This window comes from Populus nigra, chromosome 1 (genome assembly GCF_951802175.1).
Source record: "Populus nigra chromosome 1, ddPopNigr1.1, whole genome shotgun sequence".
Taxonomy (NCBI): Eukaryota; Viridiplantae; Streptophyta; class Magnoliopsida; order Malpighiales; family Salicaceae; genus Populus; species Populus nigra.
Genome location: NC_084852.1, coordinates 19,677,310 through 19,735,445, shown reverse-complemented (window position 1 = coordinate 19,735,445; position 58,136 = coordinate 19,677,310). Strand labels below are relative to the sequence as shown.

The following is a 58,136-nucleotide window of genomic DNA, read 5'->3' as shown; positions in this document are numbered from 1 at the left end:
CGTTATTTCTAAAAAGATGAGAGCTTATGAAGGTTCATACGAATACCTAAACTCTTTTGTTTAACTTAGATTAATTAAGAAGACAGGGTAGTAAATTTATCCACTAAACTGGGTTTACCAAATAATTGTTGACCACCCGAATATTTTTATTCCAATAAAAAAGATTGATCCTATATGGAATATACGGAACATGGTACTGATTTGCTAAATCTAATTTTTAGGCTTTAAATTACGCAAAGCTAATGCCCACCTTGGTAATTTTTAGGGGTTTTCATTTGGGGGCAATTCCAGCTTCGAAGTCCTTGGTCACCAGGCGAATACTCCATATAAAGACACCTTAATGCCTGTCATCTTCAAATTGCCACTGCCACTTAAAATACCAGGCAGCACCACTCAAGTTTTGATAGTTCTCGTTCGCATTGAAATGGCTTGCTCTTCCTTCCTCCTTGGCCCACCAGAGATTCACCACTGCCCCCATCCACCATCACCATCGCAACCTCCAAAGAAACAACACTTTCTTCAAAACCACTAACAGAGTCTTCCGTGTGGTACCCTCAAATTGGCATCCCCTCCCTAACCCCCTGGAATGACGATCCAAGTACCACTCTCAAGCTCATTTGCCATCTTGGGTTAGCCTTCATCAATGGCAAACTTAATAACGATGCATTCCTTACGTCAGTTCTTTGGCTTCATGAGAAAGATTCTTTACTTTCTTGAGTCGCGTATTCTCGCAGCCCTTGCACAACATGGGTACCTGAAAGATCTTCCTGAGATCTTGTATCGAATCTTGAAGTTAGAGATGGAACGTAAAGCTTACAGCAGAGAAGGTCCTTTGTTTCAAGAATCGGGTTTGAAAAGTGAGAACCGGGGTGGTGAAACTGAGATGGATAAGGAGAAGAGGAGGGTTTTGAGGAAGGGGAAATATATGTCTTGGGCTAGAATTGCAGCTCCTTTTCACCTCGAATTTGAAAGATATCAGTATTTGCACATCAGCATTGCAGATACTGATATCTGAGAGGTGATTTGAGTTTTCCAGCAAGGCAATTCAGTGGAGTGACGATGGTTAATGGGTATTCAAATGATTCACTGGCAGCATTGCTGGAGAGAGGTGTGGTTCCATTGCTAGAACATTTGGTGAGATTAGTCAGTCCTGGTCGTGTTATGAAATCAGCCATTTCTAGAGAGTTGAATGGTATATAATTGGTGGATAAACAAACACTCAACTTGGCTTTCAGTTGTACGTCCACGATATTTTGTGCAAATCTCTTGATCAAATTCCTCTTCTCAAATAGAAAAGGCTAATTTGATGTAGCATTTGCTCACATTAGAGTTCACGACTAGAGAGAACAAATTAATGAAATCATGTTTTCTTAGAGTTTCCAATTAAATCCTTCTTGTTAAGAATATAAAGAGATAAAAAGGTCCTTGGACTTATTGCCAATGTTTCCGATGCTTTGATCCTCAGTTCAAGCCAGTAAATCGAATATGACATCAGATGCTTTGTGATTATTTGTCCTTGCGTATTTTTGAAGAAATATTTAGAGGCCACCGCTTGTTTAATTGGATGATAAGAGTGTTGAGCTTGCATTCTCGAAATAAATGACAATTCTTGCTTATTGAAGAGATGAGCTGAAACTTTATGATCGGCTGGAAGATTCGTATAAGCCAGAGTTCGTTGTTATTCTCCAGAATTGGGGCCTTCTCAGATCATGATTTGGTTGTTAGATCAAATGGATAGGTTCTTTTGCGTTTCTATATATTACATCAGACATATGTTGTTTTGTAGCAGGTATAATCCAAGCAAATGATTTGATTAAAAGAAATTCTTCCAATCCAAAAATAAACAAAGTAGACATGAACATAGAGCGAGAGTTCGTGCCTTGTCTCATGCTTAGTCCTGCCATGGTCCGAAGCATGTTTAAGAGTGATGGACCCAGCAGAGTGAACTCTTAAGAAAACAAGAAACGGAAAAGAACGTAGAAATCTGAATGCTTCAACATTTTTCCAAGCAAGCTAGTTTTTGTCTCGTATAGTTTTGGATTTTAGTGACAAGATTGAATCATTTTATGTTTCATGGCCATGGATTCAACTGCAGAATCTGGAATTTGATTTGATTTTTTGGAAGAAGAAAATACAGCGGGGTTCATTGAACAGGGTTCTTTAATTTTCTTGATGGAACGAAGGGGCAGGGAGAACTTGATTCTGAAATAACTAGTCAGAGATTATGGAATGCAAAAGGAAGTTCTTGTGCATATAGAGTTCGCAATCGATTGCAAAAGGAAGTTCTTGCTCCATCGCGCTAAAGCCCTTAAGGAATCCAAAGAGATTCAAGCTCCTGTCAAAAGGCAGGGCTTACTTATATTGCCATGAAAGCATACAAGAAGCTAGTTATGGAGCCTGATGAGAGGAAGAAATCCAAACAATACTTGAAGATTGTGGATAGGTAATGGAAGTTCAGTGCATATTATATACTAAAAGAAATTAAAGAGAGTGAGGGAAAGGCATGGAAGCCGAGAGAGAGAGAGAGAGAGTTAATGGACAATCTATTTTCTTCGTTTGAAACTTCGTTTTTTTCATATCACAGGAAACTGACAACATCACATATATATAGAAACTAAGATATGCAGCCCATGACCACATATTTTGGTCTTACACAGAGGAGCTATCGGAGAAACTTCAACATGCATCGCATGTAGCCCCACATCTTGACTTTGCATCTCATGCTATGCACTTACTTAGAAGATACGGAAAATATAATGTAGTTTTTTCAAAAATCTTACTGGAAGAGTGTCACTTTCAACAGTAAGTATGGAACATGGACAGATGATGATGGAATGCAGCTCCCTCACCCAAGTATTCATTCTGACGAACAAGAAATCTGAAATTGAAGAGCGCTACTGGCAGAGACTTACAGAATTGTTCTCAAAGAACGAGAAGTTGGAGAGTTGTATTGCTGTATGTGATATTTCTGAAGGCGTGAGGGGCACAATTGTGGACGAATTTGGTGTCTCTATGGGCTATTAATTTATGAGGTTATCTATAACCCGTGGAGAGAAAAGATTTTCACATTCAGTGATCATCCTAAGCTCTGCAAGATCAATGTTCTTGATGGGAGATTATCATTCTACAAATGATTACACACAGCAAGAGTAGATTTTGACAGAGAAGAGCTCGGCTCCAGAGATGGAAAAGATTTTAAGCTCTGCAATTAGCAGGGATGAATTGAAGAATCTAGCTGTGATGGATTGATGAGCTGATAAACTGAACATTATGTGTCAGCTCAAGATTTTTCATTTTCAAGTTCAAGTACTGAGTTTTCCATTATTCATTTATCTCCTAGCATGGTCAATGGTTTCCCTTCTCTTTTAGCAATACTGAAAGTTAGGCATGCTCTGTTTTTCTTTCTTCTGTTACGCATCTCTGATCATACACTTTATTTTCAAGGAATATCGAGGATGAAAACTATGTGAAAAATGAGGATCAAAACTATGTGCAGGGAAACCGTGAGCAGGAAAGTTGTGTCCAAGCTCAAAATCCACTGGCTACCTGCCAAATGATTCATATTCAACATTTAACCGGTTCAGCCGGTTTTCAATTACATCCAATCCCCCTCTCCCTTTTCTTCCTGCACAGTAAATGGCAAGTCTTCGAGATGTGTAAGGTTTTTGTCAATGTTATAAAGTCTGTTATTTAATTTAATTTTATCACTGAAAAAAGAAGAGACCATTACTGGTTGCTTGCATTTGCAGCACTAATCACATGGTCACTAGCATCCTGGAAGAATGTCCTGCGTAACACGTTAATTAGTGTTTTAATCTAGCTTTTTGACACGTATTCTACATGAATGAGATACTTCTTATCTATAAAAAAAATTATATATACTGATTTTTTTCAACGTGTTTTTATAATTTTTCAAAAAAATTATGTAAATTGAAAAGCTAATGCGTATATATAATTAGATAAATTGAGAATTATATATATTTATAAACAGAAAAAAAAATCAATAATAATTACTAAAAATAAAATTAAAAAATCAAGATATTTACCTGATTGTGCTTCCTGAATTTGTTTATTAAAATCAATTTTTATTTAATCAAACGATAATATAAATAGACATACAAATTAAATTGATCGAATAAAAAAAATATTATGCAAGGTTACATATATTAAAAATATTGAAAGTAAATATTTTTTTATTTTAAAAAATAAAATTCATCTATATAAAAGATTAAAAACAATTATAGATGAATAAGAATAATATTTTCAAAAACTAAATACAAACAACACCATTAAAAAAAACTCTATAAAAAATTATAAATAAAAAAAATTCAAAGAATTGATATTAATTGAACCATAAATTTAAAAATTATTTAAGAAAAAAGAAATTGAAAGAAGATATCAATTAAAAAAATTAGAAAAAAAATAGTCCGAATGTTATGGCTTAATTTGCCAAACATGTGCTTCGAGCCATAAACTCAACCAGATTTAATAATTTTATTTCTCTTAAATTTCTATCCGACCCTTTAAAAAAGGGCCAAGCAACAGTCCAAACTCTTAGGTTATTGTAAGGAAAAGCCCAAGCATATGGTGGTCCTTTAAACCCAGGCCTGCACACTTGGGCTTGGTTATATGTTTTTTATTTTTTTAAAGGGATATGCAGGTCCTCCGCCCCTACTTTTTGAGAAAAAAACACTCGCTTGCCAAGGCAAATGACATGTCGTCTATGAGCTTATATTTTGGTCACCACTATGGTAATTGGAAAATCAGGATAATGTCTCTTTTTATAAAAAGAAAAAAAACTTAATTTTTAAGTCATTCTAACCTCAAAATAGTTTACCAACACTTTTATAACACTCAAAACCATTATGTCAACTCCAAATACCTAAAACAATTGTCCAAGAACCCGAAATCAAACAGGGTAAGTTTTGGATTTCTCAATTTAAATCTAGTTTTTAATGCAACATTGAGACTCCAAACAACCACTATAAAGCTCCTATCATCTCTAAGAGTTCGTTGACACCAATAAAACCCATTTTGACCGCCGAAAATAAAGTGAATGGTAACTTTCTCTCTCATCACCGAAATCCGGCAACACATCTCTCTAACCAGAGATTGAAAATTAACATAAATAAACTTGTGTATCTAAAGTGATTTTTTAAAATTTCAAGGGCCTAAAATGTATGAATCATGTTATTTTTAAGGATCGAGGATTTGGACGTCCTTTTTCATTTCAGTTTCTATTATTTTAATTTCTTCATTAACTAAAAAACTAGAAGTAATTAATTTTTAATAAGGATCAAATCACACAAGATAAACTTCAAGGATCAAAATAAATTAGTAGAAAATAAACAGTAAATCCAAAATATTTTATGAGTGTATGAACATTACCTCGCTACAGTAAAATAATAACGCGTCTTAGGGTTCCAGAAATCAATTTGGTTAGTGGTAAATCAGGACTTTATTATATGTGATTAATCACATCTTTCCACAATGACATCGGATTACCTTCTTTACTCAAGCATCAAGTTATAGTAGAGAGAACCCATATCTACCTTGTGTGGTGGGAGAGAAAAAAAAAACAATTTCAAGAATACATACAAGTTAGTAAATTAATAGTTATAGAATATCATGACACGATAGCTCACACCATGAATATATACAATGTATGTATCCCACGTATTAATTTATAAGTGTATGTATCCCATGTATTTTATGAGTGTATGAACATTACCTCGCTACAGTAAAAAAATAACGCGTCTTAAGGTTCCAGAAATCAATTTGGTTAGTGGTAAATCAGGACTTTATTATATGTGATTAATCACATCTGTCCACAATGACATCGGATTACCTTCTTTACTCAAGCATCAAGTTATAGTAGAGAGAACCCATATCTACCTTGTGTGGTGGGAGAGAAAAAAAACAATTTCAAGAATACATACAAGTTAGTAAATTAATAGTTATAGAATATAATGACACGATAGCTCACACCATGAATATATACAATGTATGTATCCCACGTATTATGATAAGCTGTTATAGAATATCATGACACGATAGCTCACACCATGAATATATACCATGTATGTATCCCACGTATTAATTTATAAGTGTATGTATCCCATGTATTTTATGAGTGTATGAACATTACCTCGCTACAGTAAAAAAATAACGCATCTTAAGGTTCCAGATATCAATTTGGTTAGTGGTAAATCAGGACTTTATTATATGTGATTAATCACATCTGTCCACAATGACATCGGATTACCTTCTTTACTCAAGCATCAAGTTATAGTAGAGAGAACCCATATCTACCTTGTGTGGTGGGAGAGAAAAAAAACAATTTCAAGAATACATACAAGTTAGTAAATTAATAGTTATAGAATATCATGACACGATAGCTCACACCATGAATATATACAATGTATGTATCCCACGTATTATGATAAGCTGTTATAGAATATCATGACACGATAGCTCACACCATGAATATATACAATGTATGTATCCCACGTATTATGATAAGCTCACAATTTTTTAAAAAAGTTTTTTTATAATTTTTTTACCAGAAAATATATATATATATATATATATATATATATATATATATAAAGAAATTAACCATAACTCTTTGTGCTCACAAGTTATGTTTAACTAGAAAACGGATAAAAAGAAGGATCGTTCCAAGAAATTTGATGCTAACCCTAGTTTCCAACATTTCTTGGTCATGTCTATACCTTAAATACACAAGGGTCCAAAATCTAGGGTGTTTTTTATAATAATATCTTGGTCCTAGTCCAAAATATCATGTCAAAAGTCAATGGAACGACCCTGTCTAATTTCCTATCGCAATTAAACAATAAATTAAACAATCACGACTTGTAGACTCCAAGAACAAAATCAAAGGGCAGCAGAAAATGTGAATAATAATGAAAAAAAAATAATAAAAAATGAAAAGCAACAAGAAAGTAAAAAACAAAAACGAAAGGAACCGGAAGTTGCTTATGGAGAGAGAGAGAGAGAGAGAGTTAACGCGGAGTGTACACCAAAAGCAAAAACCCAAAAATCTTTCCCCCAGTCGCTCTCCTCCTCCTCCTCCTTCACGCGGTATATCTCTCCCTTCTTTCCTCGAAGAAAAAAGAAACCCTACCTCCCAATATTTATTTACATTGGAACAAGAAGCCCGATAAACGAAAAGCAAAAGAGACGTCGATACAAAGTTCCAGAACCAAAGAAACCAAGAACATTCGAAGTTGCTAAAGCAGATGATGTTGAGATCGTGTTACAGACCGTTGGAGAGGTGTTTTGGTCGGGTAGCAGGTGGTGGTGGTGATGGATTGATGTGGCATGCGGATTTGAAACAACATGCTTCTGGTGATTATTCAATAGCGGTTGTCCAAGCCAATTCTAATTTAGAAGATCAAAGTCAGGTTTTTACGTCTCCGTCCGCTACTTATGTTGGTGTTTATGATGGTCATGGTGGTCCCGAAGCTTCCCGGTTTGTTAATAAACATATGTTTCCTTTCATGCATAGTGAGAATTCTCTCCCTCCCTCCGTCTTCCTGTTCAATTTTCTTTCTTAATTTTTTTTTATTAGGATGTTCTGCTATGTTGTTTTCTTTTAGTTAGGTGTTTTCTTATTTTAATGATCATGATCATGGTGACTCTCTTAAACCATGAATTTGTTTGTGGCTTTTTGCTTTCTTTAACTTTTAGTCTAGTGGTTAAGGACTCAAGGCTGAGGTCCATGTTCCATAGAAAAGAAAATAGAGTTTTTATTTAATGAATCATGTATTAGCTTGTTCTTTATTTTGTTCTAACTTTCCTTGTGTGTGCGAGTGCGGTAGGATGTATTGATGTCTTTTCTATTCAATAGAATGAAATTCGATGTGGGAGGTTTAGGTTTGCTTTTGTGGGATTAACTGTGTTAGTGGTAGGATGATAAGATGTAGAAAACTGAAGTTTAAAACCTGCATTAAACTGCTACAGATATCTGGTTTTATTGAATTGGAGCTTCCTTATTCTCATATTCCCCCAATTGAAATAGAAACTAGAGACTATGTGATAAAAATAACAATTTTGACAGCCGATGGTGTGGACTGAAACGACCTGTAGGCAACAGACTTCTGTCTCTCTATCATTTTCTGTCTAAGATGTTATCTTTGATTGCAGAATTTGCTAAAGAGCATGGGGGGTTATCAGCTGATGTCATAAAAAAGGCTTTTAATGCAACTGAAGAGGAATTTTGCCATTTAGTGAAGCGATCATTACCTTTGAAGCCGCAGATTGCTTCAGTTGGATCATGTTGTTTGGTTGGTGCAATTTCAAATGATGTGTTATATGTTGCAAATCTCGGGGATTCTAGGGCAGTTCTTGGCCGAAGAGTTGACGAGGATAAGAAAAAAACAGTAGTGGCAGAAAGGTTATCGACTGATCACAACGTTGCTGTTGAAGAGGTGAGAAAGGAGGTTGAGGCACTTCATCCTGATGATTCACATATTGTAGTCTATACTCGTGGAGTTTGGAGAATTAAGGGCATAATCCAGGTACAGTGGCTTCTTGTTGCTAGGCTTGTTTTCTTCTTCTTGTGTTTGCTTGTTAGTTATGAGAATTCAGCTTATTGAGCATTGTTTGTGTTGGGGAATAATACATTCATTGATTGAGGGGCGAATATGTTTCTTCCTCTCCTTTTCTTTGAATGTCTTGCCTGGTTTGTTTTGAGTTAGTTGGATAACCTTCATCTTAAAAACACCATTTGCAGTGTTTGACATAAAGTAATTGATCTGAGGATGGATCAATTCTAAAGGTATCCAATTTTATGTTTGGTTATCTTATCTTTATCTTTTGCTTTTGCTTTATGATAGGCATCTGTCTATGGTGGAAACACTATGGTTAAAGTTGGTCAGAGGGTTAGGTTCATGCTCTTCCAGGAATCTTATTCTATGTCTCCTGGTCTACCATTTCATGCAATCAAGTGAAACAGTATAGTCTTCCATGCATGAGATGTACATGAAAACCCCCGAGGCCTAACAAGAATGCTTATGTAATTACAGGGAGTCGATCCCCTCTCTGTTTTTTTTTTCCTTTTCCTTTTTGTTTTTTCCATTTAACTTTTCTAGACACTAGGAACATCATACTGTGATCTTCTGATTAATGAACTGAAACATTGTCTTCTGTTGTTACTCGACTCCCTGAAGTTGTGGAGCTGATCACTAACTTAACGCATGTGGTAGATGAGGGTGGATTAAACCTTTCCTGTTTCTTTTTTTCCTTTTCAGGTATCCAGATCCATTGGTGATGTGTATCTGAAGAAACCAGAGTTTAACAGGGACCCAATTTATCAGCAGTTTGGTAACCCTATTCCTTTGAAACGGCCAGTAATGACAGCAGAACCTTCCATTGTTTTTAGAAAGTTGAGGTCAGAAGACTTGTTCCTGATATTTGCTTCAGATGGTCTCTGGGAACAATTGACCGACGAAGCAGCTGTAGAGATTGTTTTCAAGAACCCTAGAGCTGTGAGTGCTGTCTTTGACTTGCATGTTTTGCGTACTTTTTGTTGCAACTCTCATCGATAGTTTCGATCTCAGTCCTAATTTATACCTTGAGAGGCAAGTTTTAGCTACAATGGGATCATTGGGAATGAAATAATTGAATTCCTTTTTCACACCACAAGACTGGTTGAGCCCATGAAAATGCAGTAGCGCTGTTAAATCTATGCCTAGCTTCCAGACGTACCCTATTTTTGTTGAACATGGACATACTTTTAGAAATAGGATATTCCAGACTTCTGAAATTTTAAGCAAATGCATTGACAAACAAACTAGATGTCATCAATGTTCAATTGTATGGAGTTATTTATGCCAGTCCAGATTTTGCTGTTTGCTTGACGATCCTATGGGCTGTTTGATACCTGCAGGGGATTGCCAAGAGATTGGTTAGAGCTGCTATTCAGGAAGCTGCAAAGAAAAGAGAGATGAGATATAATGACATTAAGAAAATTGAAAAGGGAATACGAAGGCATTTTCATGATGACATCACTGTGATTGTAATTTACCTTGATCATCAAAAAGGTTCTTCCAATGGTAGATTAAAGAACAATGCCATTGGCTGCACCAGCGCTCCAGTCGACATTTTCTCCCGTGATGCAGATCAAGCGGAGGCGGACATGCTTCAAACAATTTCTTGAACAAAGAAAAAGAAAAAACCCTCTGAAGGGTCAACACTGACGTCTTGATTTCTTCAAGGTAAATTGAGATGGGTATAGTATGCATATGGATGATGCACATAAGGAATTCAAAGTAGAAAATACATTTATGTGGATAAGGTTTTCAATGGATAGCGGGTTCTGGGTATATACTCTTGCAAGTGAAGATCTAACTATACTTTCTTTCGTTCTATTACGGATTGGATAACTTCTCAGAGATTGTAGCACTGATTTTGTGCCTTTTTGTGTTCCAAATTTTAGAAATTACAAGTCTTGATTGATTGATCCTTGTCCCATTACGAAGTTTGTTCAAGGTATTTTGACAGTTTTATGTGGTAACTTGCACCACTTAACAGCTTTTTTTAAAAAAAGAAAGAAATGTATGTAGAAGAACAGATCTCATCAGCAGAAGACTCCTCTAAGCAAAGTAACAGTCAAAGTTAATGTTCTCTTTAAAGTCCTTGAAAATGAGCAATGAAACTTAATCGGCATGCATGTGCACTTCATGTACCAGCATGTGAGAGCTATCCACCATGAGCAAGCAACTCGTGTGGTGACTTTCAGTGGCCTGACATTATAGTTCGCCATTGAATTGGATTCCTTGTGGCGAGAGCTTCTCGTTGAGAGGGCGCGTGTGCCGTTGGGAAGCATTTGGCAGCCCATCTTTCTTTTTCTCCTCCCTCTTTTCTCTCTCATCTCTGTAAAATTCACGCTATTCTGCCATTAATAGAAAGTGTTTTTCCCATTTTAATTTTGTTTCAAATTTTATCATCAGATCTCTATCTTTTTGCTTTTGAATTGATTTTATTTTTTAATTTTTTCCTTAATCATTTGTTTTGATTTAGCTTTTATATTAAATCTTATCCTTATTTTTGTTATTGCTCTTTATTTCATATCATTTTCTTACTTGATTTTTTTTATTTCATTTATTTTTTTATTGTTTTTTTTGTTTGATATCATTTTCTTAGTTGTTTTTTTATTTCATTTCTCATTTGAATTTATTTTTTTTATTTTGATATTTATTTTTATGATTGTTATTTATTTTATTTTAAATTATTTTGTTTTTAATATATTTTTTTTAATTTCATCACTCAATATTTAGTTGATTGAGATTTTAGCTTTGTGATTTTTTTGAGTCTGTCTTTTATGAAATAATCCCAACCTTTTAACTGAGGTCAAGAGTTCGGAAGATTAGCCCAAGTTAAACTTTGGTATTTTTTTAGGTTCTTTTATTAAAATTGATTTTTTTAAAATTTTATATTTCAACATTTTATTAATTGGGGTTTGACTTCGTGATCTTTTTTATATTTTCTATGAGATTATCCCAGTTTCATGCAAGGTTATTTTTCCGTTGTTTTATTTTAATTGATTTTTTTTTAATTTTTTTTTTTAATATTGAGTTGATTTGAAAATTGAGTTTTAGAGTTTTATTTAATTTGGTTTTTTACGGGGTTATCCTGATCTCACAATTAGATCAAAGATTTGGCAAGCTAACTCGGATAGACTCGGGTCAGGATTTTTTGTTCTTTTTAAAAATTATTTTTTTCTAATTTCACCTTTTAACATTTGATTTATTGAGAATTGAGTTTCAGATTTTTTTTTATTTTTTTATATGGGATTATCACGTTCTCTTTTATTTTTTTCTTTGTTACTAGATAAAATCATGAAAATCTTTTAAGAATATTGAGAGAATATATTTTCATAATATTGACAAGTATTTATTTTTTTAGTTAATCATTGTTATTTTTTTTATTTAACCTGGTTTACAATTTATTTATTGTCACTGTTTTTTTTAATTATTTTATTAAAATAATCAAGCTAACCCAATTGAATCAGTGAATAAATCTTGATTTTTTCTTGTTTCTTTAAAAATCCTTGTCACCTAACCATCAATTTTTTTAGAACATTGATTAGAATTTAACTTGGCCGGTGACATAGCCAACATCAATCTACTTCATTGTTATTCATGTTACCAAGAAAGACAAGCTCTCTCTCTCTCTCTCTCTGTGGGCTGGTTACTTTTTTTCTAGTGTGCCTATGGCAAATACAATATCTATATATTAAAAAACCCGGCCCAGTCGAAATCCATTTTTTTATATATATTTTATGCTTTATGCATAGACAAGCACAGTAGGAAAGGAAATATGGTTTTGACAACCACTCTGTTTTTGGCACTGTGGCCATTGTTTAAGCCAGCCATTACGCAAGTTGTTTGAAGTGGAATTGGATCCTCCAAGATCTTGCTCCTCGTAGGGATGACTGTAAGCACTTCTCATTGATAAGACACGTCACATAATTTCCAAGATGGTCACAGTTGAACGAGTTCCACTGGGAGTAAAAGGGTGATGACAGGCACTTGCAAGTTTTTCGTCGTGAACAAGGTTTCCATGATCGTTCTTGAGGAAAGAACAGTACAAACTACAGAGGACCACTGAAACACACTGTTGGCATTCATGTTTCTGAATTAGGATAACTGTGCTTCACAAAACCAACAAATGGAATTTAAACGCCACATCATCGTGACCTGTAGGCATAGCTTTTCATCAATTCAGCATTTATATATAGTTATACTTTTTGTTACACCTGCTATATACACGCTGCACACACATCTAGCTACTTTCAGTATATATCCCAGAAGCCAGAACTTTCTGAAATCACGCATCATCAGCTAATAAATGGCCAATTAGCAGCTCTCCTGGCCAGACCGTTCACTCTTCTTTCTTTACCACATAGTTCGATGCTCAAGAACCTAACAACATTACATGGAAAATCACATCTTATCAATGAAAATTTTGTCAAAATAAATAACACCAACTCAGGGAAAGGGTAAGACAGGTGTAGGCCAAAAAATGCTTTGACAAGGAGATTCAGAACTAAGTTCAACTAACAAAAGAATACATATAGTATATGTGGCCCATAAGAACAAAACAACGGCAGATATCCCAATTCCGTATTTTCAGAGGGACTATTTTCTTCTTGAGTAAATATAATAAAAAAAAATGCCATCTTCCTGTATATTAAGAGCATCAAATTATTAATCACAATGATGAGAAGTTGCGGAGAAAATTTTCGTTTTCACAACCACCAAATGTTAATGACACAAAATGGTTAATATTTGATAGATGTATACATACCTTGAAGTCAGTAACTCCGCCTTCCCCTTCTTTTCATGTCTTGTCCGGATCCATGCTCAGCCCTCCAAATGGATGTGTTCATGAGTACTTGCATATCTTCAACCTCCAAGAGACATTGGGAAGCTTTTACAAGATCATCCATATCAACCATATCTCCATGCCTAACCAAAACATGAGACAAATAAGAAGAGGATTGCCTATGACCACTTAGTTAAACGTTCTGATAACCTGCACTTTTCCTCCCTAGAAATATGTGGATCAAGCTCGTGAAGACTGCTTATGAACATGATTGCATCATCCCGATGGTTATGTTTACAGTATCCATCCACAACTGAGTTATATGTATTTTGGTTCGGTTTACAGCCATGCTTGATCATGTATCGCACAACATCAATAGCGTCCTCAAACATTGAATCAGCTGCATAACTTGCAACAAAAGTATTATAAGTGATTACATCTGGAACAAGCCCAGATTCCCTCATTTCTGAGAATATCCGTGAAGCCTCTTTCATCCTCCCATTTCGACAATATGCAAAAATTACGGTGTTGTAAGAAATTATATCTGGTTTTATTCCCTTTGCTAGGATTTCTTTCAAAACTTCTTCTGATCTCTCAAAATTCTCTGATCGGCTGTGCATATACATCAAACTATTGTAAGTTGCCAAGCTAGGAGTGAATCCACTCTCATTCATGAAGTTCAAGATCTCATTTGTTTTGGTAAACATCTGCCTCCTGCCATATATAGAAATCATGGCATTCAGAGTACTCAAGTCAGGTGAAAAACCTTTTCTCTTCAACTCCAGGAATGCAACCTCAGCTTCTACCAGTAGGTCACATTTACTATTAACTAAAACAAGGGTCTTCAAGAGTACGGCATTGGGTTCAATTACACCAGAGCATATCTCCTCCGCAAGAGCAAGCATCCGCCCAATCTCCTTGCCATTGGCATAAGCATGAAGCAAAGAACAGTATGTCAGCTCATTGGGCTTGCACCGACCATCTTTCATTTCAGCGAGTATTTTCTCTGACTGTTCCCAGAGCCCTCCTCGAGCTAATGCTGCCAAAACAGCATTATAGGTGGAAAGATCAGGTGTAATCCCAGCTTCCAGCATTCTCTTGTATATATCCATGGCTTGGTCAAATGATCCACACCGGCTGTACGCGCTGATTAGGGTGTTGTAAGTGTCCCTCTCAGGTACAAAGCCAGCCCTCTTCATCTCCTTGAAAACTCCAGACACTTCTGAGTCCATCCCATTTTGCCCAAACACTGCTAAAAGGGTATTCCAAGTAACAATATCCGGTACGCAACAGGAATTTTTGATCTCCTCAAAAACCTTCATCATTTCTGCAAACTTTCCCCTGTTACCATGCATCTTAATCAAGGCATTGAAAGTACAAATATTAGGTTTGCAACCTGCTGCTCTCATTTCAGCAAAAACCCTCATTGCAGACTCGTCCTTACCAGCCCTCACAAATCCCGACAAAAGTGTAGTGTAAGTAAAAACATCCAGGTTAATCCCACCGTCAACCATCTGGTTTTTAAGCTCCACTGCTTCTTTCAACAGACCATCTCTTGCATAGGCAGATATCAAGGAATTGTAAGTCACAATGCTTGGTGAACATCCATTAACCTCCATTTCTCTTAATACCTCCATGGCCTCCTTAGTCCGCCTTGACTTCCCATAAACATCCAATAACGCATTATAAGTGACCTTGTCAGGCACAAAACCCATCGATTTCATATCCTTGAAAACCGCAGCAGCTTCTTCATGCAAAGATCCTCGTCTACAACAAGTTATAAGCGTATTATATGTATACTCATCTGGCAAAACTCCAGCATTCTTCATTCCCTCAAACAGACCTTTAATCTTATTCCAAGGCATGCCCATTTTCCCGTACACATTCAAAATCACATTATAAGTAATCAAAGTTGGTTTGCACCCTTCTTCCTCCATCTTCTTAAACACCATCACAGCTTCCCTATACCTTCCATTACTAACACAAGCAGTGATTAAAGATGTATAAGCATAAACATCAAGTCCAAACCCATCTTTATGCAAATCATTCAACAAAGACGCTGCCACTGAAACTTTTCCTTCTTTACCAAGCATGCTAATAATCACAGCCACAGCTGAATTACTCAAAACAGATCCACAATCATTCCTATTCTTAAACCACACAAACACACTCATAGCCAGGTCACGTTTTTTATAAAACCCTAAACCCTTAATAACACCCAAAACATCATTACTTAACCCCTCCTTGCCACCGCTACTTAAACTCAACTCTTCTTTATGGTAATCAAGTAAAAGACTCAAGATCTTATCTAATTCACTGCTTTCAAAAGATGGGTCATTTAAGGAATCTAGAACTCGCTGACCTTGAAGGGAGAGGCGATGGTGGGTCCAGGGTTTGCCACGGTTGCTGTCACGGGCCTTGCCAATTCGGGTTCGGGCTCTTGGGATGGGAAATGGGTCAGGTTGGGTTTGTGAGGTGATGGGTTTGGAAGGATCAGAGCTTTGCTTAAAAAGGAAGCCCTGCATAAGCGGTGTGCCATGCTGAGATGGTGGTGAAGTGGGCGTTGTTGGTTTTAGCTGTTGATGGTGGAGGTGAGTTTGGATAGGGAGTGAGGGTTTTGTTGGAGGTGGGTTTGAGAGGAGAAGAGGCAGAGATAGTTTCTCTGTCATTTTTAGAGTGAGAGGGGGTTGGGTGAGTTTCAAGGATTATAAGTTGGTTTTTTTCGTTGAGTTTGTGTGGTGTTTCGACTTGATGGCAAGATTTTTTTGTGCGGTCTTTTGAGTTTTGACTGGAGGAGCATGTTGAGATACTCAAGGCGATTGCCTCTCTCAATGTAGTGGAGGTTTGCAAGGTAGCAGACAAGAATATCTCCCAAAAAGCTAGCTTGCCATGTCAGCAAGAGTTGACTATCTGATTTGGAGGAGAGAAAAAATTAGCAAAGAGCAGAATCACTCTAAGAACACTTATCCTAATCTTATAAATTTGAACAAAGAAATTTTCAATTCATATCTCAACACGGGCACTCATGTTCTCGAATTTCAGAAATTTTGAAGATTCTAAACCTAAACATCACGATGGGAATTTCTCTAAGCTGTTCGGACTCGAGATTCAGAGGAAAGCATTTCACGCATGGACTACCAAACAGAAGTTTGAGTTCAAGTCTCTCCTCCAATCTTGTGCGATATATATATATATATATATATATATATATATATATATATATATAACATTAAAACGTGTGGAAAAAACATGGTAGATTTACGGTAAATATGGACTTATTGCATTATAGAAAACATAGTAACCATAGACTGTTTGCGGTTTGTATTGTGGACGATAATATAGCGTATGTGAGTAATGTTATCTTTGCTATGTTTAGTCAAAAATTATTGCTACTTATTATACTATGGACAATATTATAGTCATAGACTATTTGTACTGTAAACGATACTATAGCACTTGTAAAGTGCGTTGTCTTTGTTGTATTTAGTTAAAGATTTTTATAGAGGTGTTGTCTTTTTTGTTTTGTACCAAAAGTTATCGGGGCTAGCCTGACAATAAAACTCAATACTATTAGGTCTGACTTGAAAACCACACCCAAATCGCTTCAAAAGATTTCAATAACGTTGGGTCTTGTTATCCAGTAGAACCCAATAGCGTTTAATCCAGGTATTTCTAATTTTATTTTTTTTTCTCTTCAGATTTTTTTTCTTTCTTCCTACCGAAAGCAGGCATGGGAGTAGTAAGAAAGAGTGCCTGCTATGACTATGGCTGGAAATCAAACTATTCCCTTTCAATTCAGGCCGGTTCATTCATTAGAAAAACCGATTCTTGACCTCCTTCGACTTCATTCATGTCAACCGAATCAAAGAAGCTTTTAGAGAAGGGGCGGGGGCTAATCTTCCCTTTTCTGTTAGGTGGAAAGAAAAAGACAGATGAAGGAGAAGCGGCTTAGCCAACGAGAGGAGGGAGCTTTCTAAGTAACCCAGCCACGATGAGCCGCGTACCAAACCTTTTCTTACCATTCACTTAAAAAACTTATCTAAGCACTTGATTGAGGAGAGGTAGGGGGGGAAAAGGCATTAGACTATGTTTGACGATAAAGAGGAAATTTGATTCCTACCCCCAGCGGGATCCAAATAGCAGAACCCAAAATAGCTTTGTGTCTAACCTCAGCTGAACCCATTAATGCTTTGTGTCTAACCTCAGCTGAACCCATTAATATCAGGTCTTGCCTCAACATTACCAATCAGTGTTGGGTCTTGCTCCCAATAAAACCTCGTAGCTTTGGGTCCAGACCTAATAGAGTTAGATCCTAATTTATAAGAGTTGGATCCTCCTTCAGCAGGATCCAAAATAGTTTTGGGTTTAGCTGTACAACAGAACCCAATAGCTTTAGGTATGGCCTCAGCTGGACCAATCAGTGTTAGATCCTGCCCCCAGCAGGACCCATCAGCGTCGAGTCTTGCCTAGCATTACCAATCATCGTCGAATCTTGCCATAGCATTACCAATAGCCAAAATAGCTTTGGGCTCAGCTGCACAACAAGACCCATTAGCTTTGGGTTTGGCCTGAGCAAGACTCATCAGCGTCGAGTCTTGCCCAGCATTACCAATCAGCGCAGGGTCCTCCCTCCAGCAGGACCCCATAGCTTTGAGTTTGGACCTATTAGAGTAGGGTTCTGCCCCTTCAAGACCCAAAATAGCTTTGGGTCCGGCTGCCTAGCAGAACTCAATAGTGTTGGGTCCAGCTCTCTACTATGACCCAATAGCGTTGGGTTCAACCTCAGCTGGACCCAATTGGGTGCTACCAACATGACCCGACACTTTAAATTTTTTTTCTATTATGTTTTTTTTCATATAGTAAAGAGAAAATAAATTGATGAGAGTTTTTTTTTTTATAGTGTACAAAAGTTGAGTGATGATAAAAAAAAATTTTCATTTGAGGTTGGGTTGAATTTTCTAATTAAAACATGTTTTTTTTTTTGCTTTTTGCTTTAAAAAAATTGAGAATATTTTATTTTTTTAATTCAAATTAATATTTTTATTATTTTTATATTATTTTGATGTGATGATATAAAATATCAATTTTAATTTCTTCTTTTATTAATTTTTTTTTTCATACGATAAAATGAAAATAAATTGATGAAATTTTCTATATATTTTACAAAAATGAGGTGATGATAATTTTTTTTATTTATTGGGTTGAATTTCCAATTTAAAACATGTTTATTTTAACATTTCAAAAATATTTTTTAAAAAAATTTTATTTTTTTATTTTTTTATTTAGTTCAAATTAATTTTTTTTTCTTATAAATTTTTTTCTTTTCTCTTATGTAATTTTTTTTTTCATACGATAAAAAGAAAATAAATTGATAATACCTTTTTTATATTGTACAAAAATTAGATGATGATAATTTTTTTTCTTTTAAAATTATATTGAATTTTCTTGTTTATCTTTTTGTATTTCAAAAATACTAGCACATTAACCATGGTGACAAATGTAGTACATGCATAATTTATTTTAATAAAAAATAAAGAGCTCTAAGGAGGAAATCCCGAGTCCAGAGGACTTGCAAGAGACGCTTGATAATTCGAGGTAAGTTCTTCAGCTTGTAGATAAGAACTACCTAAATGAATAACAGGAGCCAGTTTTACGCATGCAACGAAAATATATAGCCACAACCACAGCTGCTGCACCCATGATTCAACCTAAATTAAGATTCATCAACAGAAGCACAAACTGCAGACAGCAATATCATCTTGAAAATCCTACTATTTAGGGGATCCATAAGCAAAATCCTTAACAAGGCTAGTTCTGTAAGCAAGTACTAAATTGAACTAAAAACAGAAATTGCCGACAGCAGCAGGCGTAATTTTGGCTATTATCATCAACAAAAAAGATAGCCCTGCCACAGGAAGGAAAGATGACCCACGAAGACTGGAGTTCATCCCCTTGAACTTCATTTGAGGAAGTGAGGACTAATCAACCCAGCAATCTCAAGAAATCCGACCTGGTCTCTACCAGGAAATATCTTCTTCAACTTCTCGTCGCAAATTATGTTCTTCTTGTTACTAGGGTCCTAAAAACGTTGCAGCAAGTCCAGTCAGCTCCAAATTTTTGATATAGTCGTATATGCATGCATTATAGATATTCTATGCAATGGCTCAGAAGCAGCTAGAAGAAGAGACACCAAGTCATGTTTTTCTTTCAACCAAATTATTCATCCGGAAGTTAACCATTATAGTGAAGGGCAATAGCTGCTTGGAAATAACATGCCAACAACCATTCCCCGTGCTGGCATCATGATTTTATCACCACTGCCTGGCATTTTGACATTAGTAAAATCTAGTGACTTCTAATTCAGCCACATACATAACATGCTGCGTGTGGCTGAATCAACAAAGTACTACATCCCACATTCATGTACTATAGACTTGAAATTATTCGGAGTCATTTCTCAAACTTGACGCTATCTACAAAATCATGTCTCAACCCAAATTCATGCAATAAAATCCGTCCCTAACATGAGAGATGCCCTGTCCATACATCATTGTATTCAACAATAATCATCAGGCCATGTGAGTAACTCAACTCAACATGAGATAAAACCTCACTAAGATAATACTCAACTCGAGATATAACAGCAGATAAGCCTAGTCAGCATAGAAAGAGATTTCAACAACAAGTAGATCCAAAAACACGTGACATGTAAGATCAACAAAAACACTCAAGCAATCACGCTATGTCCCCGTCTTTTTTCAAACCAAGACACCCTATAAAAAATAAAAGGCCAATCTAAACATTCAATGTATCCGAGTCTACTCGGATATAGCACACTCAACAAAACATCATGGATCCTGAAAATCATAGATGAGGCATAAAAGATAGCAAACAAACAATACCCAATAGCATCATCCAAAACCACAAACGAAACAAAGCACAAAACATTTTAGAACTGAAATACGGTAATCGCATAACCCACGCTTCGTTCATAGCAACCCATAACGGAACTGGAACATTTCCCTGACACCGCCACAACCTTATCCACAAACATGACACATCTCCTGCTAATTAATTAAATAATAAACAATATAAAACCCATGAACAAACACAGCCCACATTTTACAGTCTCAACACAACCTTATCCAAACATTTAATTAAAAATTAACCACGAAAAATAATACGAACCGAAAATTTTAAATAAAAATGCCGAATTTTAATCAAAATATACCTGAAGATTGCGCTCCTTTATATGGGCCCAGATAAGCTTGAGAACCTGGGTGCGAGAGACCTCAGGAGCACCAACAAAGTCTGCCATTTCAGGTGAGACTCGCCTCGGCTTCATTATGCCGCTGGGAGCGCGGTTTCCAGTCGACGCCGTAGCGCAGGTAACAACAGTACGCCCCATGCGCAGGTTAACAGGACGCGCAGCCAGAATCCTGAGAGGAGGAGAGGACGTATGAAATGGAGGCTTGAGAAGCGGCACCGTTTCGGTGGATAGGAAAGGAAAGCAAGTCCTTGAAGAAATTTCCATTTGAAAAAGAAAAATTGGAGATGCTTAGGTTTCCGAGAGAGGAGAGGGCTTTGAGTTATCTTGATTTTTTTTCTTCTTCTTTTTCAGCTTCTAATTTTGGTGTTTTGATAGAATATGAAGGGAGATAAGGGTTTGTGTGTGTGTGTGAGTGAGTGAGTGAGTGAGTGGGAGACAGAATTTGGCTGATCCCGCCTTATTCATGACGTAGACAGTGTTTATTTCTTACGTCGAAAAAATTTAAATTGTTTTTTAAATTAATTGTTTTTGTCTTTAAATTATTTTAAAATAATAAGGTCGAAAATACATTTCAAAAAATATAAAAAAATCAATTAAAATAAGAAATATTAAAAAAAAATAATTATAATTTCAAATATTCATTACTTTATTTTTTAACTTTTTCAGGATTGTTAAAATGACTTACATACCCTCCATTAGGCAGGTACTGTAGGGGATCTCATGTGATTTTTGTTGGGTTAAGAGTGTCCAAGTGTGATGACATGACAGACATCCTCAAGAAATCTGGGCCGTAGGATGGAGTTGGGCTGGGCATATAAATCCAGTTCGGCTCATAAGAATTTGAAAAAGAAGAAAGCCCATAAATGCAAGTTGGGCTTACGTAACAGACAAGTTGACAAGAAGCTGAGGACTTTTTCTATTTTCTCTTGGGGTATTTTTCAAGGCAAAGATAGAGATGTTGATGGACACCTCGGACCCAATATCACTGTATATCCATAAGCTTACCCAAATACAAATAACCCTAACTGACCTAATATGACTACAAGCCAAGACTTGGACTTGGAGGCTTCTTGGTGGCCCAACAGCCCCAAGACATGCGCTCATGATTCAGGCTTAGGGCCCATACCCTGGATGAGGTGGCCTTGGGGTTCTCCGATGGTCTATTATGTTCTCTGACCGGTGAAAGCCAACCGGGATCATGTATCGAGTCACGTTTTAGCCAAATTGATCATAATTAAAACACGCAGTACAGATTAAGTTGCTGTTGAAACACATTATTATAAAGCTAGCCTTCGATTAATTAAGTAAGAGGTAGGAAGGAGGTCAATTTAAACACAAGGAAAGGAAACAAATGGGCCAACAAGAGGAGGATAGCACGTTACCATCATTCATCTAGCAGGAAATTCTCGTTAAAGTAAACCCGGCCCCTCCACACACTCCCTTTTACTCTACTCTGGGCTACATGGACTTCGGAGCTACCATTTGTGCGAGCAGGAACCGTGCCTGGCATGGCAATGTTTCAATCCAGACCAAGACATTCAAGATATGATATTCTCGCCGTGTAAAATGCGAGGAGAATTTTATGTTGTTACTCAACCGAAGCGTACTCGCAAGAAAAACTGGGGTTAATTTGCTGTCAATGGAGTTATCGAGGAGGTTGAGAGGGCAAATCCTCGACAGGCTTTGTGATGGCATTTCGATGCATGCGGACAAGGTTTCGACGAGGGGTTGAAGAAGAAGCCATTACTTTTGGAAGAGCTAGCAATATCAACTTCATGAGAGTTTTCATGGAATGCCCTGTCAGTCGCTGCTTTTTTTGCCTTGAAAATAATTAACCACCTAAATTACTGCTCTCGCAACTGTAGAATTAATCTTCACTTTTGCGTAGGACTTCTTTTCTTCTTGACGTGTAAACTAGTCGTATCTAAATTTAAAGATTCATTAAAACTCTACGTAACGTACCCCTCGCAGTCACTTAATTTTGAATTTATAAATATATCACCAAGAAAACAAACAATATTGCAAACCCTAACTATATATTAAACCGATTCCTTTATATTAGATATAGTAATTAAGATTTCTATTATATCTTATCCTTTTAATTATATCTTTCAATCATTCTCACCCAATATACATATCAATAAAATTTCATCTCAATTCACCTGTACTTAAAAAAAAATAGAGGCCTGAAATATGTTGGAATACATATAATTAATAGGGATGGTTTTCTTCCATTTTACTACAGTCAAGAAGGAAGGCAGGGGAGGGAGATAATAAGATTGCAACATGTTTTTATTAAAAAAATTTGATTTTTTTTCAAATTCTTTTTTTGTTTATGAATTGTTTTGATGTGTTAATGTCAAAAAAAAAATTAAAAATTAAAAATATATTATTTTAATGTATTTTCAAATGAAAAACACTTTAAAAATCAACCGTCATTACAATGCCAAACACTACATCGATTTCAATCTTATCCGGCCTAGTTTAACATTGTAGTCCAATCGCGCTTTTAAAAGTTTTTGAATTTTTTTTAGTTTTAAATTTGTTTTCTTTATATTTTAGGATCGTTTCAATATGTTGATATCAAAAATAAATTTTAAAATATAAAAAAATATTATTTTAATATATTTTAAAACTTTACTTTAAAAACCAATTATTATTACAATAAGAATCATGTGTTGAAGAAAAATTTCATTGCTCCACCAAACCTACATGTGCAGCAAGAGTAGTTTTTTTTTTTTTTTTTTTTCTTATCTCCAGGTAAAAAACAGTGCATGCCCACGCGCTACCGTGGCTACGGAACGCCACTGCTCTCCTACCATCAATCTCCAAACAAAAAAGAAAGAATAGGGAAATGGATTGTTATGATTAAACGTTTGTTATGAAGAAAAAACTACAAACCTGCAAGGACTTGTGCGATGGTGATTGGTCAATGAAAATAGGGCCCATAATTAAGCCATTAATTAGTAATCATAATGTGGGCGAGTTCTGTGGGATCTTATGAAAATGAACTTCTTCCTTGATCATGTTACAGAAAAAAGATAATCAAACAAAAGGATTGGGATACCAACAAAGATCATCTTCCAATTTTATTTTATTTTTATATAAATTTGTATAGCACACAAAACTTAAAATAATTGACAAATTGATATATGACAAAAAAAAGTTCAGCGAAGTAACATAGTTTATCATGTTGCGTTTTGAAATACTGATATTTATTAAATATCACGCTTCTGAAACACGATACGGTTAAATTATATTATTTATGGCTCAACGAGTTGACCGGTTCTGAAAATAACAAGAAAAATCTTAAAACTGCTAAAATCGAGAGTTTTCGTCAAGATATTTTATATCTAAATATCTGAATGTCTTTGTAATGACACAATAGCTAATATAGCGGAAACGACCTCCAGAAGCTCCTATAAACATTTGAGTGCGATCCAACTGCTAGATCAAAAGTTATAGTTTTTTTGAGTTGTTATTCTGGTTTGACGTGATCAAACCTCCTCTTTAGCCTAGACCTATTCTACTAGTCTATAAATACATCTGCTACGCTATCTATGTAATTTGTTTGGAGCAAATCCACATTTAGTTATGGTAGACTCACATCTGACTGTTCAGAATCACTCACTACTGTGTGAACAATAAGTTTTGAGATTTTAATTGGTATCTATTTTTGAGTTTATAAGTTGAACAAAGATAATTTTAACTCATAAAATATATTTAGAAAAAATATTTTATAAAATTATAGTTTTTATATAAAATTGCCGATCGATTACTAGTTAATACAACTACATCTAACCGGTCAACATGTTAACCGGTCAACATGTTAAGGTAGGAGATTGAAGTTTAACATGTCATGCTTGGTCATATTGTGTTGTATCATTAATTTTTTTTAAAACGTTGTTATTTTATGAAATTTTTATTGTTATTATGCTAATTTAAAAAAGAATTTTTTTTCCCTCCAAACTCTTAACCAATTTGGGCGACACACGTGAACCAAGTTTAATGATCCATCTCACTCAACAGGCTTTTAGGACAAACCCAAAAAAGGGCGTTGTTCTGCGAGGCCTGGTTTCAGCGACGTTGCTGGAAATCATTACAAGTTCAGCTCTCGTAATCATCAGTTTATCTGTATGATTTGCATCTCTAAGTCCACTTATAAGTGTTCATTGTTCATATTCTTCGACAAGGTGGAATAATTTTATTTTTATTCTTTTCATTATAGAGTATTATCATGTAAGTTTATATACTGATCGAAATTAATTTTTTTTAATTAACTCTGACAGCACATCTTTTATACTGACTTGATGAATTCAGAAAAAATAATATCAATCTTTTTTAAAAATACCATTCACTAGATTTGAATCGAGAAATCAAATAAAGAAAACGTGCCTCCTTAAGAACCACACCAAACTCTTAACATTACAGATTGTCGAAGATTATTTTGCATTCAAGTTGATTCGAGGGCAGCTATCACGGCGAGACAGCACAGCATGGGCCACCACAAAACAGGCGGCGCACCTACATAGCATCTACAGTCGGTGGACTACAGACAAAACTTCAGCGTAAAATATACAACTGCCAGTGCCAGTGCAGTGGCGATGCTATGATTAAGGACCAGCACATATGAAGGAAGGCAGGGTCCGCTAATCATAATCCTCCCCTGTTGCTTCTTTAGTAAGAAGGACTGTCATTATGCTGTGCATTATTCTTGCCTGGAGAAGGTAAGTGTTCGCTAGCTTGGCTCAATGGGGTAAGAAGGCACAAGAAAAAATAAGATGGAGGTTTTGTTGCATCTTGATCTGATTAAATCTTGAAGGATCAAAGAGAAGTCTTCAAAATTTCTATTTTAACAAAGAGAGAAGCTTGCTAAAAAATAATCTACTTTAATAACATGATCCAAAATCAATGTGACTGGTATTGTTCAGACCTTTCTTCTAAAGAAAGTTGAGAGATTTTGTCTTTTACGACGGTGACTTTTAATTTTTTAGTGTTTTTAAAATATATTTTATTTGAAAATATATTAAATTAATAGTTTTTTTTAGTATTTTTTAATGTTTTTACGTGCTGCTATAAAATAAATAAAAAAATAATGTATTTTAAATAAAAATTAATTTTTTCAAAAACTTTGTACCACAGTATTGGTGTAATTTTTTTTTTAATTTTTGAGTAGAGAGATGAGGGAGAAAAACCACTGGATTTCGATAATAAAAAAAAGTTTGGGTTAATAATGATTCCAGCTATTAAAAATATTGTTCTTGGTGCCTATAACTTTCATTAAATAAATAAAAAAGTTAACTTTCACATTGTTTCACCTTATAATTGCATGAAAATGTATATTTGATTCTTGGAAGTTTCTGAATTTTGAGTTGATTCTTTGTTTTTGAATTAATTTATAATTATTTAAAGATATAAAGAGATTTATGTAGACGTTTAGATTGTTTTTCAGTAAAATAAAAAATGCATTTTTGGATTGAAAAAAACCCTACCCTTTTTTTCAACAAACCTTAGATTGCCGAATACTAGAGATGCAAGCAATGTCTCGTCTGTGTTGGTTGACAAACAAATTTGGCTGGGTGGACGAAAGAAATTAAATTGCCGAAACTTTGATAAACTTCGATATTAATCCTATCATTCTCAGATTTGAAATGACAGAGATTAATTAATCAGTGAGAATCTAAAATAAAGGGATATTATGTCACATTCGAGTCATCCCAGCCCCCTCCCCTTCTAAAACCAGTGATTGACAAATACATCACCGTTTTAAGGACAAAATAAAATCATTCCAACAAACAACCATATTGATGATCAAGATTTTTTTAATCATATATTAAAGGCCCACTCTACCATCCTGTCTTTCACCCCTCCCTCTAAGAGGGCACCCCACCCTAAGCTAATGAAAGCCCAAAATCATCATTAACACTAACACAAAACCAAGGCGCTAAACAACAACCCAAAAAAAAAAGCCACCAAGCTGGCCATCAACGTGTCACCCAGATCTCATATCCAAATCACATGCATGTTGGTCCCACACATCAAACTCCGTAATCCGACGCCTCAGATCTGTTTGGTACCCAATTGGGCCCACTGATCCCTCTCAAAATTCCGAACCTTCCTAGCACTCTCTATTTATCATCCTCCCTTCCATTCTCAACTTCCTCACTGGTCAGAATTCCAAGCCTCTACACACAAAATAGCCCGGGGAGAGAGAGACTCGGAACTAGACAAAAATGGTGCGTAGAAACGCTGTGATCTTTCTTTCTTTGATCTGCATTGTTATTGCTGGTGTTAGTGGTCAAGCACCAGCAACATCACCAACAGCAACACCAGCACCACCTACGGCAACAACACCAACTACTTCTCCTCCACCGGCAACCTCCACTCCTCCACCAGTCTCAGCCCCACCTCCAGTCACCCAATCCCCACCTCCAGCTACACCTCCTCCGGTCTCAGCCCCACCACCAGCCTCCCCTCCTCCCGCCACACCACCCCCAGCAACACCTCCTCCCGCCACACCACCACCAGCAACACCTCCTCCCGCCACACCACCACCAGCAACCCCTCCTCCAGCTGTTCCTCCACCAGCTCCCTTGGCTGCTCCGCCAGCTCTTGTTCCAGCTCCAGCTCCCAGCAAGTCTAAGCTGAAGGCTCCAGCTCCATCTCCCTTGGCATCGAGTCCTCCAGCTCCACCAACCGGTGCTCCTGCTCCAAGTTTGGGTGCTGCTTCTCCTGGACCCGTAGGAACCGATTTGGTAAGTCCTTTGATCCCCTTTTATGTTCTCATTTTTTTTGTTTGAAATACTCATCTGTAAATTTGTTTTACCGTTTGGATTTAACAAATATGAATACTCATTTATTAAAAAGAAAAAGAAAAAGAAAACAGACCAGTCATATTAATTTATCTATGATTTTAATATCAGATCTACCTCGCTCATCTCTTGCATTTAAATGAATATCGCGTTGTTATTTTTTTTCAAAACCTGGTTGGTGTCCTTGTAGTACGGAGTAGTTAATTTAGTTAGGAACCGGCGTAATGTAGAGAAAATATAGTATTGTTTGCTGTTGTAAGCTGGAGTATCGTTTGTGTTTTGTGGTGTCCCAAAGCGGGCTCAACGGTCTCTGGCTTGGGTTCTCTACGTCTGTTAGCTAGGGCTGTTATCTGGTGTGGATATAACTAGATTAAGCTCAAGAGTTGTGAACCAATCAGTAGTTTACAGGCCTGATTTGAAAGTCAGTGTTTGACCTGATTTGATCGGCCTTGATGTAACAACGTGGAGGAATCAACGCTATTTAATCAAAGGTAAATCTTCTCCCTTTTTAGGGAAAACTTAAAAGAGCAAGTGTCGTTGCAATAACTCAGTCGGGTGGTTTCACGTGATTGCTGACAAAATGAAATAAAAGCCATAATTTAAGCCAAGGAAACGAGGAGTTTTTTGAAGGGTCACTGAAGTCTCTGTGTGGACGGGGAGCACGAGACACAGAATCCCAAGGACTGCCTGCACTGTCCTTGGAGGGAGGACCACCCCTCCTCTGCTCTATTGCAGGGTTATACGTCCTAAAACATAAATTAAATTGATCTTAGTGCCTTCATTTAAGGGGGTTAGAAATTCGAGTCTCGTAAAATCTCTGGGCTCAAGATAACTGCCCCAAGGCCTGATCTGGGTTACATTTAATGGGCCTCAAATGATTTATATTTGGGCCTTGAAGTTTAGTGGGTCCAAGTTAACTGCTAAATTAGGTTTGAATATGCGAGTGTTGGTTCCCCCGCTTTCTTAATTGCATTGCTAGAGGTGCCTTTCAAGCCCATAAATGTTGCGTTTTGATGTTTTAATTTGACATGTGATTTGTTGCAAAACTTGTGGTGTGGCAGAGCGGAGCGGAGAAGATGTGGTCATTGCAGAAGATGGTCGTGAGCTTGGCCCTCGGATCAGCTTTCTGGTTGCTGCTCTAGACAAGTCATCTCTTTGTCTCAGTTCTTCGTCTCCCTCCTATTATTATTATTTTTATTTCCAGCGGTCGTCTACATATATTATTTTGCTGCCATTTTAGCCCCTGCACGGTGATGAGCCGTTTAATCGCCTGTGCTGAGCTACATGTTATACATTCGGTTGGATTCTTTGGGTAGATTTTTTGGGGGAAGCTTTTGCATCGGAGGGGAGTTATTTGTATCTGGGATCGTTGGTAGTCACCTCCTTCACTCATTTAAATTTCCCTGATTAGTATTCGCCTATTCATTTATATTTCATTCCCTTCTTCTTTACACGTGCGATTCCGATATAAGCACTAGCTTCCGGCTCCTAAAACGGGTCCTTCCGAGGCCCGTCTCATTACCAATACCAAGCTCTCAAACGAACGCACACTCTCATTTTAATAGTGTTTGGAATTGATATTAAAAATGAATTTAAAAAAATAAAAAAATATATTATTTTAATATATTTCTGAATTAAAGATAACCGTTCTTCTCCGGCACCATCCTTGAAATAAAACGTTTCGAACAGGGCTGTCAACTGCCAGCCTCTGTCAAGGTTGTGGAATCATTGCATTTGCTTCGACTCTGAAGGATCCTACCCTATCCTGCCAGTGCTTTTAAGAGTATCAATCACTAGCACCCATTAAACGACAAGGTGATAGGCTAACTACATTATTACGTTGTTATAAATATAAAAATACAGATCTAAACAAATTTGATTTCCAGTCTTGTCAATTTGGTGAAGATGCCGTGTGTTGGCAATCCATTATTACGTTCAATTCACTTCTTCAGCATGGTTTGGAAGTACAAGACTAGCTATCAAATTAAAAGCCGAGAGGGTTTTTCATGGTTTAGAAATGCAATGTTTATTTTGTTATGAATTACTGTGGATAGATTCTGTAATGTTTTTTAATTTAATTTTTATTTTCTCCCCCCGTGTAATTTAATACTAATTAAAACCAATTGATTTTAATATTTTTATGAAAGGGTGGGATTGAAAAATAAGGGATGGAAATGAGAAAGGTGCCACCATAAATTTTACAAAAAATACACTTTAGTTCTTAAACTAAAAAAATTAACACAGATTATATAATTTTAATACCTCAATATTTTTTAAATTTAATTGTAGTACAAAAGCTTATTTTTTTTATTTTCTAGTTCTTGGTTGACAGAGAAGAAAGAAAAGTGGCAAGATTTCGATTGTAAAGAGAGAAATATGTCATTGACATCGATTTAGGCTACCAAAATAGACGATATTTGTGTCAAATGATTTCATTTGATAAGAGGAGTTTATATAGTGTTTTTTTTTTAACTTTTAAAGTTCATGAAAAAACATATATGGACTCGGGTTGGTTTTTTCTTTTGGGTTAATTTTGATTTTTGAGATGATTTTTTGGGTTTTTTAGGTCATGTATAGGTTTATCATAGTTACTAAAGTGTTTTAGGTCAAAATAAGTTGAAAAAAAAATTTAGAGAGAATAAATTTAAATTTATGTTTTTTTACTTGATATAAAACACGAATCATGTAACTAATTTGAGTATGTAAGTTGTAGTTGCTTAGAGGTTTCAATTATGAACTCCCTGTGCTAGAAGTTTTGTAGTTCGTTGGATAACACAGTGCATCATTGAATGGAATGTAATAGGATAAATCATTTCATGATTGATTTTTATACTATTCTTAAACTGCATGTAATTTTACAATGTTTATAGGGTGACTGGTGATATTTTTGTAATTATTTTTCTAGTATATATTTTTTTAAAAAAATAGATATAAATAAGCGAAATAAATACTACGTGTAGATATTTTTATTATTTTTAGTGAGTTATTAATTTCATTCTCTATCTTCTTTGTATTTATCTTTTTCTTCTTCAAAATAATCACAGGAAATAACTAATAAAACATAACCGGTTACTCCCTGTCACCGCAAGATTTTCCTTGGGTTTTCAGATTTTCCATTCTTTTGTTCTTCTTTTTCGAAAAAAAAAACAAAGAATTTCCGAGTTGGATTTAACACTTCAGTCTTCGAACTTGAAGGAAACTGGGCCTCTGTAGCTCAAACTAAAGGGGGAAAGAAGTAAAGCTTCGGCCTTTCGGAGATAATACCGTTGGCCCGTTAAACACGATCAATCCTTCAGTGGGCGTTTCCATCCTTCCTGGTCCGTGGAACCCTTCTTGATCGGATAATATGGGCCTAGCAGTGCCATGTCGCCTCTGTACCCTCTAAATGTTGATATTACTTCGGCATCAGCAGTTGTGATCAACTTTAAACGTGGATATATTAGTGTATTCAACGTTCATAAGAAATGATTTGAATAGAGTTTTTCATTGATATATCACACATGCAATTGATTTGTCTCAGCCTACTTCAACTCTTTACATTATCGAGAAGGAAAAGATGGAGTTGAATATCTATGAAAACATATTTTTTGATGAAACTAGAACCTTGACTCGATTAAAGGAAGGACACGCACATCAAGATGCTCACGATTTCACCTTGCATGGTCTGGTTTGAGATTTAAACTCTGGTGGTCAAAAAGAGGAGCATACCTCTTGATCTCCATGTCACCTCCTCCAAACCATTTAATTAAAAAATTTTAGTCCTTTTAGATTTTACTGCAGAATTCTAAGCTGGTAGACAATGTTCTTCGTTGCATGACGATATAAACAGTTGAAGAGGGACCTAATCGCATCACAAACCCGCCTGTGACTTGCGGATGATATCTATATCGAACCAGACAGCTCGGCCCTGCCTAGAATAACCACTCAAGAATTGAGCAGTGGGATTTACAGATGATGTTCGAGCCCAAGCATCATGAAGGAAACGGATCTGTGACATGTTAAGCCCTTTAACTGAAGGGTTAATTCGATGGTTATTTCTCTAGCGATCAGTGCTGAACTTGAAACAGGACTGTGAGGAATAAATATCATTGCGATAAGCAACATTTTTCATGCATTATTTTTAACAAGACCAGACAAGAAAGATGGAGTTGATCTATTCTTACAAAAGTGTGGACATAGAACCAAAACAAACAAGAACTCGAGCCCAGCATCAGGATTTTAATGCTCTCTGTTTCGATTATCGGACTGTTAAAATTAACCCCAACACTCTTTATTGACGTGCAGGCAAATGCGTGGAAGCACATGTACATTCTCTTTCATGTGTTTCCCTTCTCTCACTGACATTCGCATATGCAATGCAACCACGTACGTCCACATATAAAGAGAAACAGATGCAACTACGAGCTTGGATGCAGATTTAACCTCTCTGTATTTTCTTAACAGCAACTTCACTTGAAGCATGGGTACCAAGTCAGAGGCTCAATAAATGTTCATCTATTTTTGGGGACAGCTACTCTATCATTAATACTGAACAATCTATTCCTTGTACTGCTCATGATCTGGTGCAATGTTTCCTTTGCCGACACTGCCTTGGTAGAATTTTTTTTTTCCCCTCAGCAAATACAAGTTTCCAGCTCTTGACATTACTATCTATGCATTTTTATCTTGATGTGCTCAAAATGTAAAGAAATCTAAGAACGTTTCCTAAAATCCTGGTGCGTATGTGGGATTTCCGCTATTAAACTAAACATACAGTGGGATTCTCAAAGTCAAATAAATTTTATTCAAGAATATTGAAGGTCATTTCCCATATGCTATGGCATTAAAAAATTAAAAAAAATACACTCTAGATTCCGCTCCTGTATATTTTAGAAAACAAACCAGCCCTGTACCTCATTAAAGATTTTATCCTTGTATAATCGTTCCATGAAAAATGTACACTGTCATCTTTGACTTCTAATTGAAAGATTCACGGCCTCCATGCATATGCCAGCTAATTAAGCTTAACCTGTAGTTGATCTGAGTTATGCACTTGATCCTCACCCTTCCTTGCACATGAAATGGTGGGGTTTCTTTACTTTTATTTTCCTTCAGGACTGGTTTTCTTGCAATCAAATTGCATGAAAGTGTTAGCTAGGAAGCACAGGGTGTTAAGATTTTTGAATTCGTAGTTCAAGTCAACTTCAGAATCAACAGAGCCATCTAGGAAAGTGCTAGGAAGATCATGAGCTAGCTGAATGATACCTAGAATAATTAGATACCATTCCCCCCATAAACAAACACGGAGGCGTCTGCTCAAATTATGTGTACGACTAGTCTCTTAAACTTCAACAATCTCGATAGATCCCTACTTCCTAGACAATTAATTAAGACCAGCCTTCAACTCGTACCATCTTGACTCACTGGTAGCAGATCTCCCATTCCCATATTGAATAAGCTCATTTCCCCAAATGCACACGTGTGTGTGTGTGTGTGAACATAGACACACGGATAACTTAAACCACGCAGATTTGTAGCTACCTGCCATACTTTCCTTCCGTCAGGCAAGAAGGGAGGTTGAAGTTGTAGGCCAGCAGCTTCTATGCCAACAAACTCGTTTAAAAAGTGTCTAAATCGATCGTTCTGTTAACCAATTAAACAGGAAGCACGCATCAAAATTATGACATGCATAAGAGGTAGGGTTGGTATGGATTGACAGTGGTTATGACAGGAGACAGCTAAGAAATTGTCATCTCCGAGAGTGACTGATTTTAGGGTTACATTCGTATTTTAAGGAAGCTCCCATAATGGCTATTGCAAGCAAGAGAACTATCGTGCTCTTCCTTCTTCCCCTCTGTAAAAACAAGTCCAAAAAGATATCCTTGTTGAACAATGGTGAAGAAAATCGAATGGGATTTAAGAACAAGAGGTTTTAAAACTATCAGTCAAGTGCCACAGATTGCTTCCCCAAGCTTTCTGGTTAGCTTTTTTTCTTTTCTTTTTCCTGGAGAGGGATTTGCCAGATTCAATTACTAAATAAAACAAAAGGAGGTCGCAGCAAACATATGTGGTTGTTGAATCAATTAGCTGCAGAAGGAATATATACCAAATGTGAGGACGTTATGGAAGCTAAGATATCATTAATTCTCGTTTGACAGTCGCTGGCCGGTGCCCAGCACAGCCTATCTGCATTATCTATCCACTGCGCAGACCCAAATTGCATAATGGCCGAATCAAGAATAAAACTCTTGAAAAATGTAACTGGGAAAATAATAAATAAATAAATAAATAAAACCACGCTTTTCTACTGTAGGTTGGTTTCTACATTTATTCAATCTCGAGACTTCCATGTAACAATATCACATGCCCTGCTTGAGTTTTTTAATTGTGATGCCTAGTAATTTTTTTTTAAATCTAATTAAAAATGTAATAAAATAAATATTTTTTCCTTTTTAATATTGACATATTAAAATTATAAAAAATACTTAAAAAATATTAATTTAATATTTTTTCAAATAAAAAAATTATTTGAAAAACAATTACAACTAAAAAAACTAACCCTTTGTATGTACTTTCGTTTTTCATCCTATAAACGACTACAAACTAAGTAAATAATAACTTAATCTCTATTTAACATTCTTTCTTTCATATTTAAGAAACAACAATAAATTGAAAAATAGCATGGACTAAATTGTAAAAAAAAAACATTTCAATTAAACATACAGGGTTTCAAGGGCTGATAATTAATTTTATTAAAATTCAGGGATAAAATTAAATCAACTCGAAACTAGTGCAAGGCAAAGCCATCATCAATTAGGAACCGTCAACCTGACCACCAAATAAATATTATTTTATAATTTTAATGTTCTAATATTAAAAATAAAAAAAAATTGAAAATAAGAAATATTCTTATAAAAACACCGCCAAATTAACAGACATACACATTAAGGAACCTTCGGCACAGTCTAGACCATGGAGTAAACGCAACACAAGTGGATTAAAAAACCCTGTGGGGTAAAGAAGTGAAGAGACAGTGCCTGCAAAAGGCAGGATGATAAAACAAAGCACAGCTAAGGACGAGAAAGCAAAAGAAGGGGTAGAAATCACATGGGGTTTGGAGTCCTTTTACCCCGTGCCTTGCTGTAATGATGCTCCGTGCACAGGTTTTGCCTCAAACGATGCAAACCCATATTCAACCTCTCTCCATCTTAGTTCCATGCCGATGCGTTTGGGTCAATGGGTTCTCTAATTTAATACACAGACAGACTTTAATGAAAAAGTTTATAGACCCCACCGAGAAGAGGGCAGTGTACAGAAAGGTGCCAGCGTCGCTGTGCTCCTGAGTTGTCCAGCACCGCCACTAGATGTTGTCAATCACTGCGAAAAGATACATGGAGATGGGGGGGGGGGGGGGGGGGGGGATAGAACAACATCCTTAACCACACAGCATTCAGAAATGAACCACGCGTGACGATTAAGAAAAAAAATCCAATGGTTGCGCTGGATTAGTAAAGATAAAAGGATCTAAAGATTGGGGGGTGAATTAAAATGTTGAATTTCACGCAGATCCAAGAGGGAGATGGTGAAGGAAAATGTGCTGATCTCAACAATAATAAGCATTAATCATTCAATATTTGATCAATAAATATCATGGTTTACATCCCTTTCAACAGCAATGGAAAAGCACTGCAAAAAACAGATGCAGAACGGTGAAGAAACTAGCTGGTCTCGTTTTACCCTGCCTGCATTCATCAGATACCGGAAACTTCCATTCCCTTCAAAACCGAGAAGACCCTTCAATAAAAACTGAGCATCCACATAAGAGTAACAAGCCCACAAACAGAAGTGAACAAACTAGACATTCGAGTTAAAACTCATGTTAGCCAGAAGCAGTTTTCCTTTCTACTGCCACCGCTGTATGCATTCAAGATAGAATTAGTAAAAATGTATAGAAGGTTAACAGTTCTGCTATTTTAAAGCTTCACCACCTTCCTCCAGACATGGAAGGTAAACTAAAACTAAACCTCCATTTGCTCTATCCCTAATTGGAAAACCGAGCTCCAACACCTTAGCTGGATCCTGCATTGAGAGTACAAAGATTCGTCCAGGCCCTAGTTTGAGCCGGTGAATGATCATGCTCTATTTACAGATTAACAGAGGCAGATCCCGAAGTCCAAAAAATGACTTGAACTCCTACTTTGTAACTTCTAATCCGTTAGTCAATTAAAGCTAGCTACCAGTATAAACAATTGTAGTAATGCAATCCTACCCCTCAATCAGACACCTCCATCTTCCATATCATGTTATCTGCACAGCTATCATCTGACTTGTCTAGGGCTGCAACTTTCGCCCGATATGCTGCTAATGCCATTGCACTCTTTCCCCTTTCATCCTGAGCTAGCTCACAAGCTTCACTAAAGGACCCTGATTTTAAATCTGCTGGAGGGATAAAACAGTCTACTGAAAGGCCGGGCACATTGAATGCAACCTCTTCAATAGTCCAAGCTTCCTCCATCTTTGTCTTGGTATGGCTCATTGCTACCTCGCCAAACCTGTAAAGAGTCACCACAGTACGACCCGAGTGGGCAATCATGATCCCTTCAACTGGCCTGTAATCATCAAGGAACGAATTGATTGTTGTTTCCCAGTAAACTGCATCTCCACCATTGGATTGGATACGGGTCAGATGTGAATCCTCCATGTGAACAAGAAGTCCAGTCTTTTGACTGAAGTAGCCAAATAAAACATGCCTTATGATCTCTGCAGGGCCTTCACTCCGGGCCTTCAGAGTCTGTGGATCAGCAAAAAGCTTTAGTATAAAGCAATCCTCACCATTTATGTTTTTCTCTCCTATGCACTTTGCATCAGCAAACATACTGGCTGTGGTTCTTGGATCAAGACCCTGAAATAGAATATAAAAGTACACGGATGAGCAAATTAGTAACACAAAGGTAAATGTCCCAGCACAGTTTGCAGGAGGAATTAGCATAAAGAACGTCACCTGAAGTGCTCGACGCAAGGGTCTAACAGGGCCTTTAGCAGTATGTGCACCAAGCCAAGGTGTGTGCCTCCAAACAAGTTTGCCATTGCAGCCAGCATGAACCTTGCTACCCCCAACCGCTAGCTCAACATACCACATATCAGGATTCATCTGCCAAAGCACAAACCCACCCGATTCCACACCTCTAGCACCATTCCGGTTCTTGACCACCCTCGTGGGTGTTTCAAATTCCGAAGCTATCATCTTAAGCTTTCCCATGGCATACGCATTTCGAATAGAGTTCTGCACCTGGTGCCCACCGGACGCTGCCATGTACTGCTGCAATATGTACTGGGCAGAGGAAGTTTCCTGCAGTAATGCAATGCCATAAAAGACAAAATATTAGCAACACTCTTTTTTGTTTTTCAAAGAAATTAAAACAATTCACACCAAGTAACAGTAAAGACAAATGGAGTCGAGCGTCCACAGTTAGCAGCAACCCATTACACACCATGGTGCAAATATCAGTTTCAACTTTCATGAAAAAAGATTAAAACAAACAAACAAGTCCTTACAATATCATATTTTTTTCAATAATTTCAGCAGAAGAACAGATTGTACTCTTATGAGCACCTTTGGAGATTCAACCAGAAATTTTGTAGAGCAACATCAGATGTAACATCATGAACTTTTATTTCTTTGCCTTTTCCTCTGTTTCTCACCAACCAAAAAACATATTGGCGCCCCCCAAAAAAATAAAAATAAAAAGCAATTTAAAAAAGTTAACCTAGAAAAAAAATATTCCATGGATCTAGCAATTCACTGATACAATAATTCTCAATTCACTTAAAAAGAATGAAAAGAAAAGGAAACCCACAAAACTACTACTCTCAGTAAGCCAATGTCCAATCCCAACTCTGCTTAGTTGTTTCCACTTAGCCTTCTCCACAAAACAAACAGTCCTCAAAACTAATTACTTCAAAAAATGCAGTTTTTTCTTTGTTAAACCTTGCGAAAAAATAAATAAATCAAAAACCGTTTGTGCATTGCTAAAGAAAAAGAGACAGAGGGAGTTTACAATGGGAGTGTCTTTAATGCTAAGGTGAGGCAAAGGGTCCAAAGTGCTAACATGCACTGGAGCCAATGGTGCACCCATAACCCCAAGCAACAACCTCAGATCAGACCTCTTGTAAGCCAAACTAGTAACCGATGGAGCCCTCGATAACTGCCCTCTCATCCACTGACCCAAACCCGACCCGACCCGTTTACGCTCACCTTCCCCTCCATCCGGATCCGGACCCTCCATTAGTGGAGATAACGCTTCCCCAACCATTGGCCTCAAACTCCCTGATCTCCCAATCACTGGTTCTGGTTGCGACGCGAAGAAGGAAGTTTCCTTGTGTTTTTTGCGGCGAAGCAGGCCCGACATTGGAGACGCGGTTCGAGCCGGGCTGTTGGAGCGGGAACGAGAAGGGGAGAGGCCACGGACAACTTCTTCTTTGAGCGCCGAGAAGAAACCTTGTTTTTTTTCCATTTTTTGTAGGGGGAAGAAACGAGATGAGAGTAGCCGCCGGTGGTGAGGAAAAGGAAAGAAAGTGAGATGTTTTTCTTCTTTTTTTTTATTGGTGAGGGGGACTAGGTGGGGGAGTTTGTTCGAATAAACGAGAATTTTTCATGGGAGATGGGAGTGTTTTAGGGTGTGGGAATGGTGGAGAAGTGGGGAGGGAATAGTGGGAAAACAGTTTTGGGGAGAGGGAGGGACAGTGAGCGTGTGTGTTGGGGTTTGTACCAGAGCGAGTGACAAAGCTTGTGATATATATATATATATATAGAGAGAGAGAGAGAGAGGTCGGGGGGGGGGGGGGGGTGAGTGGTTACTGGGCAGAGGCCATATTTGGGAGGGGACTGCGTGGTTAGTGGGCTCGAAGACTTTTACTGTTTTGGTAAGAGCTCTCTTTGTGTTCAATAAACATCCATGAAATTAAAGGACATATTTCTTTTATCCTTGATTTCAATACAGGTTTTATTAGGAGTCGTTTATTTAAAAATAAAAATATGTATATTAATTTTACTAGCTCTTCTATTTTTCCATGTCTTCTGGAAATGGTGATAATATGATAGCATTTGTCGAATTTTTTTTTTATCTCAACAATATAGCATGGCCAACTCAGCAAACTAAAAAAAAAAAAGCATTAGCAAAGCTTTGTTGCTTGTGAGGCAAAGCGCTGGCAAATAGTATTTTGCTTTTTTAAAAAAAAATTATTTGAATTTTTAACATTGAAGGATGTTAAAAATTGAAAAAGACAGGGATTGAAGGGATTTGGATAAGATTTAGCCTAAATAGTGAGATAATAGTTCCTAGACTAGATAAAGACAAAGACAGAGGGAGAAAAAATTAAAAGAAATTTGGGAAATTATGTGGAAAAGGGTCGGGCAAGTTGGGTAGCGATTATCAGAAAACTTTCAATTATTAAGGATTGAAACTCACTTTATCGTCATATAAGAGGTTTTAAACTTGACTACAAAAGTTAGATTGATTACAATTATAAATTGATGTGTAAATTGTAAATTTTATGTTAGGGTTCATGAATAAAATTTAGGAAATGAAAAATTGATTTTGTTTAATGTAATTGGCATGGAAATGGATGAAAAACACTCAAAATAATGAATTATTGAAGAAAAAAATCCTAGGGTTTAGAAGGGTGTTAGTGCCGGCCATAAAGGGATTAAATTGAAAAAAAATTAAAAACAATGCATAAATGTTGTTTGGGTATGTCTACCTTGACATGTGTTAAATGTAAAGAATGGATGAAAATGAAAAAGAAATTTTGTGTTTTGAATTTTAATTGGTTATCCTCTATGTTAAGAACATTTCAAAGCTTTTTGGAATTATAGAGATTTTTGTGTTATATTGAATATTTAATAAATAAAGGAATGTAGAAAAAGTAAATGCATTTTAACAAGATAATTTTGATTGTTTATATAAGGAAGTGAGAAAATTAGTTGATTAGTAGGATAAATGGCGTTATAAATCACATAGAGGAGAAACAATGGTGTTGAATGGTGAGAAAAACAAATACAAATACTGTGTTATATGTCAAAATAAAGAGATTGAAAAACTAGATATCTTCATTATCCAACTTCTAATCGGATTTATAACTTGAAAATGACAAAAAAAAATTGGAATAAGTTCTCCATGAAAGTTGAAGTAAATGATGATATCTTTTCAATGAAATTGACCTCATTTAAGTTAGAGTTCTAAAAATCCATATACAAATTAAAAATCAAGGGAGGGTCATACTAAATTTGGCTAAACAATTTTGATGTTACAATAAAAATATAGTCTTAGATGTGTCGATGAAAAAATTGAGTTTCTTTCCTTTTAGTAAAGTTGCAGCATGTAATTTAGCTTACAAAAGAAACAAACTATACATGAAACCAAAATTTTAGTTTGGTTATGTTTCAAGTAAGGATTCACTTAAAGATAGGAAATTATACCAAGTCATTTTAAATAAAGAATAAAATTATGGTCTATTAAGTTAAAATATGAAGCAGCCGAGGACTTCAATAGTAAATGATATTATTCCTGTTAGTACAAGAGAGACTGCAGAACTCACCCAACAGTAGAGAATTAGTTTACGCGCCCAGACTTCAAGCAGGTGCTTCACATCTTAAAACTAGAACATTATTTAATTATGCATGTAATTCCTTTTTAAATGTATAACAATCTTATTTGATTGATGATAAATTGTTGAAGAAACTAATTACCCTGGTAAATAAGACTAGTGCCTTGATTAATGAGTGATTGAGAAACTAGTTACCCTAGTTAATGAGACTAGTGCCTGGTAAATGGGCAAATAAGGATATCGGTTTCATGGTTAATGGAATTAATGCCTTGGTTAATGGGTAGATGAAGATATCAATTTCTTGGCTAGTGAGATTAGTGTCTTGGTTAATAGGTAGATGGAGATTTTGATTCATGGTAAATAGGATAATTCCTTAATTAATGAGAAATTGGAGAACTAGTCCTTATGATTATTGAGACTAGTTCCCTGGTTAATGAGTAATTAGAGAGATTTGTAATGTAGAAATGAAATAAGTGACGGTTTGACAAGAGAAGATACTACATTCTTAAATCATACGAATTGTATGAATTGGGAATAATTACATATAAAAGTAACAATAATAAATTTTTTCGTGTCTAAACTAATTATGCTAAGTATTATATAAATTTCAGGTACTTCATAGTGTTGTGATGGCCGACGGGTAGTGGATATTGCATTTGTAATTTTGTGAAATCAATGCATATTTTGTTATATAATATAATTTTGTAACCAAGTAGTGTATGAATCCAAAATAAGTATGGTAGATGTATCTTAATTAGTTTCTTTGAAACCATATAATTGTAATTATATAGATAAAGTTTTAGGTTTGATTAACATTAATATGAATATATGTTTGTTTTATGTCGTAACTAAGTTAATCATACTGTTACTTAAAGTATTTTGGAATAATATGATAATTGATTTGCTTGAGAAAATATGGAAGAAAAAACAAGAAGTTGTTTTTTAGTTAATGGTAATATCTAAATATGGAAGTACCGATGATGAGAATATGTTGAAATTTTATTTACAGGTTGTGAAAATTGATTGAGTCGATAACTTGGCATAAAAATATAAAGAAAACTCTGCTGAAATTTTAGTAGAATAAAAAAAAATCATATACTTTAAATGGTAATACTATATGTTTTTGTAAATATGATAAAATAAAATTTAGATTTATTGCAATTGGTATCAGAACCCTAGTTTAAGTTTATGAATTAGAATGGAACTTTGACAATTGTTGAATTGTATTAGGATGGTTCTTATGAGGAAAGGTACAATGACAAATTCCCCGTCAGGACAGGGATGGATTCAACATATTGACATTGTGGAGAGGTAGGGGAAGGATCCCTTAGAGGATACAGTCTCTCATATTTCGCTGATATCTCATCGATCGAGATTGAACGAGGCATTTAGACTTCGTGATAATGTTGTCTCAAGAGAAGTGAAAATGTCACATATGAGGGGCTAAGCTAGTAGAGACAGAGAATAGGTACCCCTATCGACAACAACAACATTTATAAGAACACTCGTACTACACATTAACCTTGCATTCATAGATTAAATAATGAGAGTAGTGATTGAGGCGATGCCCAGTACATCAGCTACGATAGTTCTAATAGCTCCAGCGAAACAAACAACACCAATAATTATGACCTTTACTGATAATGTAGTTACATTAGTGCAGATTGTGTAGAGCATAAGAGAGTTAGGATGTGAACCTTATTTAAAGGAGCTAGATGTTGAGATTGCAAGTAGATAGCTTCGCACAATTGAGAATATTATGGATCAAATACATGTATCAAAGGATTTATGAGTGAATTGTGTCATGCACCTACTATCAGATAAGACATGGTCTTGATGAGATACAATATAATTGAGAAGACATGCAAGAGCATGGACTAAATTTAGGATAAAGTTGAAAAGTTAGTTTTACTCGTCATATCATCGTAAAGTGAAAGAGCAGAAGTTCCTGACTTTGGTACAAGGAGACTTATTGGTGCTTGATTATAAAAGAAGGTTCCATAATCTCTTCACGTTTGCTTCGCACTATGTACCTACTAAGCAGCGCAAGATAGAAAGGTTACAAGATGGATTATGATGGGAACTAAGGCAATGGCTGATTGCATTCAAGTTCGACGTAGCTAGAGAACTTTTTGAGGCAGCAGAGGCCTTAGAGGCATGTATAAGAGAGGGCCAGTAGGGCAAGTTTAGGTATGATAAAAAAAAGGATGTGGATTACACTTCGAATAGACCCCTTCTTTTTTAAAACAAAAACAAGAGACAATTTAGTCAGTTTAGAAAATAGGGAAGAGTAATGGTTGGGTCTATTTAAAGTGCTGATATGGGGTTAATTGGGGGGCAATTGAACCCAAGGGGTAGTTCTATTAAAGAATCTTCAAAGCAAAAGACAATTATCTATCCACAGTGTGTTTAGTATGGGCAAAAACATCTAGTGTACTATTCTGCATCGCCAGGATAATGCTATATTTATATAGGAGAGCATAGATGATAGGACTGCCTGTATTTAGGTCGATAATGCTACTATTGTGGGAGACAGAGACACTTTTGAAGGAATTTTCCTTGGTCGACTTAGTTTATTCAGATTTAGCAACAACAAGTTTAGAGTTGGCAGTAATCAGTCACTATAGACATACTAGCCAAACAAGCACAATCAGGGGCCAACAACAGTAGGGTTGACTTCAGGCTCAAACTGACAGGGCTTAGAGAACCAGAACTTAGGGCAAAGTATTCTACGTAACACATAAGGAGATTAGGGCTACCCTCGATGTAGCGACAGGTACATTACAATGAAATTCTCTGCTTGTGAATGTGTTTATTTTTAGGGCTACACACCCTTTTGTTGCAAATAAGCTTATAGGAAAACTAGGGAAGAATCCATGTAGGTTGTTGTTGCCCATTTTTGGGCCCCACGTGCTGGAGATGGTGTGTATCCCTCTTGAACCAAATGCAGGAGTTTAGCTCATGGTTGCTGGAAGATTGACAAAAGCACAGAATAAAGAAATGTTTTTTGAACCCTAGTTCAGCTGTTTTCTGCTCTCTTTATCCTCCCTCTTTGTTACCGAAATCGTCAGGATTCTTAGGCTAATTAGGAGTCTTCATAATTCTAAATTTATTCATTCTTTATCTAGTCTTTAAGGTTGGATAAATTCCTCAGAATTTGCACTAAAAAATTTAATTCTGCTGTTGTCGCAATTCTGTTGTAATACCAACTTTGTTCTAACTTAGACTTTGATTCTGATTTGATTTCGTGCAATATCCGACCTTCTCATCTATATTCTGTCATTCATGACATGTTAAAGATTGATTTGCACCTTTATTGGGTCCTAGGGCCCATTGTTTTGAGGTCAGACTCTTAGTCATATTGGGATGCTCGACATTGTCAGTTTCCGAATTAGATCAGGAAACCTTTTTTGACCAACTAGATTACGGCCGAATTTTGTTCTTCAAAATGATTTTATTTGACTTTGAACCCTTCATGAAAATTGTAGTCCTAGACGTGTAGATGAATTTAAGTTTTTGAATCGCCTGATTTCGATATCAGAAGCTCAATATATTCCCGTTTGAATGTCTAGTAAAAAACAGAGAATCTTGTTGCGAGAAGGATTCTAACCCGAGTTTGCAGGTTTGATTCGGGGAATCTGATTTAATGTTTCAAGGATTTATCAAGTTAATTAAAGACCAATTTTAAACTTTTGAAAGTTAATTAGTTTTGTTGAAGGAATTGAGAACAAGGATTGGATCAGAAAATGTCATAATAAAGGCACCACCATTTGGAACTTAGCATATTAATTAGTATGTTGGAGACATCATTCATTTTGCTGCTATGTTGGGGAAACATTTCTGCTTCTTCAAATGACACCGTGCAATCCTTCATTTTTAACAAACCACTCCGCATATAAAACAACCCTATAATAGGAATTAATTGACATGGTACTGTTCATTTGTGTTTTGAGAACAGTACCCCCCGTCTGCGATTTCTTTCCTTCTCCTGCAACCGTTCCTGCTGATAAGCTTTTCTTCCCTCATCCTTGCGTCCTCTAGCTGGTTTGGTGTGCAAGTTGTCACCTCTTTTCACGCTAAATGATTAGTTACAATTCACCTTTTCCAACATATACGCTCAAGATGAGGGAACATTAGAATTGGTCTCCAAGTCTAAACAACTGTATAAAGAGCTGGCTTGGCAAGAAAAAAAAGAAAGAATGTGTGGCGGTAACATAGATCATCAAAGTAAATATCAAGGAATCATATATGTTAGGAAAATAATTACTACAATATAAAAGACCATAGATATAGAAATTGATTGGTGCTAATTATGGAAAATAATTACTGCAATATAAAAGACCATAGATATAGGAATTGTTAGGGCTGTTTATAGAAGTTAATCTTTGCCATAATTATTGTAATATTTCCTTGAATAGCACGTGTAAAGGTTTCTATATAAGTGAACTGTCAGCCATATGCAAAGGGGGGGAGTTTTTCTTTCATCTTTTCATTACTGTGAAAGCCTTCACTAAACGGGAAAAGAAAGAGAGAAAAAAAAGGAAAAACAGAGCAGAGGAGTAAACATAGGGGAAAAGGAAAGAAAGAAAAAAGGAAAAAAGAAGAGAGGAGGAGAAGAAACGTTTGAGATCTGCAGCACATAAAAAGAAAACTATTCTGCTAAACATTGACAGAAACTTTTGCCTGTCAAAACTAGTGAGACCTGCAGAAACGAGGGAGATCTGCAGCACATAGAGAAGGAGCCTTGCCGCTGAACTTTGACAGAAACGATCATTTGGGTTTGTATTTCATCTTGTGCAGCCAAAACTAGTGAGACCTGCAGGTATAAGTCTCAACTTTCTCCTCATTTGCCGCATATAAATCTGATTGTTTTTTATGTTTTAAAAACCTGTTTTGTCTTTTGGCTTTGCACTTTCGTTTTCTATATTTTTGACAATACAATGAATGCTTGTCTTCTGTTTCCTTCCATGGCTTTGAGCTTAGACGATTATTTTTATTAGAGTCTGGGGGTTTCTATTGTTTTTTTTCTTTTTCTCTGGTTCATGAGGAACTGTGGGGGGTTGTTAAGTCTTCATTATCAGCTCACTCTTCTGTTCGGGTGTTTTTCCTACTTTATAATCTTGGATTGCATTTGAAGTAATCTTTCGGGCAGGCCCGGGGGGACGTGTTTTCCTCTTTAATTTTGAATGACAACATTTGTGTGTTTTATTATTCAAGTGAATTATAATTCCCTTGAATAATGACTGAGTTTGATTTTGGGGTTTAAGTTGATAGACCGAATTTTATTTGAGGGGAGTAGCTTCAAGGGGCCATCTTTGTTTTTTTTCTTTTCAAAATTTTCAGTTTTTTTTTCTCTTGCAAGATTTTAAGAATATATATATGTATATATGTATATGTATATGTATATATGTATATGCGCACAATTTGTCGTCTTTAATTGTGATTAACTGTGATGCTTGGGTTTTCCAAAAAATATAGAAATGTTTTCTTGTATGTTGCATACAGCCAATACCCTAACATATTTTGAACATTTCTTTAATAAAAAAAAACAAATATTTGAAGTTTTAAAAATGTGTTTTAGCATGGAGTTCTTAAACACAAAAATTATTTTCTTTCATTCTGAATAATTTACAACATGTTTGTAAGACTCCAAAAGGTGTTGGCTAATATTTCAAAAAATACAAAATCTTATTTTTGGGGAATTCTACTTTATTCACCATTTATATTTGGATAAAGAAATCCCAAAGGGATTAATATCCAAAATATTATTGGGAATAACTTGTTATTATTCACTGTTAATGTTTGGATAAAAAAAACCAAGTGGTTAATATTCAAAATGTATTTCTAGAAATAATAAGTCATCACACATCCTTGAAAGAAGCCTCGATTATAATTGAGGACATTTCAATTTTTGACTCCACGATTTACGAGCTGTGAAAGTATGAAACACTGAGATAAAAATAGGCTTTTAAAGCGCTCTGAATTTCCTTAGATTTCTAATTTTTTATTCCTCTTTCTTGTGATTTACAAGTCATGAAAACTTGAAATACTAAGGGAAAAATGAGCTTTTAAGCACATTGAATCTCCTTAGATTTCTATCTTAGCTATCTTTTAATTCATAGGTTATAAATTTAGTTCAAATCAAACATAGATTTTAAGAGATCTGCATCGGTTCTTCTTGGCACTTTATAGACATATTTAAATGTATGATCTATTTGGCAAAGGGTTCTTGCTTTTAGACTTTGAACCCAAGTCCATTCATCATAGCAAACCTATCCTAGGAAAACTGATTAGAGAACACCAACACCATAACAATTATAAGGCAAACCAAATACCAAGCAGCTTATCTTAGGTAGGGCGAACTAGGGGTGCTAAAACCTTCCCTTTAGGCAACTAATCCTTTGCCTTAGAATCTCTGAAAGACCAGTTAGATTTCCTAGTGACCATAAAACTAGGTGGCGACTCTTTTATTCACAAAACAAAGACCCCGACAATCGATTCCCCGCTCCGGGAAGGGTCGCCGTAACGTCGAGCTCTCGCGAGGGTGCGACATAGGTAAGAAAAAAAGTTTACTATAAATACTCTTTTAGGAAAAAATGTTAATATTGATCACGCGTTTAATGGAATCAAGGTTGATATAAAGGTGTGTGAGATTAGAGTAGACTTGATACCCTTGGAATTACATGATTTTGATGTCATCCTTGTGATGGATTAGTTGGGTACAAATAGAGCTCAGATGGACTGTTTTGCGAAAACAATGACTCTCTAAGAACTAGATGATCAGAGAGTAATATTTAGAGGGGAAAAGCAGGTCGTATTAAATTGTGCTATATCAGTTATGATTGTTAGGAAAATGATGAAAAAAGAGTATCTAACATATGTTATGGATATGGAGAAAGAAACTATTGATGTAGTACCTGGTATGTGATGGATTACCTCTGAAAAGGGAAGTGGAAGTCTCTATTGATGTAGTACCTGATATGTCTCCTATAACCCAATCTCTATTGGTGGTTAATAAGATTTAGTTAATTTTTTCATTTTTATTTTGAATCTTAGAATTATTATTTCAGAAAAAGCACTTTTTCCAAACACATAGAGCTAATTCTTTAACTTTTAGCTCAATGAAAAAAAAAAACAAATTATAATACGATAAGAATCAAGATGCTAATTTAATTATAGTGTTTAGTAATGCTAATTTAATAGCTTGGAAGCAAGACTTATGTGCTGGATAATCAGTTAATCTATTTGTTATAGTAGTATGATCCATTCTCCTTAATCAAAGTGACTGATAGCTTGTACTTGGTGTTTGGTGAGCCAAGGTGGCTAGTAGCTGCTCCTTAATCAAGGTGACTGGTAACTTGTGCCTCGTAGGCTAAGGTGGCAGGTAGGTTATACCTGGTAGGCCAATGTGGCTAGCACATGTAAAAGGTCTCATTTTGTAGATTTTAGGACTCTCGAATGTTTAAGTAAATATCTTTTTAGAGAGAGAAAGTACAATGATATTTTAGAAGGATAAACTCTGAAAAAATATACGCTAGAAATATTGAGAATAAAGAGATTGTGAACCTTGGCATTTGAAGGATTCATGGAGTATATATAGCCCATGAATCTTGTTCTTTTGTGGAGAAAAGAAACTGAAAAGCAATTTCCTCATGTTAGTATTTATTAGAGATAAATATCTCTTATACATAATTAACAAGGGATAAAAATCTTTTACATTTCATTGACGAGGGATAAATATCTGTTACACATCATTAATATTGATGAAAAAATAACAAGTCATTGAAAGACTTTTATACACATAGGAGTGTTGAGAGATGAGTATCATTGACTTCAACATTTTATGTTAAGGTTCACAAGAATAAACAAATGAAGTCTTGTGGTCCAATAGAGGACCTAAAAAGATTGTTAGTTCTTTATCCATTTGAGCTTGACATGATACGAAGCCTATAAATTTTAGATCTAACAGCTCGTTTGACCCTTATATATTTGGCACTGAGCACAAAGATGTTAGATCTAATAGATGTATTTGACTTCAATGCATAACTGAGCTCAAAATATTGTATTATCACCCTACTTTTAACTCCTTTTAACATAAATTTAGACAAAAATATCATATTTAAAACATGCTATCCATCAATTAACTAACAATTACCTTTGAAATTTGTATTTTCAAGCACGGTAAGCACTAAAATGACCGCTTTATTTTTCAAAATAAAGAAGATGAATATAAGGTTGCCAATGCCATCTTTAAATCACAATAAATGCTCATTGTTGGCTCTAACCCATCACTAAATCTAAATTTCTTTATGATAATAACTAAATCCGTTTTTTTATTTATAAAAAATCTAAGATTCTTTTCAGCTACGCGAGGAAATGTTTTTTTTTTTTTTTCAAATTCAGTGATAAGATACACCAATGATTAGTATTTTTTGGAATTACTTAATCTAAGATTTCTTTATTGATCTATGACGGAATCTAAGATCTGGACCACCGAAAAATCTCTTTATATTTTACATAATATTGTTTTGACTAATAACAACACAATCATTGTAGACTTATAATTCATTCGAACAACTATTATATATCTTAATTACTCCATTATTATAATTTATTCGAACAACTATAATTATATAATATAATATGTATATTATATAATTTACGGTACATTTATTAATTTATTGGTACATTTATTAGTTTATGTACTATTTATAATTTCATAAAGTTAAATTTGATATTATACGACTTTAGAAGGTTTAAGTTTTTAAAGTAAAACAATAAACTCACTTAAATTCTTCATATGTTTCTTGTATACACAATAGAAACATTTTAGTATTTTATTATTATTTTTAACTAATCATAAAAATCACATTATCAGAAATCATATTTTTCAGCAATTATATTCCAATATAATATTTAATAATCTATGTATTTAGAGAGTGTTTAGCATTCTGCTAAAATATCATTTGCCAATTTAATTTATTTATTTTTTATATTTTTAAATTATTTTGATGTGCTGATGTTAAAAATAAATTTTAAAAAATAAAAATATATTATTTTAATATAATTTAAAACTGAAAATACTTTAAAAAATAATATCAACCATCGGATTTTACTATAAATTATAATTTTTATAACTAAAATTTTAAAAAAGAGCTTTCACGGAAATCCAGCAAAAATATAATATATATTCATTAATTAAATACTTCTAAATTTATTATGGGGATAAAAAAACAAATGTCACCGTAAAAAAAACAAATTCGAGCCTAAACGGCCCTTGGTTACCACCATTGGGGGATGAAAAGCTGGTGCCGCAGCTGTATGGCACGCGTACATGAGAAGCGTGAGCGAGAGTTGGATAAAAAAAAACGTGCATTACATATATTCAAGTGGATTGCAGATACGGGATAGCGAAAGGTCTGACGCGAATAGAATGCTGTTCATCCATGCGATTTGAACGTACATATCACGACCTAATGTACCGCGTGGAAGTTATTCTCTTCGCAGGGATCGAATCATTTTTGGCTGCATATATTCTAAATTAACAACCATGTACTCGCTCAGTGAGTGGTCAAGAATTCACGTGACACCGTCATTCAGAGTCTAGAACAGGATCTGTGAATTGCAGGGGTGAAAAAAAAAATCAAAAACCAAAAAAATAAAGAAAATTAAAAAATAAATAATGGAAAGAACTAAATCATAAAAAAAATTTGATTAAAATTTTAAAAAACCTCACCAGTTTCGAACCAAACTTAAATTTAAAAAAATAGAGTTAAATTAAAAAAAAAAACAGAGCTAAACTGAAAAAACTAAGTCAAACTGGTTTGAACCAGTTTTGTTTTGAAAAACCAAACCAAATCAAAACCGATAGGTTTGAACTGGTTTCGGTTTGATTTTTTTTAAATTCAGTTTAGTTATTTATTTTTATAAAAATCGAACTAAATCGAAAATAATTACCTCTCGTGAATGGTATTGGAATGGTAACCAATACGAAGGAATGCATGGTGACACGTGGATGAAAGCAAGAGATAGTATCATAGTAGAGATATTTACACTCGAGACGGCATTTTATATTTTGTTCTGTTATGGCAAGTGGTTGGATTGGATGTTGAAATTTTCAGCAGAAAGCAAATCATCGTTAGTTTTAGCGGCGAGTAACTGAACATTAAGGTAGTTTTTTTTTAATTAATTTTTTAATGTTTTTAAATTTTTTTAATACAATAATATAAAAAAAATTTTTTAATTTATTTCCATCTTTATCTCAATCTCAAATACCAAACTAAAACTAATAGAGATGAGAGCAGTGGTTTTCTTATCTCAATTTTTGTCATTCCACCATAATTTTTATTTTATTTGTAGGGTAAATTATCATCACCCACGATAAAAGGTCTGTTTTTTTTTTCAGCGTGCAATCAAATTTTTACACGACGACCTTTTCTTTTTCAAGAAATGACAAATCTAAGTTTGGTTTGGACAAATTATTATCTAAACACTAAAAAAAAATGGAGTTTTCTTATGATATTTTACCTGCAACATTTTAATATATGCTTTTAATCATTTTATAATAAATTCATATCATGACTCGGTCGGTTAGCACTTGTGACATAAATCACGAGTTCTTAAGAGTTGGGGCGCTTTTCTTAAAAAATAAGACTGTCTGCCCTCTTAATTAAAAAAATAATAAAGCAAAGCCAGCGTGGAGGCTTGTCCTGTTGCTAAATTCCCCCCCTACTTTTATAAAAATTCACCGATTCACTTATTATTTTATTTTTATATCATTCTTAAATATTATTATATTTTTTTGGATTTTAATGATTTTCTTAATTATCATATATTTAATTTTAAAATAATAAAAATAAAAATAAATTTGTCATAAAAAATTGATTGAAATTAGATTTTTATTATTTAAATATTTAAATAGATTTTAAAAATGATTTTATCATGTTAATTTTTGATATTTTTTGTTAACTTGCTTTAACATCATAAAATATATATTTTACATAGAAATAATAATTTTAGTTAAAAATATTGAGTAAGCTAAGACAGATAAAAAATATGTTACATGAAAATTTATTTTAATGAAAAAAAATAAATCAAAACCACTGTATATTAGGTCTAATGATAGAATTTTATGAGACTTTTTTTTTTGTTTTAAAAAAACCGGGTCTCCCCGCAATAAAGGCCAGTTTGTTAATGCATTTGCACTTCATTTGAAATTGACCGTCAAAAAGGAATCAAATTAACAATTTTCAAGTGATTTTATATAAATGATATATTAATTTCAAAATTGAAAAAAAACACCTAAAAAAGGTTGCAAGAAAATAGTTTTATTTTTTCTAACATATTGGTTGCTTTAGCTTGAAATCTCATTGGAGAGTAATCTAGTCTCTTCCATAAAAAAATGATTCACATGTAACAAAATTGACTTAAAAATATAAACTCACACCTATCATCCTTAAAATTTAATTGGATTAAAATGAAAAATTTACTTGTTGAAAATAAAAAACAATTAATAGTTAGTTGGCATAGGTAAATACATATAGATGTGAAATCAAACAAGTATTTAATCAATTTAGTTACTAATGTAGTATTTGTCTGACGGTTAAGGCACTGTTATATTTATGCAATAGTGAGAATACAAGTTCAATCTTCAGAAAACATATTTATTGAACAGTCACAAATCTCGAACGAGATTAGTCTCATCTTTAAAAGGGTGTTAGAATACCGGATAAAAAAATAATAATTTAATTAAGTTCTTTTATAATCGAAACTAGTCTATATGAATCGTATCGGTTTCAGTATTATACAAAGTTATAAGATAATATTTAAACTCCATCTGTTAAATTTTTTTAAAAAACCTTTTTGGACGTTGAGTTAAAATAACAAAATTAAGAACTTTCGATATTGAATTTGATTCCTAGATGTCTAATGAACACAGAGCGCCGCGCCAGCAAGGAAGGAAATCATGAAGACACGAACCGTGCCAGGGGGAGGCCGCTATACACGTGGAAGGCCATGGAGGATGGACGAGGAAAGCAATCCGTAAACATAATTCGAGACTTCCTTTGACCGTTAATTGGATGCTCATTGACAGTTCATTAAGACAGGCTTTGCGTGAGATTATCTGCACGTGTGGCGACATTATAAATCCCTTTTTGCCTTGTAAATATCTTCACTCCAGAATACATAGGCGCCGAATAAATGCAGCATTCAAGCTGAGCACTTACCAAGTTTTGGTTAAATAAATCAAAAACTCAGTTGATTTTGCTACGTTCTTTTAGTTTTTTTCTAATTCACACGATATTTCTCGAATCAATTATCGTAAATATTTATTTTTTTCAAAAGTGTAAGATAAAATCAACTATCGCAAATCTTTTAGTTTGATAGGTTAATTAAAATTAATTTTACTAATTTTTTTTTGATTTTCTTAGATCTATCCAATGGAGAAAGTCACGTTGAGATAATTCTCAAATAATTTAATTTAAAATTCAGTAAAATAAATATTTTTATCAAGATTTTTTAAGTTTAAACTATTATATCAAATTTAATAATAATATAAAAAATTCTTTCATAGTCTAGATATTAATTTTTTACATTCCAAATTTTTTTGTTATCAATCACAGTGATAGTGCTAGCAATAACCTGGTAATATTTGTATCCAATACATGAAGCTATTTACTGCATATAAAAAAACTTAGAATAAAAAAAAAGTATAGTGAATGACTGCCGGTACATATAATCAGTATAGATTATTCATCCGGGCTTAAATATTTTTAATCATAGTTTTAAAACCCAGCCCGACTTGAAAGGTAGATTCAGAACTTGGCCGATCCAGAGCTGGAACTGATCGGATAAAAAAAAATAAAAAAAAAAAAAATTTAGTATGACTTAGTGGGCTGACCCAGCAATCCAGTTGACCCGGTTAAAAATTTGGTTAGAATCTATTTTTTTTTTGTTTTTACTAAAACAATCGTTTTGATTTTTTAAAAAATAAACTTCAATAATCAATTAAAACTTAAAATCTGAATCATAAATTCACCGAGTTTAAAAACTATGTTTTTAACCTTATTCTTATACACGCGCGCGCGCATTGGGATCAAGAAGGTTGGATTGTTACAGTGGTGCTGTGCTCAATTAGAAAATTTCAACACTTAATTCACAGGATGAGACAATTAGCCATGTGAACATGCTAAAGGTTGCCGCTTTTGAGGGCCCAAGGAGACGCGTTTATCACCTTTATTTCTTTCTTTGAGGTTGCTTACAGTTCAGAAAATCCTCCACTAGTCCAGTAGCTCATCTACAAGGATCAAAAAGAAAAGAAAAGATAAGACTGAAGGGTTTGCCTCATCTTCTTCTTCCTTTTTTTTTTTTTTTCTTTTAGCGTCGGTTGTTCAAGTTACTTTACGTGAATTTTAATTAATCTTTCAAGATTTCAAAGTTAATAACAAAATAAATTTTTAATGATCCTGAAATTTATAACACTTGAAGAGGAACTGAGTAGCAAATACAAAGCTTGGCTCATCTTTTTTTCTATGCATTGCTCAGTTTTTGCACTAGCTATAAGAATGGCTGTCCAATCTTACGTAAGAGGAACATGTAGAATCTAATTTGCCAAGACAGAAAAAGCTTATCATGATGTAGGAATTCCTATATGAAATACCATGAACTTGTCCGCCTACGAGGGTGGAGATCATGGTAACCATGCTCATAGTTTCCTTAGACCATACTTTGAACATTGGCCATTGTTATAGTTGCATGTTCCGCCTCATTTCTATTATTAGTCTACTCTTGTCTGTTCTTTTGTGGTCTTGATGTGAATAGAAAAACAAAAAAGTAGGTTAAGAACCAAAGTAGTTTTAAAGAAAAAACGGCTAAATTATTGTTCATGGGGATCGAGGATAGGCCACCATCTACATTTGTCAATGGACTAGGGTAATGTTTTTCAAAATTCAAACCCACTTTTGCGATAGGATGCGATCCTAAACGTCAAACCTAGATGTTAATCTTTTCATAAAAAAATCCCACTACACCCTCTTTTTGCTCTCCAGCCCCACCTCTCTTTGGCTTGAAACCATTTGACTCGATACTTACGACTCCAAAAGGTGCTTTCCACTTCCATTTGTTCATGGTGATAGGGTGACAGTAGCTAGTCTCTAGTGCCCACCAAAACATCTATGGAGGTGGGAAGATATAAATTTAACCACAGAAAAGTAGGACAGCATTTAGTATCATTTTCTAATTAATTAATTAAATATACAATGCAATGTAATTCATCGTTGAATTAGCTTTTGTTTTGTGGGGCTCGATTTTTGACTAGCTTCCGGACTGGGAGATGCCCAACTTATTAGGTTTTGATTGACTATACATGAACAAACATGGCATAGATGAAAATGTGCTTGTATTTAGAATAATAGGTGCTGTATCAGCAATACATGTAGCTTTGAATTCATTACTGTACATCCCCAAATCATTCATGTATACTCGTCCAATTAAGGTCTATATATATATGGAATTCTCCGGTAACAATGAAAAGGGAAGGATGCATGCTGAGCCCATGACGACAACAGAATAGCTGAAAACTCATGCTTTATTTTTCACAAGATATTAGGTAGCAACCCTCGCGTTGCTTCGAATTATTTAATTTTTCTATCAATTAGAAACTCATAGAAAAGTAATTTTATAAGCACGATGTTGTATGAAGGAAAAGACAAAAGCGTGCATCATGTAAAGAAAACAAAATTGAAATCTGTTTATATGTTTAATTGCACTAGGAAACATCTATCTTATACGAGGGGGAGTTGCTCTAGTTATGCTATTTTAGTCTAAGCAGTCCAAGTGTAAAAGGAAACTAAAAACAATTACAGGAAAATTAAATAAAATAATTTTTTTTTTGAATGACTATATATTTCTTAACACTCCCCTTTAACGTGAAGAGTGGATGTCAACATCGCCCAACTTGCATGTCATGGTTGACTGAGAATGCTTCCTTTCTTATTTGCTTTGTAAAAATATCTACGAATTGATCATTTGTTGAAGAAACATATTATGTTTTAACTGAATCATTTTGTATCTTATCATGAATAAAATGATAATTCATTTCTATATATCTAGTTCTTTTATGAAAAACAGGATTGGCAGCTATATATAAAATTGTTGTGTTATCACAATACAACAATGTTTGTTTCAGATGCAATATTTGCAAGTCCAATAGCAACGGGCGTAACCAAGATAATTCATAGCATGTACCTGTCATGACTCTGTATTCGGCTTTTGCTAAAGAGAGAGATACAATTTTCTACTTTTTTATCCGCTAAGAAATAAGGGCAAAACCCAAGAAGATATAATAATAGTCTGTAGTGGATCTTCATGATATTGGACATCCACCCGAATCTAAGTTAGAAAAAACTCTCAAAGAAAAATTATTCCGATTAGGAAAAAATAAACCTTGTCCTGGTCTGCTTTTCGAGTAATGCATCACACGCAAAACAACTTCCATATGTGGTTTACGTGGTGCTTGCATGAATTTGCTTAATATATGAACTGAATAGGTAATGTTTGGATGGGTAATAGTCAAGTAAATTAGATGACTAACCAATCATCTATATCAGGAAGGATTTTTAAACAGATCACCTAATTCTGAGAGCTTCAAGTTCTGTTTTATTAGAAAATTTACCAGCTTGACACCTAGAAAACCACAGTCCTTCAAAATTTCTAAAGCATACCTTTATTGTGAAATGACAATACTTGTTTTGGATCAAGAAACTTCGATGCCTAAAAAGTACTTTAGATTGCCCAAGTCTTTGATTCGAAAATGAGTATTCAAAAATATGATTGAGAGTTAGTATGATAGTAAAATCATTCCTGATAATAAGGATATCACCAACGTATATCATTAATATTGTAAAAGCTTTGGCCTTGCGACATGTGAATAATGAGTAGTCCACATTAACTTGAACAAAACCAGTTGCTTGAATAGCTGTAAAGAATTTGGCAAACCATTATTGTGAGGCTTGCTTCAAATCATATAATGATTTATGAAGACGACACACTAAGTTCTCCCCTTGTCGGCGAAAACCACAAGGTGGGGACATATAGATTTCCTCATGAAGATCACCATGAAGAAAAGCATTGTGAACACTAAGCAGATGAAGGGACCAATCTTGAGCAGCTGTTAAAGCTAGTAAATAACAAATAATAGTCATTTTAGTAGTGGGAGAAAAAATTTCATGATAATCAATACCATCTAATTAAGTGTAGCTTTTTGCTACCAAACGAGCTTTATAACGCTCAATGGTTCTATCGGAGTGTTGTTTGACCTTATAGACCCAATGACAACTAAATGGTTGCTTACCATGTGGAAGAGAGGCGAGGGACCAAATGTTGTTGGCTTTCAAAGTATCCAATTAAGATTGTATTGCCTCTTGCCAATAGGAATGACGAGTTGTTTCGGCATAAGATGTTAGCTCAACATCTTAATGGATAACAACGATGAATGAATAATGCTGTGGTGAGTAACAATGATAAGAAACAAAATTTCCAAGGGGAAAACATGTACCTTTGTAAGATCTGGATGATAGAGATGAAAAATGGTTGGGAGATGTAATTTAGTTGCAACATAATCATGCGAGGTAGTTGGAAGTTGATAGTAGCATTATGAATGACGTGAAGGTGATGGTGAAGGAGCATCAAGAATTCAATTTGGATGTTCAAAATATTGGTTTAAAGGTTATGTAAATTTTTTGGTCAAGAAAGTAGTGACAATATAGGGTAATACATAATTATTGTTTATGGAGGCAAAGTGGCTGGATTTATAAGGAAATTTATTTTCTTGGAAAACAACAGCACGACTAGTGAATATTTTATGAGAATGAAGGTCATCAAGCTTGTAAGCTATCTGACTAGTAGGATAACTGAGAAAAACACAATGTTCAGCATGAGGAACAAATTTATGAGTAGCATGCACATCAGTAGCATATGCAAGACACCTAAAAACTTGAAGATGGTGGTATGGGGGTGGTTTGTTATAAAAGCATTTGAAAGGAGTTTTGTTGCCAAAACATGGCATGGGCAAACGATTAATTAAGTGAACAACTGTAGAAACACAATCTGTCCAGAAATGTAAAAGAAGATAGGCTTGAAAATGAAGGGCTCGTGTAAACTTAAGAATATGATGATGTTTGCGCTCTATAACCTTATTTTATTAGGGGAGTATAAACATAAAAATGTTGATAAATGGTCCTTTTGTGTTTTTTTTTAAATCATATATAAAAGAGAATTCTCCTCTGTTATCGACCCTAATATTGGCTGTAGAAACATGGAATTAAGCCTTTATCCATAGACAAAATGTTGAATTAATTCAACAGGTCTAATAGACAAAATCAAACTAAGAGAAAATGATAGTTGATGTTGCTTTGCAAATGAAAAAACAACATAAGTATAATTAAATTGAAAAGAAAAATGTAATAAATGTTTTGCCATAAATCCTAATCTAGAGAAGGACAAATGCCCAAGATGAAAATGCTACAAAGCTATAAAATAGGAAACCTGAGGGCTGGATGAACATGAAGAAGTGGTTGCAGCTATTGATGAATGTCGTTGTTGGTTTGATGTTAAAGCAACCAAATAATAAAGAGCATCTCATTGTTTATCCAAACGAATCATCATTTCATCACCAAGTCTTGTAAAAAACACCAATAAAAAAATAAGTTACTAAGCAATTGATCTTTGGTAAGTCTGCTTACAGATATTAAGTCCACCTTAAAAGATGGTATTCTAAGCATATTGGTTAAAACAATAGTATAACTTAAAGGCAAAGAGCCAATGAAAGCAATGGAAACCTGTTCTCCACTTGGTATAATGATTGATGACAAAGCACCACCGTTGTTATTTTTAACAAGTAAATTTAGGGAGGAAATAATGTGGTCTGTTGCACCACTATCAATAATCATCTAACGTAGCATAAATGTTATTGGCTACAAACTTGCAGCGGTGGCAACAATGTTAACTTTTGGATTGACTATAGTATTGTTTGGTTGTACTGTGCTTTTCCTCTATATGATGGAAATTATTTGCTGAATTTGTAAGTCTGAAAGTCCAGTTATAACTGAAGATACCTT

General features: G+C 34.9%; 5 protein-coding genes across 6 annotated transcripts; 2 read left to right on the top strand and 3 right to left on the bottom strand.

Annotated features, from left to right (window-relative positions):
* The first annotated feature begins 7,022 nt into the window (after nt 1-7,022).
* Nucleotides 7,023-10,486, top strand: LOC133696875 (probable protein phosphatase 2C 63). Its single transcript, XM_062119169.1, has 4 exons — nt 7,023-7,530; nt 8,170-8,543; nt 9,276-9,512; nt 9,914-10,486. Exons 1-4 carry the CDS (start codon nt 7,263-7,265, stop codon nt 10,181-10,183), a joined length of 1,149 nt encoding a protein of 382 aa, XP_061975153.1. The 5' UTR covers nt 7,023-7,262; the 3' UTR covers nt 10,184-10,486.
* A 2,140-nt stretch (nt 10,487-12,626) lies between these two features.
* On the bottom strand, nt 12,627-16,183 carry LOC133696868 (pentatricopeptide repeat-containing protein At5g02860-like). Its single transcript, XM_062119158.1, has 2 exons — nt 13,336-16,183; nt 12,627-12,950 (listed from the first exon to the last, which is right to left on the bottom strand). Exon 1 carries the CDS (start codon nt 16,020-16,022, stop codon nt 13,533-13,535), a length of 2,490 nt encoding a protein of 829 aa, XP_061975142.1. The 5' UTR covers nt 16,023-16,183; the 3' UTR covers nt 12,627-12,950; nt 13,336-13,532.
* Nucleotides 16,184-19,107: 2,924 nt separating this feature from the next.
* Nucleotides 19,108-21,057, bottom strand: LOC133689324 (protein TRI1-like). Of its 2 annotated transcripts, none has more exons than XM_062109144.1 (2): nt 20,585-21,053; nt 19,108-19,432 (listed from the first exon to the last, which is right to left on the bottom strand). In XM_062109144.1, the coding sequence occupies exons 1-2, from the start codon at nt 20,885-20,887 to the stop codon at nt 19,313-19,315; spliced, it is 423 nt and encodes a 140-aa protein (XP_061965128.1). In that variant the 5' UTR covers nt 20,888-21,053; the 3' UTR covers nt 19,108-19,312. The 2 variants fall into 2 exon arrangements, with proteins under 2 accessions (XP_061965128.1, XP_061965135.1); XM_062109151.1 differs by lacking the exon at nt 19,108-19,432 and adding an exon at nt 19,551-19,889 and having other exon boundaries at nt 20,585-21,057.
* A 5,708-nt stretch (nt 21,058-26,765) lies between these two features.
* Nucleotides 26,766-28,886, top strand: LOC133671185 (classical arabinogalactan protein 9-like). The gene is made up of 2 exons (XM_062091848.1): nt 26,766-27,378; nt 28,497-28,886. Exons 1-2 carry the CDS (start codon nt 26,857-26,859, stop codon nt 28,575-28,577), a joined length of 603 nt encoding a protein of 200 aa, XP_061947832.1. The 5' UTR covers nt 26,766-26,856; the 3' UTR covers nt 28,578-28,886.
* Nucleotides 28,887-35,012: 6,126 nt separating this feature from the next.
* On the bottom strand, nt 35,013-38,204 carry LOC133669205 (uncharacterized). Its single transcript, XM_062089261.1, has 3 exons — nt 37,473-38,204; nt 36,416-36,763; nt 35,013-36,316 (listed from the first exon to the last, which is right to left on the bottom strand). The coding sequence occupies exons 1-3, from the start codon at nt 37,926-37,928 to the stop codon at nt 35,687-35,689; spliced, it is 1,434 nt and encodes a 477-aa protein (XP_061945245.1). The 5' UTR covers nt 37,929-38,204; the 3' UTR covers nt 35,013-35,686.
* Nucleotides 38,205-58,136: the final 19,932 nt, after the last annotated feature.

What these genes read in the sequence shown, in the direction of transcription:
- LOC133696875 (XM_062119169.1), top strand. Translation starts at nt 7,263, where the DNA reads ATGATGTTGAGATCGTGTTACAGACCGTTGGAGAGGTGTTTTGGTCGG. An exon ending in TATGTTTCCTTTCATGCATA is followed by an intron (nt 7,531 to 8,169) that starts GTGAGAATTCTC and finishes CTTTGATTGCAG; the next exon opens with AATTTGCTAAAGAGCATGGG. An exon ending in TTTTCAAGAACCCTAGAGCT is followed by an intron (nt 9,513 to 9,913) that starts GTGAGTGCTGTC and finishes TGATACCTGCAG; the next exon opens with GGGATTGCCAAGAGATTGGT.
- LOC133696868 (XM_062119158.1), bottom strand. Translation starts at nt 16,022, where the DNA reads ATGACAGAGAAACTATCTCTGCCTCTTCTCCTCTCAAACCCACCTCCA.
- LOC133689324 (XM_062109144.1), bottom strand. Translation starts at nt 20,887, where the DNA reads ATGGAAATTTCTTCAAGGACTTGCTTTCCTTTCCTATCCACCGAAACG. An exon ending in TAAAGGAGCGCAATCTTCAG is followed by an intron (nt 19,433 to 20,584) that starts GTATATTTTGAT and finishes CAACGTTTTTAG; the next exon opens with GACCCTAGTAACAAGAAGAA.
- LOC133671185 (XM_062091848.1), top strand. Translation starts at nt 26,857, where the DNA reads ATGGTGCGTAGAAACGCTGTGATCTTTCTTTCTTTGATCTGCATTGTT. An exon ending in GACCCGTAGGAACCGATTTG is followed by an intron (nt 27,379 to 28,496) that starts GTAAGTCCTTTG and finishes GTGGTGTGGCAG; the next exon opens with AGCGGAGCGGAGAAGATGTG.
- LOC133669205 (XM_062089261.1), bottom strand. Translation starts at nt 37,928, where the DNA reads ATGGAAAAAAAACAAGGTTTCTTCTCGGCGCTCAAAGAAGAAGTTGTC. An exon ending in GCATTAAAGACACTCCCATT is followed by an intron (nt 36,764 to 37,472) that starts GTAAACTCCCTC and finishes GCATTACTGCAG; the next exon opens with GAAACTTCCTCTGCCCAGTA. An exon ending in CCTTGCGTCGAGCACTTCAG is followed by an intron (nt 36,317 to 36,415) that starts GTGACGTTCTTT and finishes ATTCTATTTCAG; the next exon opens with GGTCTTGATCCAAGAACCAC.